Source organism: Mytilus edulis, chromosome 11 (assembly GCF_963676685.1).
Source record: "Mytilus edulis chromosome 11, xbMytEdul2.2, whole genome shotgun sequence".
In the NCBI taxonomy this organism is placed as follows: Eukaryota; Metazoa; Mollusca; class Bivalvia; order Mytilida; family Mytilidae; genus Mytilus; species Mytilus edulis.
The window spans coordinates 65,043,682-65,110,009 of record NC_092354.1 but is presented as its reverse complement, the minus strand read 5'-3'; the positions used below and the strand labels follow the sequence as shown (position 1 = coordinate 65,110,009).

The 66,328-nt window shown below is 32.4% G+C and overlaps 4 protein-coding genes across 11 annotated transcripts in view; 2 read left to right on the top strand and 2 right to left on the bottom strand.

Annotated features, from left to right (window-relative positions):
* Nucleotides 1–5,668: 5,668 nt before the first annotated feature.
* LOC139496082 (complement C1q-like protein 2) lies at nt 5,669–8,110 on the bottom strand. Of its 2 annotated transcripts, XM_071284528.1 has the most exons (3): nt 7,439–8,110; nt 6,578–6,652; nt 5,669–6,088 (listed from the first exon to the last, which is right to left on the bottom strand). In XM_071284528.1, exons 1-3 carry the CDS (start codon nt 7,512–7,514, stop codon nt 5,694–5,696), a joined length of 546 nt encoding a protein of 181 aa, XP_071140629.1. In that variant the 5' UTR covers nt 7,515–8,110; the 3' UTR covers nt 5,669–5,693. The 2 variants fall into 2 exon arrangements, with proteins under 2 accessions (XP_071140629.1, XP_071140630.1); XM_071284529.1 differs by lacking the exon at nt 6,578–6,652.
* A 1,174-nt stretch (nt 8,111–9,284) lies between these two features.
* Nucleotides 9,285–15,486, top strand: LOC139496081 (uncharacterized). 2 transcript variants are annotated; one of them, XM_071284526.1, is made up of 2 exons: nt 9,285–9,416; nt 13,844–15,486. In XM_071284526.1, the coding sequence occupies exon 2, from the start codon at nt 13,851–13,853 to the stop codon at nt 15,372–15,374; it is 1,524 nt and encodes a 507-aa protein (XP_071140627.1). In that variant the 5' UTR covers nt 9,285–9,416; nt 13,844–13,850; the 3' UTR covers nt 15,375–15,486. The 2 variants fall into 2 exon arrangements, with proteins under 2 accessions (XP_071140627.1, XP_071140628.1); XM_071284527.1 differs by having other exon boundaries at nt 9,291–9,416; nt 13,847–15,486.
* Nucleotides 15,487–18,657: 3,171 nt separating this feature from the next.
* LOC139496080 (zinc finger protein 808-like) lies at nt 18,658–48,144 on the bottom strand. Of its 6 annotated transcripts, none has more exons than XR_011657538.1 (5): nt 48,013–48,144; nt 25,657–28,006; nt 24,099–24,414; nt 19,411–21,948; nt 18,658–19,160 (listed from the first exon to the last, which is right to left on the bottom strand). XR_011657538.1 is itself a non-coding variant. In XM_071284521.1 (4 exons), the coding sequence occupies exons 2-4, from the start codon at nt 27,991–27,993 to the stop codon at nt 21,068–21,070; spliced, it is 3,534 nt and encodes a 1,177-aa protein (XP_071140622.1). In that variant the 5' UTR covers nt 27,994–28,006; nt 48,013–48,144; the 3' UTR covers nt 18,658–21,067. The 6 variants fall into 6 exon arrangements, 4 of the variants coding, with proteins under 4 accessions (XP_071140622.1, XP_071140623.1, XP_071140624.1 ...); XR_011657539.1 differs by having other exon boundaries at nt 47,979–48,118; XM_071284521.1 differs by having other exon boundaries at nt 18,658–21,948.
* A 15,171-nt stretch (nt 48,145–63,315) lies between these two features.
* LOC139496078 (low affinity immunoglobulin epsilon Fc receptor-like) overlaps nt 63,316–66,328 on the top strand; it is a 12,597-nt gene continuing 9,584 nt past the window's right edge. The window contains exons 1-2 of the mRNA XM_071284520.1: nt 63,316–63,503; nt 64,693–64,710. Of these exons, the coding sequence (XP_071140621.1) occupies nt 63,443–63,503; nt 64,693–64,710 (79 nt within the window). The 5' untranslated portion in view covers nt 63,316–63,442. The remainder of the gene's footprint in view (nt 63,504–64,692; nt 64,711–66,328) is intronic.

The window sequence follows — 66,328 nt, the reverse complement described above, 5'->3', positions numbered from 1 at the left end:
CAAACTCCATGACATTTTTATCTTGCCTTGAAAAGATAAACATCATTGTTTTCATATTAAGAAAAAAATATTCTTTTTTCTGAGAATGTACTTCACTATAAAAAGAAACTTTATATAGAATTTTAAGATGGTTGGTCCTGAACTTGTTTTAGTATTTATAGTATAACTTATCGCCGTATTTGAATATCAAAAATTAGACAACGCGTAACCGAACGACGCATGGATTAAACGAGTTAGCAGCACGAGTTTAATCCATAGCGGCGTTTGGTCACAAGTTGTCTAATTTTTGATATTCAAATACGGCGATTAGTTATTCTTTTTATTACATTGGCAAATGGCTTTTTTTTTATGAAATTAATGTAGAAAATGTGAGGAACTATATCTTTTTCCTACGCATTGACAATTTGTTTTGATCCGACGTTATCGACGTCTTGACAACGCCTATTATTATACCTTACATATATTTTAAACAATTCTATTGGGTGAAACGTTATCACGTGACATGGAATAATTCAGTTGTTTTTCATTCAATTGCAAGGAAGGACGAATAACCCTAAACATTTACACCAGCGGTGAATAACCCTATTATTCACCGGTGAATAACCTTTTGAGTTTGTTTATTTGTACTTGAGTTACCTCCCGTGAAAATGACGTCACAGACGTAAATAAACAAAATGGCAGCGTTCACGTTACACTAGAAGCACATCGAGGGACGAGGGAATAAGGCATTGGACATCAATAGAGCTGAGAGTGCCAGCAGCCGATGATATCTCTTATAAACGGTCCTTTTCAGGGCCATCAATATTTTACAAAAAGATTCTACTTTTGTTGTAAATTCGAGAAATTCGAACACAAATATATGATTTTCAAATATCAGTCACTGTCTGTGTGTTATGTTAAAAATATAGACTATTGTAAGTGTTCGAAATGCCCTTCCACTGTTAGTTCGGTATAATAAAACAATTGTGGCCCGTTGAAAAGGTGAATATCCAAAATTGTCAACCCTTAAAAGTTATTTCACTTCGGGCTGCGCCCTCATTGAAATAACCTTCTCGTGTTGACAATTTTGGATATTCACCTTTTCAACGGGCCATAATTGTATATTGTTGTATGACGTCAGAGAGTGAAATAACCACATTTATTTCACATGTGAACTTATCGGTTTTTATCTAACTGGGAAATCAATGTAATTCATTGCAACCAATGTAATAATATTGAATATTTGAATGATTAAATAGAAAAAATTTAGACCTCGAACTCACTAAATATTTTTCTATATTTGAATTCTTCAATCAGTTATTTTATTATTACTTGTTTATTTTTTCCCAAGATCTAATAGTGTACAATGATATTATATAGCTCAATCAAGTAGCTCAGTCAGTAAATTATGTAATGTCAATATATTTCATTTGGAGATATTTTTCATATATACTTTCACATATAGTTTTACAGACTTTTTGTGATGAATGTTTGTGTTGAAGGTTAATGAAGAAGAGAGCTAACACTACAGCATAAAATGCTCTTTTTGTAAATTCAGAAACTTATGTGATGTTTTTATTATTGTTAAAAATTGTGAAAGGATAGGTTTCTCAAAAATAAGAACTCCCTTATCAAATTTTTACAGCATTGTTTGTATGCTGCATTTTTTTAAATCATGTTAAGGTGGTACCCAACACCTTCACTAAAATAAATTTGGTTCGTTTAATTTTCATAAAATTCTGACAAGGTATTTACTTTGACCCTTTGACAAAAATATAAAAATTTCAAAAAATTTGAACCAACCATTTTATCAGAAAAATTACACTGGTTATATAGCAGTTTGACAAATTCTCATTTTGATCATTGAGAAGCTTAATATTCCTTGTAGAACACAATGTAATTAAAACGTTTAGCTGACTTTACAGAGTTATCTCCCTGTAGTGTTAGGTACCACTTTAATTCAACATGCATTTCATTCATTATTCAAAAATCACAAAAAAATAATTGCAAAATTTTCTGATTTTACAGCACTGTATATATATATACGAATAAATTACAGTTCATTTGAAATGTCAATTAGAATAGATCATATTTTATTCTCTCTTATTCAGTTGTTGATTATATGACCACATCAGGTTTATTTATAAAATTTTGTATCTGCATCTAACCCTTGTCAAATTTTATCATTTTATCAGTAATCCATAAAAGTTTCATTTTCAACATGTTCATATATTTGCTATTTTTGCACACATCTGCTTTTAGAAAGAACAAAAATAAGTATGTGCAATTCCTACTGAGTAGCAAGAGATTATTCTGCAGTTAAACTGTTTTTCAATCAGATACTTATATATAAATATAGATTCTAACATTGGTACCAGTGTATTATCGGATTTATCCAATCGAGATAGTTAAATTATCAATTTTGAAGTCCGAGCCTCGGCGAGGACTTTAAAATTTATAATTTAACTATCGAGGTTGGATAAAGTCAATAATCCACGAGTAAATATGAAAGAATTTGTTTCTCTAATGATTAAAAAATAAATTTTCTTTTTTTGTTTAACGAAAATCCCTTTGGAGTGCCTTTCACATTCCACAAAGTTGTCAATTTCATTAACACCTGTTAGCAGAGTTATCTAAAAAGGTTATGATCCTTAAAGTAATCCAATGATCTTTTGAGATCACTGACAATCACAGTTGATTAATCATTTTTAAACAATGGGTTTTGAAAGGGATAAATTTCCATAGAATTAGAGAAATGTTAATAGTGACCACTTGACAAAAATCTACAAATGCACCTGATGTGGTCTATTTTTTACTTATGCAGATTTTATCTTACTGTTGATGCTTTTTAACGAGTCTCATGCCTCATTTTGAGAATTATTGTTTTATTATTAATTTAATTTGTCTAATCTACATAAAACGTCATTTTGTAATTTCATTTCATGCTTTTATATATATTAAAAAAACTCAAGGTTGCCAAATATGAAAAATAGTATATATTGTAAATTGTTGACGCTTATGTTTAAAATATAGTATTGAAAATATTGAATTAGTTAGTGTTGTTTTAACGAAGCAAGCAGAAGTGAAGTATCTCTATATGAGGGTCTAGAGGGGGTTTACAGAAGAGAGAACAATAGGCAAAGAAAAACAGGCTTACTGTTCCGTGTGAAAGAAAGCCCAAGGCTCTGTGTTAAAAGCTGTTCTTTGACCTATAATGGGTATAGGAAGATGTGGTATGAGTGCCAATGAGATAACTCTCCATCCAAATAACAATATATAAAAGTAAACCATTAGAGGTCAAGGTAAGGCCTACAACACGGAGCCTTGGCTCACACCAAATAGCAAGCTATAAAGGGCCCCAAAAATTAGTAATTTAAAACCATTCAAATGTGAAAACCAACAGTCTAATCTATATAAAAACAAGAATATAATGGTTTACTATAACAAATTGTGACTTGGATGGAGAGTTGTCTCATTAGTACTCATACCACATCTTCTTATACCTAGTAAATAAAGGGCAACAAGGTTAAGAATCAAGAATAGGCAAAAGGAGAGAGATTAAGGAGCAAAATAGATAATAAGAATAAAGAAAATAAAGAACCTTTTGTTGAACATCTAGTTTAGTGCCAAAACTGGAAGGGAAAAAGTTGATGGAACTCCCTCCCATCAAGAGCACTAAATAGTACATTACTTCTAAGAAATAAATATCTTGTGACAACCAAAAGAGCTAAGGTTATATTCATGTTCAAACTTACTTACGGTAATTTGATACCAAATAAATAACACCAAGGATATCAGTCATAAAGTTGCTGAATTCTACATCATTTGGTCTTTGTTAAAGAGTTGTTGCATTGGCAATCATACCACATCTTCTTTTTTGGCATATTAACTTGATTAGCCAGACCAAGTTTCCTGTACATGAGGCTTAATAGAGGTACACAATGTACTAAAATCTGAACAGTTGGAGACCAAATCAAAAACTAAATTTATAAGCACCAAAAGCCATGAATTCCAAAAGGCTGTTTGCAAACTGTTTTAGGCCATCTGTTTGGGTATTAAAATACTTATGTTTCTAATAGTTCCAACACTTTATATACAAAACAACATGTTTAGCTTATATCAAAGAGACAGCAACGCAACAACATAATTGAGGAAGGAATTCAGCTGTAAACATAGAGTATCAGGGGCGGATCCAGCCATTTAAAAAAAAGGGGGGTCCTAACCCAGGACACAGGGGGTTCCAACTTCATGTCACCATTCAAATGCATTGATCATCCAAAAAAATGTGGGGTTCCAAACCAAACCCCCCCCCCCCCCCCCCTTGTGGATCCGCTCCTGAGTATTATCAAGTACCCGTAACTAGATAGCAGCATTAGGAGTAAAAGTAACTACTGTTCAGCTCTCAGTCTGAATAATGTGTCTGGTTAGAGGAACATGTCTTCCAGTTGATTATTGTCTTGTGAAACCATATGTTAATAGCATGATTAAAACCTGGCTCATCATGTTGGTATAGAAATTTTAAAAATCCATTTCAGTGGACCAGTCTTGTACAGATAATATCACATTAACATGTTCTTGTCCTATTGCCACTGGAATTTAATCAAATAACAATTAATGTTCTTTTGTCCTAATATGCATGAGATATTTGGAACTGGACATTACACAAACCCATCATTATTTTAATATTATATGTCTATGTCATATATATCGATCTACTCGTCCCCCTGAGTCTATACAAGTTGTGATTTAATTCAACATATAGTATAAAAGATGAACCTTCAAGTTGATTCAACACTAAATATATTAACCGGCAACAAGTATAGAGATGAACATACATCCACTATAAACTGAATTAGGACTGACTTATACAGCTTTGGCTGTGGAAAATTGGTTATATGGGGACTCCTCAATACATATAAAAAAGAAGATGTGGTATGATTGCCAATGAGACAACTGTCCACAAGAGACCAAAATGACACAGAAATTAACAACTATAGGTCACTGTACGGCCTTAAACAATGAGCAAAGTCCATACCGCATAGTCAGCTACAAAAGGCCAAGAAATAACAATGTAAAACAATTCAAACGTGAAAACAAACGGCCTTATTTATATAAAAAAAAATTGATAGTCTATTATTCAGCGGAATTACAAAGTTCTTGAGACCTCCCAAATGTAAGTTCTCCTAACCTAAGATGTGTGATATCGCCATCAATTGGACATGTATCTCAGTCTCTCTAAATCACTGAGCAAATTCGAACTAATATTGTTCTGAAACTTATGCAAAAGAACAAGTGATTCAGCAGCACTTTTCAGAGGGTGGTAAATGGTTATTTTCGTGCAACGTTTTCGGCCTTTTTGTTCCACGTGTTTTCGTTTTTTTTACGTTTTCTTTCTCGTTTTTCGTGTTTGATTCGATTGGGGTGCTTCGTGTTCTCCCAGTAAATATATTTTCCGTGTTTCGTTTCGGTGCTCTCAATTTCTCGTGCATGTCCCGCATTTTATTAAAATGTAAACCAGGACTAATTCAAAGTCAGTGTGTTCAATGAACTTGACATTAAGGATACTACTGATACTATAAGGACTGCCTCATACCTTGATTTCTTTTTAAATCTATTAGTTCGAATGTTTATCTGGTATGTTTCCCCCACTTTCAAGACAAAATTCAAACAATATAGTACAAGAACAAAATTGTAGTTGGGCACACTTATTTATTTCATTCAGATATAAGGTACGCTGAGAACATTGACCAGTGGGCACCAGTTACCGGTTCATCACTTCCACCGTCCTGTTTTATAAACAGTTTATCGTCTTTTTGCAGGTTCATTACAGCATTCAAAGTACCTTGAGAATATTCTTTACCAAACGCTCCAACATTTGACTGACCATTCTTCACCAAGTGACAATGCAGTTGTTTCACACCATAAGACATCATAGAACTTGACACCAAGTATAAACCATTCATTGGTACAGTGAACACGCCAGTGTTAGGGTTATAAATACCACCATTATTTAGCCAGATTTTGTCAAATTTCATTACTTCATTTGATCCCAGAGCTTTTGTATGAGTAAGTGAAGCTGTAAACGCAGGACGCGTTTTCCTTGATAGTCCTAGGAAAAATTAAAAAATAAAATGTTGAATTGAGCAAAAATGCAGTTTAAGCAGAAAACATTATTTGGTCATTAATGGTTGAATTGTAATCTATAATAAACTTTGTTATAGGTTTTGAGTTAATTAAAAGATTGATATTGGAGTATCTCAGATTCTGTGAAAACAGATCTAGATACGAACAGATAGTTCATAAGCCAAACACGTTACATAATTACATACATTAGACAGTAAGAAAGTAAAGCGTATTACACCTTAAATCACGTAGTTAAAAATGTAGTCCATTTTGTTTTGAATGAAATAAAGTTTATTTTTCGTTAAGGGTGGTTAGGAAAATGTTAAAGCATAACAAGATATATTTACCAAAAAAAAATTTGATTATCAGTAATCCGAAATCGGTACACTAAAATATAAATGTGGTATGCTTTTAAAAAATCACTTGAGACAAAAGACTGATAGAAAATACAGAAATGTTCCACAAAACAACGTACCGTTAGTTTGAGTTTGTTGTTTTCGAGATTTACATAACGGGTCCAGCAGGTTTTCAGAAAAACCAGTATCAGATTCTGCAACATAAGTTGAAAAAGAAAAACTATTGGATATGAAAAATATTCATAAAAAAAATAATGAACGACTAGTAAAAAATACAGGATTTAGACGTGTTATCTTAATCCCATCAAGAGACGAGGAAATAAGGCATTTGACATGAATAGAGTTGAGAGTGCCAGCAGCCGATAATATCTCTTATAAATGGTCCTTTTCAGGGCCATCAATATTTTACAAAAAGATTCTAGTTTTGTTGTAAATTCGAGAAATTCGAACACAAATGTATTTTCAAACGTCAGTCTGTGTGTTATGTTAACAATATAGACACTTTAGTAAGTGTTCGAAATGCCCTTCCACTGTTAGTTCGGTATAATAAAACAATTGTGGCCCCTTAGAATCGATGAATAATTATTCAATGAAATAACCTTCTTGTGTTGACAATTTTGGATATTCACCTTTTCAACGGGCCATAATTGTATATAATACTATACAGAAATAATGAGACATGGATAACAAATGAATGTTCGAATAAATATATTATCTGATTATATTTGAAAATGAGTTGATACAAATGATAAGGTTTCTCTTCGTCTTGGTATGACACTACTTACCAAGACACTCATGTATGAAGTCAGGGAGTACAATAACTCATGTTGTTTAACTCAGAATGGTTAAACGTTCCGACAAGCAAAGTAAAATGATGAAATGTTTTCAACATTGGTGTATCATAATCAATTTTAAACTTTTAGTATCTACTTACCATGTAATTGTAAGAAAAAATTCTGAACCAATTATGTTTACATTACCTTTCTGGCAAGCTGCAAATATTTGTGCAATTTGTATGACAACAATCATAAGAAGTATACTGACTGCAGATGTCATCCTTGACAAGACTGATCTGGAAACTAACTGTTTTCGACTGGACGCAGCAGGCTTATTTTTTATTACTGGATAACGTGTTGATCAAATTGACATGCGATAAACTGTAATTTGAAACTTTAACATACTTTCAGAAAGACATGTAAATGAGGTAAATATCAGATTTATTGAAACAAACAAAAAAGTCAAAATTCGAAAATAGTATATGGGGTGTTTTCTTTCAACTTTTCTTCAAATACAATTGTAAAATCAAAAGTCCTTTTCTTGACCTTTTATATTCAATATGAGGCAAAGCCTTAATTTAAAATATACCTGAATCCGTTCACACGAAACATGCGAAAGTTGATTTTTTTCTCTAAGCAGTAAATTTTCTAATGAACCAATTCTGATTGCACAACAATGCCTCCCCATACAAAACGAAAAACAAAAAAACAACCAGAAACAACAACAAAAGTTAAAGGAATATTAAGTAGCAGGGGGCGGATCCAGCCATTTTAAAAAGGGGGTTCCCAACCCAGGATAAAAGGGGGGTCCAACTATATGTCCCAATTCAAATGCATTGATCGGCCGAAAAAAGGGGGGTTCAAACCCCCGCAACCCCCCCCCCCCCCCCCCCCCCTCTGGATCCGCCACTGAGTAGACACTCGATGAAATGATGATTTTACGATGTAACTTTGTTTTGAGCAGTCAGATTTGAGTTATCAATAGTGATCAATATAGTGGCTGCACGATCTTCACAAATGGCTGAGTAATTACTTCTTGTATTTTTTTTCATTTTCGATATTATTTCTCGTGCTTCGTTTTTCCCGATTTTTATTTTTCGTGCAACGTTTTTGCGATTTTTATTTCACGCGTTTCCGTGTTCATTATCCACTTTACCACCCTCTATTCACACCTAATCTTTCAAGTAAAAAAATGAATTTTAAAAGACATTCACATTTTCGGATAATATACCATCAATTATAATTGTATGATTTTTTTTTTTTGTAAACAGAATCGTTGGTCCCTTTCAGTAAGAACTAACAAGAAAGATTAAAAAAAAAAAAACAATTATACAATACCATACATACATGTAGCTGTAATTTACATATGTAACATTTTCGGGTTATTTTGGTATCAAATGACATTTCAAAATAGATTCATGCACCTCAAAATGCACGAAAAGACGAACAATAGAAAATAAATATAGCTTGAATCTAATTGTATAATCCATGTTTAAAAAGAGGTTCGAAAGATACCAGGCCTTAAAGGCATAAAACTTTGCTCAGTGTTCGGAGCACAAAAATCATGCTCGAAACATGAAATCCAGCAATTTGATTGGTTGATTTTCGAGTCCAAGTACAAAAATCATGCTCGAAAGTTTTATGACCGTGAGGCCAGATGGACATTCAAACTCATAAATCCGAAATAAACAGGCAACGCCATGTAAAAAAGACAAAACCACAAACAGACAAACAGACAAACAGACGAAAAATAATACACAAAACTCAACGTAGAAAATAAAGACTAAGCAACACGAACCCCACCAAAAACTTGGGTAATCTCATGTGCTCCGGAAGGGTATATCATGTAAGCAGATCTTGCTCCACATGTGGCACGCTTCAGAAATTATGGTCAATATTAAATGATTGGATTTTATGTAAATCAGTTGGATTAACTGAAAATATCTATGACGTGGTATAAATATCATGCTTCAGTGATTATGTTTCAGGTTCCAGTAGTATTTTTCATCATTTATGTTAGAATAAGTGTGATACGGCTCTCTAGGTGATGATTCAGCAGATCACATGGCTAGCGACGTCCGACGTGGTCATAATGTCGCGTGGAAACCGTAACGTTTGTAGGCTAGGATGCACACAGTCAGGTTTGTTTATACAGGATGCAGCAATGTTAGTGAAATATTATGTAAGTAAAAGCTTATTCAGTCACTAGTTCACCTTTATTGAGTGGGAATGATTTTACTCCAATGTTTTTGACAAAACTAGTAAATAAAAAGTACTATTGAAATTCGTAGTGACGAGTCTACGGATAATATAATTATGGTTTGTTTTAGTTGTTAAAACTATTAAAAATGTTCAGATACATGTATATATAATATTGAACACAAACATAACCGTATATTTTTATTTCAGAATTATTAATTCAGCTTACGGTATTTCAAAATTGGAACTATGATCATAACTACAAACCTTAAACAGGGATCTCTTAGATTTTGATGTGTAATTATAATCCAAAAATTGTGCCAATTGAATTATTATAGGAATTTTTGTCCTTGAAATAAATGTCTTATCCATTATGACATTTGTCCATTTTTGTATTTTCTCAGAAACCGTAATAGGTACAGAAAATCTATAAAGAGCAAAGATGTTAAGCACAATATATTTTAAAAAAAAATACGGCAATATATTTTTATAAGAAATTGTCAATCGACTCCGTTGTATGATGTTGTATATGAGGTTTTGCCCCTGAATGACAATGTTTACCCTATATTTGATTTTTTTGCAGAAACTATAATATATAGGAATAGCAAAATTTGCCGCATGTTACTCAATTTGGCTGAAATCACAAACTTGCTTATGGGAGGTTTTTTTCCAATTTTGCTAGTTATCTCGAAAACTTTAATAGATGTGTAAACTGTACATTTCAAATTTTTAATTAAGAAAACAGAATTGGTTGTAAAAATATTTTCAAAACATCATATTTCTCACACTAGTGAGCGATTCAGGCTCTCTGGAGCCTCTTGTTTGTTTTTACACAGTATGGTTTCCTAAAACGAGGTATTTGTAGCATGAAACAATGTTGAACTTATTAGTAAAACTTTAAAAAATAGTTGAACTGAAAATTAAACTGAGAAAGTTCAACTGAGGAAAAATATTACAAAAATCTAAGAAGAAAAAAATAATTATTTAATACACCCAAATACATTTTTATTTCACAAAACATGACTGTATAGTAAATCATTGCAGCACGGAGATATAAAATTCGCAAAAGGCAAAAACTATGTATAATCAGTACCACTTATGGTTAGTACCTTTATTTGGAAAATTCACGTTTTAATACCTCATAAAAAAAAATCCGTATGCAATATCCTACACGACTTTACACAAACATGACAATACCAACAGCAACAAAATAAAGAAGAGAAGAAAAAAAAACATTTGACCAGTTACTTCCTTTATCTGTAGACATGAGAAAAAGAAACCCTGTTTATCTAGCATGTTAGTATTGTAATGAGAAAAGTTGAATATTCTGGTACTGAAACATGGTCTGCTTCCTTTCGGACTCTCGACAGACACACTACATCTGTGAGAGTTGATGTTGGGACCTTTACATGTTGTGGGGAAAACTAGCTTATGTCTCGAATGAAATGAGACATTGCGGCTCTGCTACCGTTGTTGAAAGCAGGCCAGCTGTTCTGATGTTGTAGAGACAGACCGGGATCAACTGACACCTATAAGATTCAAAATTCAAACTCTTTTAATAAAATAAATAAAAACAAAAATAATACAAAACAGTTACAATCACAATAAAGTAAAACAAATATTGGCAATTATTTCTTTAAAAGAAAACAATGGATATTTTATAAAAACTTTATTTATGAAAACTATTAATTATCTCTATTTCAATTTAACTTGTTTTAAAATATTTTACTTTAAATCTTAATAACTTTTAATTAACAATTCAAAACTCATGACTTACCTATAAGATTCAAAATTCAAACTCTGACGTCTCAAAGCAGAATTTTGACTTATATAGCAATCATGATAAAATTAGAAATTTCCAAATATGGTTAGGGTCAATTGTATTTGTACAATTCGATTATATAATTTTTATGAAAGAGGTCACTCTGTTTATATCGGCCACGTAAACAATCGTGTATTGGAAATTTGAAGTAGATAAACATATTAATTAAATGGACAGAGAAATTGATTATTAGCGCTATAAAAGTTAATGATTAATTCTAACAACATATGTGTCCTAAATTAGTGTCAAAATACTGTCACAATAGATCTTTCTCCTTTAGAAAATCTTGTCCCAAGATTTAAATTAATTAGAAAAAAAAATTAATAATTTTATAAGATTTAGAGCAACTTAAAATATCATAATTTACTAAATTGATTATTGGATTTACAACTTTTAATTATTAATTTCAGTAAATAATTAATATCCATATGAAACTTCAAAATAACAAAGTAGACAATTAAGTTAAATATAAAGCAAGAATAAGGAATGAACTTTGTTTTAACATTTTTCTATTTTTTTATTTTTTTCATTTTTTTGAGAGTTTATTTTTTTTAATCACATTTCTTATTGTTGGTTTTATTTATGATGTGAACTTTCCACAATAGTTTTAAATGTTATTATTATTATTTATTTATTACTATTATTCTTCTATTTGCTCAATTTACAATTGGACATTTATTTAAAAATTATGAAATTTATGGTACAGTAATTATATACGCCTAAAGGTTTCAACAAAATGTTGTAATTCAAAATGAATTATGATTATGCAGAATAAACTTTTAACAGAATTTGATTAAGCATCTTTTTAGTCTCTAAGTTACTGTTAATCGTATGCATGGCGTTCCTACCTGCGAGGTAACCCATTTTATTTGTGGCGCTCCTTCTTTCAGGTAGCCCATTTTTATGCTTATATATATGTGGCGCTCCTACTTTGAGGTAGCCCAATCTCAATATTAAGTTAATATCTACACTATTTTTATGACTATATTGTACGATTTTCTTTACAGCAAATGGCAACAGGACTTCCTACCATGTTCCATGTAGATTAATTTTACAAGGGGATTCACTTTATGTGTCCTTTAAATAAAATTCAATCTAATCTTAGTAAAAAACTATATGCAAATAATATTCTGAAAAGTTATTCAATGAAATGAAAATTTAAATGAATACATAATTTACAACATTTTATTGAGCAAATTTGCTAACTTAATTATCAATGTTTTAGTTATTTCAATTAAAAATTTACAGATATGAAACACAATGTAGTTTATGAAAATAAAAATGAAGATTTAGTTTCATCGCTGGAAATCTTAAAATCAAAATTAAATTTCTTATTTATCATTTTGGAATTACTTACAGTTTCATGAAAATACATATTTTAAACAATACACAATAATATAACTTTACAATTGTTATTGTCACTGATGTTAATAAATGTTCTAACATAGTTCTGCATACTGTATCCTTTTTGTTGATTTTCTAAATGTCACAAATGAAATATTCTGTATATACTATGGAATCCTAAAGTTTGAAAGTTACGAAAATTATGTCCAACTGCAAATAGTTAATGTTCGAATTGTCCTTCTAGCATGTTATTTGGTCTGGATGTGATGATAAACTTTGACTTTTATAGATGTCTGTATAGATGTCAGCTTTAAGGGTCGTCCACCAATTATTATAACAAAAAGAAGGTTTCTGTACTGTTGTTTGTTCTGCTTGTTGCTCTTTTCTCTCGGCCTCTCGACAGACGAACTACATCTGTGAGAGCTGAGTCTGGAATCTTACATTTTGTGGGGGAACTAGTCGTGGACAATGCCTTGGATGGTATTTGGCATTGCCGCCGTTGTAAAGGCAAACCGGGCGTTGTTGCCGATGTAGAGGCAGGCCGGGATCGACTGACACCTATAAGATTCAAAATTCAAACTCTTTTAATAAAATAAATAAAAACAAAAATAATACAAAACAGTTACAATCACAATAAAGTAAAACAAATATTGGCAATTATTTCTTTAAAAGAAAACAATGGATATTTTATAAAAACTTTATTTATGAAAACTATTAATTATCTCTATTTCAATTTAACTTGTTTTAAAATATTTTACTTTAAATCTTAATAACTTTTAATTAACAATTCAAAACTCATGACTTACCTATAAGATTCAAAATTCAAACTCTGACGTCTCAAAGCAGAATTTTGACTTATATAGCAATCATGATAAAATTAGAAATTTCCAAATATGGTTAGGGTCAATTGTATTTGTACAATTCGATTATATAATTTTTATGAAAGAGGTCACTCTGTTTATATCGGCCACGTAAACAATCGTGTATTGGAAATTTGAAGTAGATAAACATATTAATTAAATGGACAGAGAAATTGATTATTAGCGCTATAAAAGTTAATGATTAATTCTAACAACATATGTGTCCTAAATTAGTGTCAAAATACTGTCACAATATTAGTTTAATTTGCATAATTTATGTTATATTTGTGATCATACTGCCAGGACGAATAGTTAGCACCAATATTTAGAAATCAATAAAACTGAGGTCTTCTTCAATTGTTTAATTTTTTTTTTTGATATTAGTAGTTAAATGGATGAGAACGAAAAATGCGGGATAAAACAGTCAAACATAATCTCAAATAGAGATGATCAATCCTCAACTCAGGAGATAAACGCTGCCTGCAATGACGAATCACATTCTGAATCAATTGAATTTGTTCAACTTACATCAAATGAATCTCAAAAAATTGTAACGCCTTCTTATATATATGTGTCTCAGATTAATGGACCTCCAAGAAATGCATATCCTTCGTACGTGGTAGATTCAGCAGACATGATACAAAATGTATCCGGAACACAATATACAACTGATAGCAGTTCCGAATCAGAGAAACATATTTCAAAACCACTTCCAACAAATCAATCTGGAGCGAAGAGCGAACAACCAAATTACTCAGCAAGCGAAAGAAGATCAACCCCAAAATCTAAAGGTCCAAATTTCGCTGAAAATTCTGATGGTTACATATCTTATATACCAGAATCAGAAAAACTTGTATCGAATCCACCGCCATTTAGTAACGCGGGTTCCATTGAACCAACCTCCGCAAATTTAGTACAAGAATCTATTTCACAATGTTCAAATGCTTCAAATAAACTATTTATAGACTTGTCTGAGGAAGCTCAATCATCCAAAACACTGAACCCAAAGAAAAAGTTGACAAAAATCCACTTACCGCGATTAAGATCGATGATGAAAAAAGATCCCGAAGTCAGACTTGTTAGTAAAGAAGCGGTTGTTGTTCTTGCTAAAGCTACCGAACTTTTTATAGAAGAACTTTGTAAAGATGCGATGAAAAACACACTACAAAGTACCACTAGACGAAAAACCTTGCAAAGAAAAGACCTCGGCCTGATGTTAGGTACAATACCCGTACTTGCTGTGCCTGTGATGACGGAAGAAAAGACGGGTGAAGGATCTTCTCTAGTCAGTCCATTTAGTCAAGATAAACAGACTGATTCTGAAGCTGTAGTGCGTGTGTCTTCATGCAGCAAGGAACAACAGACCTACACAAATGCGGCCGATTCCCTGGTAGCAAAGCAATCATATACCAAAGTAGTACCTATACCTCTTAGCAAAGAGTTACAGTCTGATACCAAACCCATGACGGCTATGACGTCATTTGATGATAAATCGATGAAGACTTCAAAGCCTTTCGGGGATTTTCAGACTAATTTTAAGTCAGATGATAATGAAGCCTTCGGTAAACAATTGCAATCAGCAAGGAATCGCCCTTTGAGTAACGACCTACAAACCAGTTCAGAATCGTTAAAGGCTACCCCTTTTAGTAAGGAAATGACAATTGGGACTACAGCAATGGTGTCTATGCCCTTTAGTAAGGACTTGCAGTCAGATTTCAGTCCAACTTTGGCTATGTTTTGTAACAAAGAACTTCAGACTGATGTTGCAACTGATAAGACTAAGCCCTTTTTCGGAGAACTCCAGTATGACGAAGACTCATTGATGGCAGATCCTTTCAGCACAGAATTCAGATGTGATGGCGAACCAGTATTAACTTTGCCATCAAATAAAACACTTCAAAATGATTCTAATTAAAACAATAACGAAAGACACGTTTATGAAGTGATGACACATCGGGTCACATTTATGGCACATGTTTATATTGAGAGAGATAGATAAAATGCATTTGTATATATTTGATATTTTATGATCTGTTGTATTTTCTTTGTATTGTAACATTCGATAATTGAAAGTTACTAGTCTTAGATATCTGTGATATATGGAAATTGAAAAACAAAGAATAGCTTTTCTCAATCTGAGATGTAGCTTCTGTTCTTTGACGAGACAAGTGTACCTTTCGTTGCCAAGAAAGGCAAACGATGTCAAAGGGATCAAACTCATAAGTTGAAAATAAACTGGCAATCGCAGGAATACTATAACTGTCTTTTATCACAAGCAGAACACGAATTCAAGCTAAGTAACTGCAAGTCCTACATTAATTTTTATAAATGTGCCATCTCCTTCCGATAATGGTTAATGAAGTGGAAGATTTTATTCGCATGTCTCTGTGGTCCAGTCCAAAAGACCCTTTTGCCTTTTATTTTACACACGGACTATAAGTAATGGTATGCAATGTTTCTGAAATTTTAAGTGTCAAAGATTCGTGTTTACTTTCAGTCATCTACATTGTCATGCTGTATTTTTTCTATTATTTATACTATTAATAGAATCATGGCTTTAAATTAGAATTTGTTTTCTTCCAGTTGTTCTACATTTTTAAAAAATCATAAATTTATTTGGAATTAAAGCTATTTAGTAGTACTGATACATCTGCAACATTTGAATTAGGTTAGGGTGCCCTTAAATAAAAAAAAATATCAAACAAACCTAATAATTTGTTGTTTTTCTTATTATAAAAAATGTCTTAAGCACGTAATAAAATAACCGATTAACATTTGATTTGTATGTAAATATGTAACAAGAGTGCACACACTGAAATGTCTCGCCTTCTATACTAATCATTGATATTATGTTGCTAGTCCTAAGTATAAAGCTAAGCTTTATTACAACTGTCACATAAACTTAACATTAACCAAGATAACTAAACAAAAACCAATGAACCTTGAAAATGAGGTCAAGGTCAGATGAACCATGCCAGGCAGACATGTACAGCTAACAATACTTCTATACAACATATATAGTTGACCTATTACTTATAGTTTAAGAAAAATAGACCAAAACACAAAAACTTAACACTGTGCAATGAACCGTGAAAATGAGGTCACGGTCAAATAAAACCTGCGCGACTGACATAAAGATCATAAAATATTTCCATACACCAAATATAGTTGACATATGGTATATTGTATTAGATAAAAAGACCAAAACTCAAAAACTTAACTTTGACCACTGAACCATGAAAATGAGGTCAAGGTCACATGACATCTGCCCGCTAGACATGTACACCTTACAATCATTCCATACAACAAATATAGTAGACCTATTGCATATAGTATGAGAAAAACAGACCAAAACACAAAAATTTAACTATAACCACTGAACCATGAAAATGAGGTCAAGGTCAGATGACACCTGCCAGTTGGACATGTACACCTTACAGTCCTTCCATACACCGAATATACTAGCCCTATAGCTTATAGTATCTGAGATATGGACTTGACCACCAAAACTTAACCTTGTTCACTGATCCATGAAATGAGGTCGAGGTCAAGTGAAAACTGTCTGACAGACATGAGGACCTTGCAAGGTACGCACATATCAAATATAGTTATCCTATTACTTATAATAAGAGAGACTTTAACATTACAAAAAATCTTAACTTTTTTTTCAAGTGGTCACTGAACCATGAAAATGAGGTCAAGGACATTGGACATGTGACTGACGGAAACTTTGTAACATGAGGCATCTATATACAAAGTATGAAGCATCCAGGTCTTCCACCTTCTAAAATATAAAGCTTTTAAGAAGTGAGCTAACGTCGCGGCAGCCGGATCACTATCCCTATGTCGAGCTTTCTGCAACAAAAGTTGCAGGCTCGACAAAAATTGTCGCAGAATCCACTCAGTATGTACTTCAGACGTTAAATATCACTTGGTTTCAACTTCTTTCGGATTGTAATCCTGAAACACACCTAGCAATATAAAATACATACCGTCATTTGATGTTGTGAATGGTCAAGAAGTTGGATGGATTCATGTTTAATGTCCAGTGGCAAATATTATATACATAAATGTTGAAGTGGTATGATAATGAACTGTGCTAGAGCTGAATTTTTAAGAGACATGTCACCCTACGATACACGTTATTCCAGAACCAAAAGAACCAGTATTTTCTTTAATCATAAGGTGCTGAGCTTGAAACCTCAACTAGGTATGATCAATGTGCATGAAAATAAGTTCAGGATAAGCCAACAATGTAAGACAGATGTTTACACCTTGCAATGATTCTATACACCAAATATAGTTGATCAATAACTAACAGCAAGTGAGAAACTAACCTATAATAGTATTTAGAAACAAACTTTACGGTTGCGACAGATAAGTGATAACAAGAAAAACAGTGTTAGGGGAGATAACTCTTACATGGAATGTTGATCCTATGATACACAAAAGGTCAGGATCGGATCAATCATATCATACAGCATAGACAACCTCCAAGATTCTATAGACAATATCATATTGATTAATCACTTCGTAAATGAGGACATTGCCTTTGGAAGGAAACTTGACATTTTTAATGATTTATAATAACCAAGTTTGTTTGTTCAAGTGAGACTATTAATTCCCTGTGTTAATCTGTTATTAAAACCAAATTAATCAGAATTGATTTTAATCATTTCAACGAAATAAAGATATCCATTGGTACACACAAGATATTGTCATTTAGCTATGAATAATGTGATTTTTGCTGAGATTGGTGAATGGTTGTCTGGTCATACCCTATAGCGGGTTATTTTCGCGGATAAAACAAAATCCCAAAAATAAATTCCCCCAATTTAAAAGTGCAAATGCAAAGGTGTTGATAAAAGTTTTGAAATCGCCAAAATAATAACCGCTAAAATATTTCGTATATTCAATGAAAATCGCAAAATTTTACACCAACTACATAACATGTTTTCCTATGGCATTTTATAGTATATTTGATTGTTTGTTTTTTCTTTGAAATGAATAACATTTTGTCATGTGGAAGTCTTACATAGCCGACTATTAGCTACTGGTTTGTTCATTGCTGAAGGCCTTACAGCGACATATAGTTTCTTACATACATGCAATTTGGTCTCGGATAGATAGTTGTATCATTGGTAATCATTCCATTTTCCTCCTTGATCTCTATTTTTTTTGGAAAAAGAAAACATGTATATACCAATAGTTAAATTTATTCCAATAACAATAAAGTAGTTTGTTTATAACTTAACTAAATAAATACAATTATCAATTCAAGTAAGGCATACAAACAATGTAACATGCCAAGGGAAGTAACTCTAATGTAACATGCCAAGGGAAGTAACTCCAATGTAACATGCCAAGGGAAGTAACTCCAATGTAACATGCCAAGGGAAGTAACTCTAATGTAACATGCCAAGGGAAGTAACTCCAATGTAACATGCCAAGGGAAGTAACTCTATAATATCTTCTGCCATCCATTGTATCAAAGTTTTTATGTAATCTCATGATATTGACTTAATGGCTAATGTATGTTTTGATCTATGTGAAGACTTTCTTATTAAATTGACAAATCTCTCTGGACTAAAGGTTTTTAAGTATCCACATTCTGAAAAAAATATCCCATTTTCTGAGCCCCTTCAGATTACTAAAACTGGTTGTATGTACAAGCAATTGAATGCTCAGATAAAAATTTCAGCTGGGGCCATAATAAATAATAGGTTTGTTTGCCCAAACGCTACCTACCCAGAAAAAAGCTGACTACTCAAATTCTTTTATTGTCCTGATTTGAAGAAGTTTTTTTTTTAATCAAATAGGCATGAAGACTAATAAACATCTGATACTTCAATTCTTTTTTCTGAAAAAAAAAAAGAAAATGCCTACCTACCTACCCACTGTCTTAACCTTTGGGTAGGGTTTGGGCAAACCAAAATATTTTTAAGTGTGGCCTGGGGAAGATTGATAAGCAGAAGCGGATTAAGGGGGAGGGTGGACCCTAACCCTCCCTTCTCTTTGGGAAACACTTGGTTGATTTTTAGGGAATCACTGAAGCATAACTGGAACAGGACTCCTCAGCCCCCTTTAATGAATTTGGATTGCCTCGTACATTTACAATGAAGTCATAATGTATTCGATGAAACAAATCCTAATAGCATGTAATTTCTGATGAATTTAAAGTAAACATGAATTAATAAACTTAAACTCTTTAAACAGTGATCTCCCCAGTGCCTTACATCACTCCGGTACCCTGGTACTATATTTTCCACCATGGTGCTATCTTGTATGATTTTTGAATAGAATGTATAGGGACCATGCATATGGTGCTAAATTATTTAGAAAACTAGTACTTTGTTAATTTTCATGGTGCAATTTGAAATTTCTGGGGGGAACACTGTACTCTTTATCTAAAGTTATAAATAACAGTTTTTCTGATTTTATAAAAATGTTTAAGCTTTTAATATTTTTAAGGTGAAAGAAAAACTACACATTGAGTATAATTTTAATGTGGACATTAACAAGTTTGAAAGAAATTTGCATTTATTTCTATAATTTCTACATCACACAATAATGTACAAAAAAATAGAAATCAGAAACCCCTGAAAAAAATAATTTCTCAAGTTTTTCAGAATGAATTGTTGGATCTGAATCTAAGAAATGTAATACAACATAGCTTTGTTAAAATATTTTCCTTAACTACAAGTTTTATCATGGAATGGCAATAAGTATATAAAACATTGAAACATGGCAAAAATTACAATCGAGACTCTTACGTCCAAAAAATAGATACATATAATTTATCATATGACCAGTTATCGGCACTTGATTGATAGATAGTTGTTGTTAAACACCACTTTCAGAACTTTTAAAATAAGCCCCCAACCCCATCCCTTAAAAAAGATAAAGGAAAAAGAGAAACTAAGCTTCTTGGACATTTTTTTTGTTTTATATTTCTAGTCCAAATAAATGATTCCTGGTCAAACCTTCCATTTAACTTTCAATAACATTGACCATAACTGCATGTTACATTTTGCAGTAAGCACTATTAAATTTTACTCCCAAATGTAAAATTAAAATTTGTAATAAAGGAAATTCAGCTGTTTTTTACACTTCTGTACATTTTTATGTATTAACTTGAATTATTATAAATGATCATCATTTTACATGTTTTATCTAACAATTCATAACAATTGATACCATTTTTGTCTGGAATGAAAATAATATACAATAGTGTTATTAAATGTTTGCATGATACAGGCAAACAGGTCAAACCAAAATAGTATATATGTCGCGCAATATATGGTCATAAGAAACAATCAGGCAAAATTAGCAAAAAAAAAAAAATTCTATCCCCTGGCAGAGAAAAAGGTAGGCAGAATTTTTTTTGGACTTTGTAGCTGCTTTTAGTGCTTTATTGAATGCAGGATAGTTTACACAGAAAATAGATTTTTTTGTTGGCATAAACTTATATTGGAAGCAATTAACTCAAAATTGAATTTAAATCTAATTATAAATAACATGATGAGTACGCTGTGAAAACAAATAAATTCTATCTGCACTGTACATATGGTTTTAAGAAAACTTAATACAAATTGAGCACTAATATGACTATATATAAGAATGATCATCTTCAATGTACTGACTACTATCTGTAGATAATGCAACCATGGCAATAGCTGCATTATTATCATTGTCTGTTGTGTCTGGCAATGTATCTATTGTTATTGAATCTGCAGTGTTCGTCTCTGAGGAAACTGTTGTCATGGTGATTGTACCTGCCGTGTTTGAAGGATCTGTTGTAACCATGTGTTGTGTGATATAAACTGGTACCCCTTCAGAACTCCCGTCTTCACTAGATTTAACTATCTGACATTGATAAACATTCTCCTCACCAGAGTTCATATCCTGCGGAATCTGTATTATGACCTCTTGACCTTGGCTGTCATTCATAACAAATGGAATGTTTCCACTGGATAATTCAATGACCTCTTGACCTGAGCTACCTCCAATATGGAAATTTTGTGGAACTTCTTCAACTAATGATGGTACATTGACCTCAGCTTCTGACTGATTGTTTCCATCTAACCGGGCCTCGGATGAAACAGTTTCTAAAGTACTTATATCTATCTCAACGGGCACAACTTCTTCTTCATTCGGCACTACATCTCCTGTAGAAATATTAGCCTCATTTTCAATTAACTTTGACTCTTCTGCTGAATCATCATGGCCGCCATTTTGTTCTGTGTCATCTGAGTGATTTTCATTGACATGTAATTCTAACTCATCAAGTGACATGAAAGCTTCATAACACTTCCTGCATTCATAGACCATCAACATATCGTCATCCTCCATTGATTCATCCTGACTTTCTCCGTCAGTTTTCTTACGATGGATAAGCTGATGTCGTAGAAGATTGAAGCGTTTATTGAAATATTTCTTACATCCAGGTTCATCACATTCATGTACTGTAGGGGTTATGGGTTCACCACCTGTAAAATAAATATTACATTAAATATTACATTTATATTCAAGAAAATAAGGATATAAACAGATAAAACATGAGACAACTATATCATTCATATTATGTATATTGAGGATGTTTACTACATTCTAGGGTTGACAACTTCTCGAACAACTTTCCCTTTGTCCAATTTAATATCCGTAAGAGAAAACACTGGCCACTCACCTAAATTCTGTACTCACTCAAACATTTTCAAACTGCAACTTTGATAAAAATCATTCTATTGTGTTTCAGGTCTAATTTCTCCAAGACAAGATAAAGTGTCCTCAGCTTTAACATTTGTTTGATATTTAAAAATCAGATTTTAAGGAGATCTTTTTTTCTATGTTTTATATTATGATTATTGTGTCTCACATTTTTGTCAATGTTGTTAATTAATTTATGATGTTTGCTCTGTTTATTCTCGTCCTATATCATCACACAATTCTATAATTTGTATGTGTCTATGTTGTCATATGACCTGAACAAGCTCACCTTGAATTCCATGTTTAAAGTGTCTGTGTATTTCCAGGGTTTACCCTGGGTCAATTATTTTTTTCGCCACCTCTTTCGCCAAAACAATATATTTTTCGCCACTTTATTATTTTTTTCGCCAAGTAACATAACTATATTTTTCGTTTAAAATTTACCTTTTTTTCTTACCCCCCCCCCCTTTTTCCCTTATATAAGGTGATTTTGCTCCATTGTGTCTATGATTATTCTGTCAAACTTATTTTAGAGTCTACATTTAATGAATAAACACTAAACATTTACTTTAAAACAACAGATTTTGTTTTTAACATAAAAGGGAAAAATATTCATTGTATTTTAAACAACTTTCTAAATGAGGGGGCCACTATACTTTTGATAATAAAGAAGATATAAGTCCTGGAATACAACAAAATTAATGGACATGTTTTGATTATATAATACCAGTATAGTTCGTAGGGAAAGTTTCTTTAAAAGAAAAATATTGATGTGCCCTTTTGTACTAAGAAGTGGTTTTTACAACAAAACAAAAGCTTTTATCACATGATATTTTGATCCTTGTTCCCAACCTTTTGGATAGATTTCTTCAAAACGACAGTTTTCTTTTCTTGACCATCGTAAATGAAAAAGTTGAGACTAAAACTATGCTTGAAACACACGTGTCACTCAAACAACTTTAAAGTAGTCTCCCTAATCAATTACCTATATTAAAGTCAAAGGATAATTAAAGTTTTGAATCAGAGATTTTTCTTGCTTTTGAAAATTTTTCGTCACAACAACAGCTTTCTTTTCTAAACTATCTTTAAAAGGAGAGGAAACGTCAAAAGTTTGCTTCAAACACGTGCGTCGCAAAGTCGTAAATAAATTCTGTATGTGACATTTAGCGGAAGCCATTTAACCATATCATTTTGTCAAACAATTCAATCAACACCTTTATTAATTAGTCCTTTGTTGTCGATAGCTATAAAATGCAGTCAGCTGATTATTGATTTTCTGTCCAAATCTTAATGAGGTCAAGGTGAATTCCGAGTATTGTCTGATCGGGTAAAGTCCGAGAAACTCGAAAAAAGTAAATAAACAAGATGTAGGAAAATAACATGATCGTTCTATATATTTCTTTCGCCAAATTCTTTCGCAAATGACGAATTTTTATCGCCACAATTATTATTTTTTCGCAAATTGCGAAAATGGCGACCGCCAGCAGAAACCCTGGTATTTCACATGATTTCTTCATGGTTCTTATATATTCTCTATAACCTGACTGTGTGTATTATTATTTAACATGTTTAATCATGTTAATGAGTGTGCATCACTTAAAATTTTTTCACTGATAAAACCTAGCTTTGGCACATCTGAAATAACCTAGAACTTGGCAATTTTTGCATGTCTCGGACAAATCTTTTTTGACACAAATTACCGTACTGTGACAATCTATTTAATGCCTGTGTGTTTCATCTTAAATAACCATGAATTACTTAAGCTTCGACGTGTCTCAGACAAATGGTTTTTGCATTAAAACCTTACTCAGACGCATTACATTAAACAAATTTGCTTTATGCCTTAAGTGTTTCATATTTTTTTTTTCTATGAGGAATCTATAATCATGATAATACATGTATGTTAACTTTTCTATACCTCGATAAATCTTACCTTGAGTATCATGCTTAATGAGTCTGTGGGTCTCCAGATGGTTTCTCTGTTTAAAGACCTTATTACAGATGTCACATTTGTGTATGATTTTGTGAAGTTTTCGATGCCTTTCTAAGTTCTCTTTCCTCTTCACTACTTTAGCACAGATTTCACATTGGTAGATAGGCTTTTCTTTGTCGTCCCCTTTAACACTCTTGGTATGTCTCTTGGATGCATTCTTTAGTACACTGTAACAGCCGGTAAATCTCAAGTTTTCTTGAATCTGTTTCTCAATGTCTCTAATTTCTTCTGCAGTCATGACAACACCTTCACTCTCCTTTTATTAAATAAGAAAAATAAACAAATAATGAATATAGTTATGTTAACTTGACATAAAGTCAAATGAGACCAATATTAAATGTGTGTTTGACTTATAAATTTGTATAAAACAGGCATACCAAAATTGATTAAAAACTGAACAACTTTTATTTTTTTAATATTGTCAAGATGGTTAATTTCCTTTTTTTCTACTGTGATGGATGTGATCAAGATTATTAAATAATGAGGAAAAAAAGTACATCTGATGCAAAAAAAACTGTCCTCTTCAGCATTTTTAGATACTGTAGACTTTCATGACTATGTTAAAGTTCATGAAGTTTGAAGTGAGATCTCAGTTTCAATGTAACTTAAGGGGGTGGACCTTGGTTCAGGGAGATAACTCTTTAAATCAGTTAAGCGTTTGTAAAAGTCAAGTTCATCAATGTTTTTTAAGCATTTACCTGAAACAGATTAAAAATAATCTATGTAACCTAGAAGCTTAGAATATGTTTTTGAAAATGGTTGACACAAACGTACTGATGATTTTAAGAGTTATTTCCCTTAACCTAGGTCTACCTCCTTAATATTTTCATGTGTCTGTCATAAGTCAGAAGCCTGTAATTCAGTGGTTGTTATTTCTTTCTGTATGTCATATTTGTTTTTTGTTTATTGTTTTGTAAATAAGTTTTTTGTTTAAATTGTTTTACAGTTGTCATTTTCAGGCCTTTAATTGCTGACTAACTGGCCATGGTATTGGTTTTGCTCATTGTTGAAGCCCATATGGATGTACACAACAGCCCGTGTGGATTTTGCTTTTTCCACCTGCCCACTCTAGCTAAAATCTCTTTTTTGTACAAATATTGATTAAAAATGCTTATCTGATTTTTTCAAGTGATTGTACATGTTGTACTTGCAAGTCTTTAGATGATACAAAAGAAATTGAATGCCCACTCCTACAGGTGGGCAGTGTGGACAAGGTAAAAATTTGGCCCACCCGGTGCCCACTCCCATGGTGGGCCGGTGGACAAAGCAAAATCCACCTAAGCTGTAGTGTATGGTGACATATAAATTTTTACTTCTAAGTCATAAACAATCATACCACATCTTATTTTTGTACACATGTATGAATACAAGGGATACAATTCACTTGAGAAAAATGTCTAAAAATCCTTTGTCATAAATGCGTAAGTGCGAACCATGGTTATGACTGACAAGATTTGTCTGGAAATATCAATACATCTGAACTTATATTTGACATTACCTTATAATTAAGTTCATAATCAGAAATATCCATGTTATGTATGTTTTTAATATGACTCTGTAATGCTATAAGGTTGGTAAAATGTCTTCCACAGATGCTACATAAATATCGCCCATCATTAGTAGTTTGTACGATTCCCGTCTTCGTGACATCTGTTGGGCGTTCACCAGGTTTGTCAGGAAGATGTGTTTCCATGTGTTTAACTAGGTCGGCATTCCACGGTAACATTTTTCCGCAATGGCTACAACAATAAAGAGTATTTTTCTGAGTGGCTGCAACTTCGTCATCTTCTGCCATGTTCTGGTCTTTCTCAATTTCCCCGTCTGCATCGACCACACCAACTTCTAATACGGACTGTTTTTCAAAATCTTTCGAACTGTCTGTTGACGTATTATCTGGTGTCATTTCAACTGTATTAACTGGTACGATTTCATTTTCCATTTCATTAGAATTAGAGATATTATTCTCTTCTTCATAGTCTTCTTCCGTATCGTCAACTTCAATTTTGATCATGGTACCCACATATTCTTCAGTATCTTCCTTCACAGGTTCATTCCGTACTGCCATGGCTTTCAGACCATCTTTCTCATGAATTTTACAATGTTTTTCAAAAGTATCAATTCTAAAATAGGTCTGCTTACAAATGTTACAATTATATAGCCGTGAATTCTCATGTTGTTTTTCATGCTTCTGAAGCCTAAACGGGTCCCGATAAGTTTTCGTACAAAACCTACATCTCAGACGAACTATATTTGAATCGTCTTTGGGTTTCAAGAGTTTTTCGACACCATCATGCTTCAAAAGATGTTTCTGCAAACTTAAAAGATTTCTAGCTGTAAAAGCACAAATTTGACATCGAAGGTGATCGTTATTATGTGTTTTCACATGAGCCTTAGCATGATCCCTCCGGCTGAATCGTTTGTCACATTTTTCACATCCGTAAGGTCTTTCTCCAGTATGCTTACGTCTGTGATTCTTAAGTTGTTGTTTCTGATTAAATCCCATGTGACAGAACTCACATTTAAATGGTTTAATACCTGTGTGGAGCCTCATGTGTATCTTAAGATCGTTACTCTGTGTAAACTTTTTATTACACTGGTTACACTCCCAAGGTTTCTCTTTAGTGTGGACAACCATGTGTCTCTTCAATAAGCCTTTATAATTAAATACTTTATGACAAATGTTACAGTTATGTAGTTTTCCGTCAAGGTGCAAACGTAGATGACGTTCTAAAAAGGACAAATCTTTAAACTGTTTCTCACATAAATCACACCTATATAAAATTTCTGGGACATCATCTATAGGTTTGTCCAACCCTAACTGACCAATTGTGAGAATCTGAGGTGCTGGTTCTGGTTCGATACTAGCAATTTCAATGGTTGCCGTCTCTACAGAATCATCTTGAGTAGATACAAAGTTGACAACAGGAATTTCGTTTTCAATGTCCTGTTCTGCTTGTTCATGCTGGACAATTTTCATGATGTCTTCTTTGAGGTGTTCATCTCCTTCGTAATGATATTTTCTCATATGTCTTTTAAGATGTCCATTAGCGGTAAACCCTTTCTGACATATCTGACATCGTATATCTGATTCTGTATGTATACGGGAATGCTCTTCCATATGATGTTTTCTCCCGAATCTTTTACCACAATGTTCACATTCATAATTCTTTTCACCAGTATGTGTCAGCATGTGTTTTTTGACATTTTGTCGTTGTGTGAACCCCTTACCACAAACCTCACATTTGAATGGCCTTGACCCTGTGTGGGACCTCATGTGAGCTGTTAAATCATTGCTCTGTGTGAACCTCTTATGGCATAACGAACACTCATATGGTCTCACACCTGTGTGTATTCTTATATGACGTTTAAGAATGGATGAATTTGCCAATTCCTTTCCGCAAATCAGACATTTAAATTTCTTGTTTGCTAGTGCACGGCTATATTTTTTCATTTCAGTTGTTTGGACACTAACATCTTGATAAACAGGGGAATCCCCATATTTAAAAACTACGGGATTATTATCATCTGTTTCAAATTGTGGCTCAACTTTTGCTTTACTAGACGTTAATGCTTTATCATTTTGATTAAGAACGACAGTGGGTGTGGCTTTATCACCTTGATTGACAACTACAATTTGTTGACCTGAGGTCGTATTCAGATTGAGAGGAGTTACACCGTTCTGTGTGATGATTACTAAGACGTTTGTTAATTCTTCTCCGTCGCCACCTTCTTTCACCTGAGCTAGCTGGAACATATTATTTTGCTGTTCTTCCTCACTTTCACCATCTTTTACTTGAGCTAAATGGAACACCCGACTTCTCTGCTGTTCTGCCATGCTGGTTCACAGCCTGAAATACAATTAAATAATGCTGATTACAAATAGTAACTTGTCTACAGTCTAACACACGAGGAATCAACGAAAATTCTAAGACTTTGGTTTCATTTTAATAAATACATACATTTGCAATAAAATAAAATTTCACAACATATCAGAACATATATGGAAACATGGTAATCGTGATTATGCAAAAGAGGCATGGTGTCCTATCTGAACAAAGAATTCAGTCTTGTGTGTGAAATATAATTTTGTAATATAACATTTACATGTATGTTCATTCTGTCTAAGGACTTAGACTTCTTTTAAACTGACTTTTACTGTGCTAATTGTTGTGTGTTTGTTTTTTCTACATTGGCTAGAGGTATAGGTGGAGGGTTGAGATCTCAAAAACATGTTTAACCCGCCACATATTTGCACCTGTCCAAAGTCAAGAGCCTCTGGCCTTTGTTTGTCTTGTATGATTTCTAATTTTAGTTTCTTGTGTATATTTTAGAGTTTAGTATATAGGATATTCATTATCACTGAACTAGAATACATTTTTGTTTAGGGGCCAGCTGAAACACACCTCCAGGTGCAGGAGTTTCTCGCTGCACTGAAGACCCATTGATGGCTTTTGGCTGTTGTCTGCTCTTTCATGTCTTTGGTCAGGTTGTTGTCTCTTGACATATTCTCCATTCCCATTCTCAATTTTAAATAAGGAATGGCTGCCAATGACTGAGACAATGTTAACTTATAGAATCTACAGTATATCATGTATATATATAATATTTACTTGTCAAATTGAATTTTTAATTTCTTTTCAAGGTTCAAGTGGTCATCCCTTGGGCTTTTTCAATTACATGTATTATAACTTTATTATTAAAAAGAGTATACTTTTTTTTACAATCCCTGAAATCATTTTAGAAATCTGCAACACATACACATGTAGAAATTAAGTATGTAAATATTGGCTTTTAAAGAAGACCCAGGAACTATCTGTCAGAAAATAAAAGACAAATGAGATTTAAACTCTTCATGAATGCAATAAAGTCAACTATTAAAATATATTGACAATTTAACCCTCTTTCAGAGCAATACATGTACATGTACATTCAAGAGAAATCCAACAAGAGAAAAAAATATGACGGTTTTTCTTTATAGATAATTCAGACATTTCAAGTTTAAAAAAAAATGTATAGCTAAGGGAGATAATAACTCTGTAATATACCATAGTGTACCTCCAAGATCAGTTACTTGTACGAGTTAATAACATATTACCTACTTATAATTACAGTCAGGGGTACTACTTGTAATCTTTACTTACTAGAAGAAGTAATATTAATATACTTACATAAGTAAATTTGTAGGATACTTATACAAGTGAATTTTATTTACTTGTAAGGTAAAAAAAAATATGGTGTAGTTATGTCCCTTAGTTATTCAGATTTCTTTTAACTATGTACAGTACATTATTTTTTTGTATGTGAAAAAGTCATCCTCTCTACTTTTCTTGTATTCTTAAGGTGGTACCTAACACTACAGGGAGATAACTCTGTACAGTCAGCTAAACATTTTAATTACGTTGTGTTGTAAAAGGAATATTAAGCTTCTCAATGATCAAAATTGGTGTTTGTCAAACTGCTATTTAACCTGTATTTAACAGTGTAATTTTTCTGACAAAACAGTTGGTTCAAAGTTTTTGAAATTTTTATATTTTTGTTAAAGGGTCAAAGAAAATACTTTTACAAAATTTTATGAAAATTAAACGAGCCAAATCAATTTTAGTGAAAGTGTTGGGTACCACCTTAAGTTATATAATTAGGATTTCTTTTTTTCTGATAGAATTTTAAATTGTCTGCCCTTTGCAGATGTCTTTACTAATCTTTTAAGAGTAATTTCATAGACAATGAAAATCCCACTTGTCTGTTATCTGCAGAACACTGCTCATTTACAAGCCTTCAAGGAGAAATTTTTGCACAATACGTTTCTTTGTTGAATTAATGAGATCAAACATTGCAATTGAATTCAAATAAAAAATTCTGAGGTCACCTGGGACAAAATCATTAACAGCATGTCTTTACATTGAACATTTGTACATCTCAAAAAAATAATTCACTAATACAAGAGAATTTTTGAAAAAAATTAAGGGAAGGCAGTGTTCTCCCCAGGATTTTTGGATAGCGCTGTGGTAAGCGCGTGATTTTCGACAATTCTCAGTAACTTTGTCGCGGCGTGTGGTTGGTTTGTAATTGATTTGTTATGTGTTTTTCTTATATAATGCTATTGATGTTTTTTCTTGTAATGATGTCCTCATCATGCTCATGGAAGTTACCCCTTTGTTTGCTAATGTTATTGTCTGGATATAAACATGATAGAAGAAAAGTCTTTTTGTCTCCATTGTAAATACATATAATCCTCATATCATCTGTCTATAAAACCCAAGGAGAAGTCTTTTCCATGGTGGGTCTATACCAGACTGCCTAGATGTGAAGATTTCTTATCACTAACAGGTGATGTTGCAGAACATGTAGGACCAACAATAAAGTCATTGTCAGCTTCTGTGAGAAAGTTTTCAATGACAAGATTGGTATTTTTTACATTTACTTTTATTAACATTTCTAGCAAAGTACAACTTTTCAATAAAAATGAGTATAGTATTTCAAAGGAAGAAATGAAATTGCCCTTTTAATAATATTCAAATCTTATCAAAGACTTGCTTAAAAAAAAGGCTAAAATATTCCAATTATGAATATGAAAGAAATCCTTTAAAAATATTTTAAAGAGATTTTTTTTATTTCAAAGGTGAATTACCAATCAAATACATTATGTATGCCAATTGAAACAACTACCACCTTTAAAGGTTTTGTTTGATAATTTTATAAACATTTGAATACATGCCACCAGATAAGTTTGTCAAGATTTGACAATACTTCTTTTAGGTCTTTCCCTCCCAAATTATCTCCCTTACTGCTGACATAACTTCCTGTTTACACCTGTGTCTTTTTTAGCATTAAATACTATTCCTTATCCAAGCCATCCTCTGTTTACATTAAATTTAAAGCAATATTTAATTAAGATATATTGATGATTGGTTGACAAATATCGATATTTTATATATATATACACAAAATTTTCGTTTTGTTTTATTCCCTTATCCTTTTGAAAAAGAGCCATGTATGGTCAAGTAATCGTACTTATAATGAATCCCTTGATAACAGGGATGCTTCTTTCAAGCAATACAGGTTCGACAGTTCGGTTGTAAACGCAAAAAAAGTAATGATATAATCGTAGATGGTTCAAAAAATGGTCGAGACAACGTTGTCAGAGAAGGGGGTAAAACTTCCCTTATATAATTTAGAAATGAACTTTTCAGCACCCGAGACATGTATTATATGTCTCTGTTAGCACTGTCCATTCCTTTCATACGTTTCGGCATCTTTATAAAGCGAAAAAATGTAGCAGTGTTCTGTTAACCTTACGACGTTTAACTTGGCTTCACCGAGATTATTCAAACATAATAATTAACTTATACAAGTATATTTTCTTCATGTAAAAAAAAGATGACTTGAACAAGTAGTGCCCCTGACTGACTTATAAGTATAAGTACAAGTGCTATCCTGAATGTTACACATCATAAATTTTAGTTTTACTTAAATATTAAAATTAAAATGTGAATTTCTTATTTATAACAACTTTTATTCATGAGGACATTTACCTGATTAATGAACTGCACTATTTGACTTTGGGTTAGTTTTGGGCCAGGTGAGCTAAACCTACAAAATACCCTTCCAAGACATCATAATTTAGGCGGCAAACCTGTTTATAATAAATATTTTTTTTGACTTTTGTAAGTAAAAATAAATGAAAAAGACTTGTTTATTTCTGGGGCCAAAATTAAAAATATGTTTGTTTCTCCTCCTCCCACCCGGGTCAAAAATAAGCCCCGGGTCAAAAAATTATTTTCCACAAAAAAATCAAAATTATTTTTTTCCTGAAAATAATTTGTTTCCATTTTTGGAAAGTGCTTGAAAGCAGAAGGATTGATAATCTAAATAAATACACTCAAATTGAGCACAAACAACTGATAAGTGGCCTGGACTGGACAAGTCAAACCATTCATGTGACCATGCTATGACAATCACATCCAATTAAAAAAAAAAGAAAAAAAAAAAGAACCTGCCTTCCTGGTTTGTTTACAAAGGGTAGACCAGGGGAGGGGAAACAGACATTCTTTTAAATGTGGCCTGAGCTCTGAATGTTAAGAATCCAGGTCCATTCGCCATAAACATGTTTGTGCCCATTCCAGTCTGCACTGTTAGCCACTAGCATGACTAGTCCAATGCCCCAGACTAGTTAAATTTTATTCAAACCAATAAGTTTTTGCAAAACTTTGTTTGGACCAATAAGAAACTAGATGTGTCAAAGCGACACGAATGGCCCCATCCTAAAAAGTTGAAAAATCTGCAATTTCAATATAAACACATGTGGACACAAACATGATGGTAGTCTCATATATTAATCAAAGAGCTGAATAGCTCTGAGGGGAAAGACAGCCCTTGTTTCTATTCAATTATTTTTTTTTTGGGGGGGGGGGGTTATCTTTTGATAGTCTTCATATAAATAATGAAAAAAAGAACAGCTAGAACATGTAGAAAGGTTGACAATATTGAAATCCATTGTTGTTTAATGTAATTTCCTTTCCTTATTTTATGATTCAGTTTCAACCAATGGAAGAGATCTGCATCTTCTAAATCTAAACATTTGATTAAAGTTGATAGTTAATTTACTAAAATTCATCTGAATTCTGTCATTTAACAACAACTACAATATTTTTGGAAATCTTAATTGTGTACCACTGAACTGCAGGCTAGTGCCATTTTCCATTTTTTGTGACAGTACTCTAAGATTTTAAAGTTTTTTCTTTGGAAAGTTTGGACTGAAAAATCTATTCAGTTTTAGATTTCCATTGATAAAGTTCCCAGTTACAACTCTCATCACAGGGATACAGGTACATGTATATATAGTAATAAAAAACAACATGATTGATGTAAACTGTGTGAAGCTTGTTTCAGAATCCTACATTTTGAAATATTTCTAAATTTCATGAATAAATAGGTACACACAACAAAATGCAACATTTTAAATTTTATTCAATTTATTTTTACCATTGCAATGGTTATGTTGGTACACACAGATTTAGTTTAAATGGAAGACTACTATTCATATATCAAATGAAATGTCACATTTTAAGTGTTCAGAAACATTAACTTTTATTTTAGTGGATAATTACTAATCAATTGAGGTGCTCCTGAATTGGAGGAAGATTCTCAAAACAGAATTTTACAGAAAAAAAAAAAAAAAAACTCGTTTCTCTCCCCTATCTCATGCATCCCCACGATCTTTGTTTACTTTGATGTTGACCTACATGTACAAATTTAAGTATTGCATGTTGATGTTTGAATCATCTACAGCAAACATTACTATGTTTAAATTTAACAAATACCAATTTTTAATTAGTGCACGATCTCTGAGAATGATTTAAATAACCAGTGAAGGATATCCCTGCTTCAGCGTAGTGTGGCATTCCAACAATGACGTCACTATAAAATACAATGTAGGTTGGATATATTAAGAATATCTCGTCATACTGATTTTTCCGGATTGTGTAAATAGTGTAAACATGGTAAAGGAGAGCTCAAGATACGATAATTTCGCGAGAAACAGAAGGGAAATGTGTAAAAAAGTGTTTAAAGTCAAACTATTCATGTGTGTGTCTCCCTCTCATCAATTAAATTTGTTGGGGGGTTTTCCACACTATAAAAACAAAATGAATGATGTGAGGGAATGTCACTCTGGTCAACCCCATAGGGGATTGACGGCTTGAAGCCGTCTTTCCCCAAAAATGTGGAGGCGTGTAAAGTCCAAAGCATGTAATTTCAGCAAAAATTAGCGGAGCGGAACGAAACTTAAAATTGACGTGTCAAGTCCAAAGCCTGTAATTTCAGCAAAAATAAGCGGAGCGGAACGAAACTTAAACTTGACCTGTAACTCATCATGGGTAACTCACATACCAAAAATCAGCTCAATATCTGAAGGGCGTTTAGAAAAAAGTCTGTATAACTGTGATTTTTAACAATTTCTCAAAGCCCAACGCCCGTAATTTCGGAAAAAAATAGTGGAGCGGAAAAAAACTTAAACTTGATCTGTAACTCATCATGGTTAACTCAAATACCAAAAATCAGCCCAATATCTTCTTCCCAGGATTTTGGGATAGCACCAGGGTAACGCGTGTCGAAATGATTTGTACAATATGTCGTGTCGCGTTGCATCGCTTATTTTTTCTTCTCGTTAGTTTTTGTGCCATTACCTTTTTGTCTTTTGTTTTGTAAAATGAAGTAAATCAAACAGTTTGTATACTTAAATATCTTTTAAGAATAAATAACAGAAAGCACTTTTATTCTTTAAACTAGTCACTTTTTATACTTTGATCAAGCCAATTTTGTCCTGATACTTGTATAGTTACACTACACATTCCCCATTTTTGTTAGATTACACCATAACAATTAACTTTAAACAAGATTAAATTTTAATGTAGAACGTTTAGTAAATTAAATACTATTTTCCATAGCTTTAGACATGAAATTTTTAGACAATCTAGCTGTCATGTCTAGCTGAGTTCCAATCATTGTCAACTTATTTTGTAAAAGTTAATCATTAAACTTTTTTACTACTATTCAGCTATACAACAACCTTGTTTTAATATACAGCCCTAGCTCAGTCAGTAGATGTACATATATATGGAAGTGTTTAACGACTTTGACAGATGTATAAAAGGATATACATGTACATGTACTACCTATTTAATATAATATGTCTGTGCTTAAACAAAAGTATGATTGTCAAAAATAATTTGCAATGTATTTTTGTTTGCATATTAAAAAAAAGTTTTTATCCTTGAGGTAACATCCTTATATAATTTTACATTCGATTTGTACTCTATATATATAATTATTTCTTTTTTAAATGATGGATAATATTTTAGGAGTACATTTTCGTAATAAGCTAAATCAGGGGAAGTAACTCACGTTTTAAAAATATGCAAATCATTTATGACCAAAGGCTGGAGTAATAGAGTTTATTAACAAATGTCTGCTTGTCCCTCAAAAGTCTCATAAGTCTGTGATCATTAAGTTATGATCTCTTAATTAATTGAAACACAAGAATCATGTACATCGATTAAACCCAAACATCAAGGTTACCTCAAAAGGTAAATCGATCACGTGGTGTAAACAATCTTGGTTGTCAGAACTGGATTGAACTGGTTTGAACTGGTCAATTTTCATCGGAAATTTTATACCCCACGGAAAGGTTTACCGTTATATGATTTTCTTTACCGAAAATTTTAGCACCAGGGTGAAAAATTATACATCGCGGCAAGAACGATACCACCACGGTAGAAAATTATACATCGCGGGCCCGTGGTCCTTTAAGGGCCTGGGGAGAACACTGCCGTAATTTCGAAAAAAATTAGTGGAGCGGAAAAAAACTTTAACTTGATCTGTAACTCATCATGGTTAACTCACATACCAAAAAATCAGCCCAATATCTGAAGGCGTTTAGAAAAAGAGTCTGTATAATGGTTTGTTGCGGAATGACGGAATTTTGGAATTACGGACAAGGGTAAAACTATATGGCACCGACAACTTTGTTGCGGGGCCATAAAAATTAAATGTCAGAATATTAGTCCTCGGGCTAGTACAATGTAGTTGAAAAAGTTTTTGGTGCAGACTGCCATTAATGTTCACCCCTTTCACTTTCTCATCCTACCCGCTCGCGCCCAAAGTCTGTTTGCATCCTTTTTTTTTTATTGGTTTTGTCTTTAACAACTTTGTAATCAAGTGTACTGCTATAAATATGTTGTCTTCATACACCTTATCGCTAATCCCGGCTGACCCGGCCGCTTGAACTTTTGATGCATACAACAATCACTTTTCCATTGTGCCATTTGTGGCGTCAGATATTTTGTTTTGTGACGTCAAATTTTTACGGGAACCTATGTAATATCCAGTAATGGCGGACAAATAGCGATAAGGTGTATTGTCACAAAATAAGGTGAGACAATGTTGTAGTTTTTTTTCGTGTTGAATAAATTTTAATACTACATTTGTATTTTGGAATGTGTACATACATTGTAGTTATTATAAAAATCTTTGTTTCTATATAAAGCAAGATTCTGACATTTTTTGGTTTTTTTTAGTGTTGAATAAATCTTATAAAAATGTTTTGGTAAGTGTTTAGTCCAAATAATTATGACTCCTTGAAAGGCCTTACATGATCAATACATGCCTCAAAGAAAAAAGTTATACAGTATAGCTTTCAAGACGTCAGAATAATCTTCAATAATTGAAGGATCCATATAAGGCACAAAATGTGCACCATAATTCAGTTACCTTGTTTTGTAACCCCCATTGACATAATGGTTACATTGGTTACATTGGTTACACTCATACAAACTATCATAAATCATCATATTCAGAAATTCTCAAATCCTGGTACATTTGTAACCTCCATTGACCTAATGGTTACATTGGTTACACTGCATGGTTACACACATGCAAGAATCCCTTTTAGCCATCTTGTTACCATGGCAACCCCATTATTCATGGCTGTGAGGTTACATAAGTTATTTAGGTTACAATGATTTAGGGTTACAATGGTTACATGCATGGAGATGTATGGGAAAATCAGGTAACAATGGTTACATGCATGGAGAATCAGGTTACAATGGTTACATACATGGGGAATCGGGTTACAATGGTTACATACATGGAGAAATAGGTTACAATGGTTACATGTATGGGAAAATCAGGTTACAATGGTTACATGCATGGAGAATCAGGTTACAATGGTTACATACATGGGGAATCGGGTTACAATGGTTACATACATGGAGAATTTGGTTACAATGGTTACATGCATGGAGAAATAGGTTACAATGGTTACATGTATGGGAAAATCAGTTTACAATGGTTACATGCATGGAGAATCAGGTTACAATGGTTACATACATGGAGAATTTGGTTACAATGGTTACATACATGGAGAAATAGGTTACAATGGTTACATGTATGGGAAAATCAGGTTGCAATGGTTACATGTATGGGAAAATCAGGTTGCAATGGTTACATGCATGGAGAATCAGGTTACAATGGTTACATACATGGGAAAGTCGGGTTACAATGGTAACATGCATGGAGAATCAGGTTACAATGGTTACATTCATGCCTGGGGAATCAGGTTACAATTGTTACATTCATTGGGAAGTCAGATTACAATGTCGGTGGCTATAAAACTATGTCCACCATGATGGCCCTATGTGTACAGGTAAAGTGGCTCAGGTAAAATATGTGTTTGTCAAATTTAATTACTGTGATTATGACCAGAAAATTAAAAAAATAAAATGAAATAATACAACTAGATGAACCAGAGACATATAAAACACATATAGCCTTATAACATTTTTTTTTAAATGTCTTGTGAATTTGTTTTGATGTTAAATTTTTTTTTTGAACTTCTATCAATTTATGTTATTTTTTACAAGTACTTTTTGACAACTGAAGATTAAATGAATGTCAATGCAAACTTTCACAATACCTGTCTTTTTCTATTGAAAAGGTGTTTCTAAAATCAATTTTCTAAATTCAAAATTGTTTATACTAAGAAAGACGGATCTGCATTTAACATTGTTTAACAAATGTTTAAGATAATATCTTTAGGACTTATTTTAAATATAATTTAGGCAATTCATTATTTTTCTATTGAATAAATATATTCAACATATATTTATTACAGCAAAATTTAATAATATTTTGTATTGTCATATATCTGAGACTACTAGACAGGTATCTTTAAATAGTCTAATTCATTCAAGTCCCTGCAGTTATTACAATGTATTAACTTTATCTAAAAGGTCTGGTTTTAAGTGAAATATTCTTGGCAAATGTATACAAGATTATATGAATGTAGGACAGAGAGTCACAGCTCCAAATTTCACGGACAAAAAAAAATCACAGGACAAAAAGTCACAATTCAGTTTTGAGATTATTTTTCTTTGAATAAGAAAACACTTCAAAAAAAATTTTGTATTTGCCTTGAAGTTTAATATATGAAGCAACTTTGTAATTAAAATGTATTTAATAAATGTCATTAATAATTATCAAATAATTGTTTATATGAAAAAAAAATGCCAAAGTGACTTGGTACTTAAATTGGTTCATTTTGCCAATAAATATATCCTTTGCATGTTTAAAATTTAATACATTTTCATTATCAATGTGTATATATATGTATCATGCCAGTCCAGCAGTTTCGACAATATAACACACAGAGAAAAAAATGATTTTATTATATAAATAGACCATAAAAATGTCACAATCTATAGACATGGTAGAAGTGTATTTATTTTTTCTGAAGACAAATTTTGGTTATTAACTGACAGATAGTAGCCAAACTGACGATAACATACTTGATTTCCAATTGTTTTAAAAAGCAACAAAATTTTTCATTAACTAGTTTCTTTTCATAATGCAATTAAGATTCACTTTATTCTGAGAGCTAAGAAAATTTTTCAATATGATAAAAAAAAAAAAAATGAGCGATAACAAAAATTAATGAGCATTTATACAAATTTGATATTCAACCGCAATATCTATTAACTGTTTAAACTGTTTATTCAAAATACACTCGGACGCAGATTTCCTGCATAACAGGAGCGACAAAGAATGTAGGACAGAAAGTCACAGGACAAAAAGTAATAGACAAAAAGTCACGGACAATAAGTGACAGGACAAAAAGTCACAATTATTTTTTTCTGGCTATTTTCTTTGAATAAAAAACGCTTATTTCTACAAAAATATTTTGGTATGTTTTTTTTAACTATTGTATATAAACCAACTTTGTAAACAAAATTTATCCAAAAAATATCAAAGATGATTAAATAATTGTTAAAAAACAAAATGTGAAAGTGGCTTGACACTTTAATGGCTTCATTGTGCCAATAAATATATCCTTTGCATGATTTGACTTTTTGTCCTGTGACTTTCTGTCCTACATTTCGATCAATATATTTAGATATGTGCATTAGGTTGGTTCTAGAACACCCAGACAAAGTCCTAGTAATATTCCTTATTATTCCCAAAACTCAAACTAATAACTTATATACAATCTTTGTTGATAGCTAGAAGTATCTTATTCATCAAATTTGTCTGAAATTTACTGAAATAATTTAACACAATTAAATCTTTAACAAAAATTGAGGAATAATTTATTTATTTAATTCATTTGTTATAATAGTTTAATATTGTTTTAGCTTTTTTATTATTTAGTTTATGCCTCATTTGTTGTTTTTATTTTGACTTGGGACATCGTAACTGTTACAACTATCCTAAGACCCCAAAATTCAAACATACTTAGAAGACTTTCTTAAGACTAATTTTAAAAGATGTGTCCTAAGACCAATACATGTATACCATGTATACAGGTTGAAAACATATATATGAAACCACAGCACAGGGAATCTGATGTTTAAGCGCCAAAGAAGAAGCCTTTTAAGCACCAGATATTTAACCCATTTTTAAAATTAGTGAAAATTAAAAATGTCAATGACCATTTTAGAGAAATATTTTAACCCATTCTAATAAATAATGTATGATCAATATAAAAAAACTTGAATAGACTCAAGACAGCACTATAAAACATATCTTGTCCATTAAAATACAGCACTAATAGTCTAAAAGATTAATTAAAATGTTAAAAGTCTGTTCTAGTCTGTAATTTATATTCCAGATTAAATACAGCACTAAAAGTCTAAAAGGTTAAATCAAATGTTAAAAGTCTGTTCTACCCTGATATTTATATATCCTATGAGAAAGTACATAATGGGCTCTGCATGAATGATACTCCCTGTACAATACTATTCATAGAATTGCATACAGAACTGTTCTTTCTCTTTATCTTGTCTAGAATGTGATGCACATTCCTGTATACTTTGTAATTTTAAATATGTTGTTGTTTGAAATTTAATTATAGTATCAAGGAAAATGTAAATAGCTGGGTGACAACTATAAAATTGCTCATTATAATGGGCATGGAAAGACTCTGGACCATTAATTGGTTGCTTTGAATTACACTGCCCAAAGCTTAAGTGGGAATATAGAATCTTCAGTTCTTCCCAGTTTCTTCTAAGAGATAATCTGCGAATTCGATACATCTCTTATTGTATTTCCATGATGAACATATAAACATTAAACCAGTATAAATTATTGTTCATGGTTATAGTGAGGCTAGTATTATTCAACCAGGGTCAGCTTTCGCTAAAATGGACTATCCAAAATACAGGAGAACAGAGTAATCACACGCTAAAATGGGCTCTAATGTAGGCGCTAAAATATTCCCTAGTAGTCTTTTTTTTCTCTTGCTAAAATGTCCTGTGCCCAAGCCTGTATTATGTGGTAATAAGCATGGTGTAAAAGTTTCATAACATTTGGTTGAGGCAAAATACTGTTAGAGAACGGAAAAAACTTGGAATTAAATGCTAACAAATTTGGATTTAATGTTACTTTAGGGGGATGCCTTATTTGTAACCCCAAGCCATTCAGTGAAGTCAATAACTACCATCATGACCATTAAATTTTCAATTGTTTATTGGATATGGTCAGTGTGTTTTTATGTCTCTGATATGGTTGATTGAACATGATAATTTGCAATTTGCAAAGTCATCAGTCATGTGTAATGTGCTGATTATAAAGTAATTTAATTACAAAATCATAATATCTGTTAATACCAAACTTTTTATTTATGGTTCTACATGCTTATCTTTTCTTATATCATAGAATATAATATAATAGATAAAAGAATAGAATAGTATAGAATATTTTTATTTCCCAAATTACAGGGCCCATAAAGGGCAAAAAATCAGATACAATTGATTTACATAATTGGTAACAACAACAATAATAGTCAAATGTAAATATATATTTAGTATATAAGCATTGGGCAGAAGCAGAACCAAAACCACATATATATTGTGAATAATTAAAAGAATGAAATTACATTATATGCATTTATTCTCAAATCGTTTACTAGTACTTGACTTATATTCAATATGTATACCTGATCCCCTTAATTCAAAACGGTCACAAATATAATTTTTCCATAAGAGTTAAATTTTCTTGGGTAAGAGCCATAACAATTTATAAGATTTATTTAAATTTTTTAAATTATAACAATTGTGAGAAATGTATTTAAAAAAATCTTCCCTCTGAATATCAAAAAGAGGGCATTCTAACAAAAAATAAAGCTCATCTTCAACTTCACCAATTGAGCAATTTGAACAAAGACTCTCATATCTTTCTCAAATGTTTTCATATATGCACTCTGTGCTTCTAAAACACTGATTTATGGTAATTAGTTTTAAAACTTTGTTTCTAGTGCAACAAGACAAGTCCTTTGCTGTATTTGTAGGCACCAATTACTACCAAAACATTCTCAAGTCCCATCATGTTTAACCAGCTATGTTTAAAAGTGTCAGATCCAGACATTTTCATAAGTGGGGCCCGCTGACTGCCTAAGATGGGCCCACTCCAGTCATGCTTCAGTGATTCCCTATATCATCAACCATTTTTATCCCAGAAAACTGGGGCCATGGCCCCTGAAAACCCCTCTAAATCCGCCTCTGAAGTCCCAGTTTCTTCTAAAATTTCCAAAATAGAATCCTGTGACTTTCTTTCCTGCATTCTTAAAGGAGATTGCATTCATAATGCTATAAATTAAAATTATTTAATGCGGTCTTCTTAACTTTCAGCTTACAGCTAACAATTCTACCATACAACAAATATAGTTGACCTATTGCTTATATTTAAAGAAAAACAGACCAAAACACAAAAACTTAACACTGAGCAATGAACTGTGAAAATAAGGTCAAGGTCAAATAAAACCTGCGCTACTGACATATAAATCATAAAATATTTCATACACCAAATCTAGTTAATCTATTGCATATATAGCATTAGAAAAAAAATACCAAAACTCAATTAAAAACTTTAACTTTGACCACTGAGCCATGAAAATGAGGTCAAGGTCAGATGACACCTGTCAGCTAGACATGTACACCATACAATCATTCTATACACCAAATAGTAGACCTAATACATACAGCATAAGTAATACAGACCAAAACACAACAACTTAACTATAACCACTGAACCATGTAAATGAGGTCAAGAACATTGGACATGTGACTGACGGAAACTTCCTAACATGAGGTATCTATATACCAAGTATGACGCTTCCAGGTCTTCCACCTTCTAAAATATTAAGCTTTCAAGCACTTAGCTAACGCCGCCGCCGCCGGATCACTATCCCTATAAAAAATAACAATTGCAGAGAGGCAAAGACATTGATTATCTTATCAACCACTTCTTCAACAATCTGTCTATTCTTGTTGAATTTCACATGTGTATAACATATTTATAGTTTTGATATAAATTAAACAAATTTAAAATTTCATTATAATGTCTTTAAAACTTTCAATATAAAGGGAATGGTTTTATTTGAGGACTAACCTTTTTTTAGGGTTTATTTTAATACAAAGTTTTTTTTCAATAAATACGTACATGAATACAAGGACACACTCTAATTTTAATTCAATAATTTTGATATTAATTATATTTATTTTTCTAACCTATTTGATTTACATTTGAACATGTCATGCATGTTGAAGAAATTTACAACTTTCCATTTGAAACAAATAATTATATAGATATATATGCCATGCAAATATGAAATATGAAATGACAGAAACATATAATGCATATATTATATGTCTCTAGAATAGACATTATGTAAGATGTAAACATTTATAAATTAGGTATTAATCTGAGTTTGAATTATAAGTAATAAACAAGGTTAAGATTGTAAGTTATACCCAGAGTTTAAATAATATGTAATAAACAGAGTTTGGACTGTAGGTTATAAACAGAGTTTAAATTATAAGTAATAGACAAATTGATATAATGTTACATTGGGGAAGATGTTTATTAATTCATTAATTTTACGGCAAGTTTAAATATTGAATAGCATTATTTAAAAAAGTTAGACTAAAATAATGAGTAGAAGATGTTGTTTCAGTTTTTTTTTACTGTTTAAGATTAACAACCAGCATATTGTTAATTTTTTTTGGATGATCATTGTCAACACAAAAAAAAACAACATCATCATAATCAATTAACATTTATCATGTTTATGAATTCAGATAAAACACTGAAATTCAAAAGAATGTTCCCAGGCTAAATGTGATTCCGTAATTGGTCTTGACATGGACATTAACAAAGTCCTTCTACTAAGGGAGTTTAACAACTTGACTAAGTTGGTCCTGATACTACTGTGTTATACTTAGTCTCTGAGGTCTGTCGCAGAAATGATTTTTTATTTTACTCACAGAAGACACCAAGTCAGTTCAGATTGTACGTGCATAAGACATTTTCAAACAGATTTATCATAAAGTATAAAATATGTCAGGACAATAACAGACTTTTAAGTTATGACCTTAAAAAGCACATTTAGAGTATGTTGAGACAAACCCATACCCAGTCTTCCCATTGTGATGTGGAATCTTGTGGTACAATTTCAGAGAGATCCATACAATAACACACAAGTTATGGTCCAGACACTACAAAATTGCTCCCCCCCCCCCTTATTTCTAAACCTTTGGTACCATAAACCCCGAACTCAATCCCAACTTTTTCTTTGTGGTATTGAACCTTCTGGTAAAATTTCATAGAGATGCATTCATTAAACTTAAGTTTTTGTCCGGAAACCAAATGTGTCTTTGTACGACGCAGACGACGACAACATCACCCAATATACAGTGATATAGGACGCAAAATATTTTTTTGCGGTCGTATACAAACTTGTTTTAAAAAAAAGTTTGTATTTTAAGAAATATATGATTAAAATTTAATAGATTTACTTTTGACAAGGCTTATGAACAATATTCTAAACAGAGAAATGAACATATGTTACATAAAATTTAATCTACAATTGATAAAATACATCACAAGTGTCAAATGACAGTCATCAAATATGGCTAGGGCCTAATAAAATAAACATCTGCACCATGAGTGCATGATACGCCCGTCAAATTTGCAAAGAATAATGTTCAATTACTTCTCAATGGCATACTTGAAATTTCTGAAAATCAAAAGGGAGTTCACATAAATAGATATAAACAATTTACAATTTCATGACAATTCCTTAAATCATTTTTGTCAAGCCTTTGACTTTTGTCGAAAAAAGCGATTCTACATTCCATCGGGTGCAGCAAGGGCGTCCACAAATATTCAATCAGTGGTTAAAGTTTTTAAAATTTTAATAACTTTCTTTAACTATCCAGGATTTCTAAGGTACCAAACTTGGACAGAAGCTTATTTATGATTAATAGCTATAGTATGCAGAAGGAAATTTTGTAAAAATATTTTTTCTATATATTCTTCCAGTTAACAGCACATAAAATCTGCAGTTAAAGTTCTCTAAACATTAATTACATTCATAAAGTAGGCGAGACACTATGTTCCATGGAACCCTTAAATTCTTTTAAGTTATTGTCCTAAAACTGGAAAATTCCCCTTTTTTCAATGAATAGATATGTAAAATCTTAAATTAAAACAATTCTAAAAGGAGCTTACATCAATAGATGACCCTCATAGATGATAAACAATTCACCAAAGTTTAGTGAGAACTGCTGAAAGCATTTTTGAGTATTTGTCGAAATCTTAAAAATCATCCTTTTTTTAATTATTATGACGGTTAATTAACCCTGAAGAAACTCAATAAACGTAAAATCTAAAATTTATGAAAATCTAAAGGGAGTTCATGCAGATATGAACTGAGACATATAATTCTATATTATATGTCTCTGATATAAACAATTCAGCAGAAGTTTTTGCAAGTCAATGATAGCATTCTTGAGTTATTGTTCAAAAACTTGAAGATCCCTCTTTTTGTAATGATAATTTAACCCCATAACTCAGAAACATAAAATCTAAAATTTATTTCATATGAAAGGAAGTTCACATCAAAAGATAAACAAATCACCATGTAATTAACCATTGTAACCCTCATTCTCCATGTATGTAACCATTGTAACCCTCATTCTCCATGTTTGAACCATTGTAACCTGAATCCCCATGTATGTAACCATTGTAACCTGAATCCCAATATATGTAACCATTGTAACCCTCATTCTCCATGTATGTAACCATTGTCACCTGATTCCCCATGTATGTAACTATTGTAACCAAATTCTCCATGTATGTAACCATTGTAACCAAATTCTCCATGTATGTAACCATTGTAACCTGCATCCCCATGTATGTAACCATTGTAACCTGAATCCCCATGTATGTAATCATTGTAACCCTCATTCTCCATGTATGTAACCATTGTAACCTGAATCCCCATGTATGTAACCATTGTAACCCTCATTCTCCATGTATGTAACCATTGTAACCTGAATCCCCATGTATGTAACCATTGTAACCCTCATTCTCCATGTATGTAACCATTGTAACCTGAATCCCCATGTATGTAACCATTGTAACCCGACTTTCCCATGTATGTGACCATTGTAACCTGATTCTCCATGCATGTAACCATTGTAACAAGACTTTCCCATGTATGTAACCATTGTAACCTGATTCTCCATGCATGTAACCATTGTAACCTGATTCTCCATGCGTGTAACCATTGTAACCTGATTCTCCATGCGTGTAACCATTGTAACCTGATTTTCGAGCATGTAACCATTGTAACATGACTTTCCCATGTATGTAACCATTGTAACCTGATTCTCCATGCATGTAACCATTGTAACCTGACTTTCCCATGTATGTAACCATTGTAACCTGACTTTCCCATGTATGTAACCATTGTAACCCGACTTTCCCATGTATGTAACCATTGTAACCTAATTCTCCATGTATGTAACCATTGTAACCTGACTCCATGCATGTAACCATTGTAACCTGATTCTCCATGCGTGTAACCATTGTAACCTGATTCTCCATGCGTGTAACCATTGTAACCTGATTTTCCATGCATGTAACCATTGTAACCTGACTTTCCCATGTATGTAACCATTGTAACCTGATTCTCCATGCATGTAACCATTGTAACCTGACTTTCCCATGTATGTAACCATTGTAACCTGATTCTCCATGCATGTAACCATTGTAACCTGACTTTCCCATGTATGTAACCATTGTAACCTGACTTTCCCATGTATGTTACCATTGTAACCTGATTCTCCATGCGTGTAACCCTTGTAACCTGATTCTCCATGCGTGTAACCATTGTAACCTGATTCTCCATGCATGTAACCATTGTAACCTGATTCTCCATGCATGTAACCATTGTAACCTGACTTTCCCATGTATGTAACCATTGTAACCTGATTCTCCATGTATGTAACCATTGTAACCCGACTTTCCCATGTATGTAACCATTGTAATCTGATTCTCCATGCATGTAACCATTGTAACCTGACTTTCCCATGTATGTAACCATTGTAACCTGACTTTCCCATGTATGTAACCATTGTAACCATTGTAACCTGATTCTCCATGCATGTAACCATTGTAACCTGATTCTCCATGCATGTAACCATTGTAACCTGATTCTCCATGCATGTAACCATTGTAACCTGACTTTCCCATGTATGTAACCATTGTAACCTGACTTTCCCATGTATGTTATCATTGTTACCCGACTTTCCCATGTATGTAACCATTGTAACCTGATTCTCCATGCATGTAACCATTGTAACCTGACTTTCCCATGTATGTAACCATTGTAACCTGATTCTCCATGCGTGTAACCATTGTAACCAAATTCTCCATGCGTGTAACCATTGTAACCTGATTCTCCATGCATGTAACCATTGTAACCTGATTCTCCATGCATATAACCATTGTAACCTGACTTTCCCATGTATGTAACCATTGTAACCCGACTTTTCCATGTATGTAACCATTGTAACCTGATTCTCCATGCATGTAACCATTGTAACCTGACTTTCCCATGTATGTAACCATTGTAACCTGACTTTCCCATGTATGTAACCATTGTAACCCGACTTTCCCATGTATGTAACCATTGTAACCTGACTTTACCATGTATGTTACCATTGTAACCTGATTCTCCATGCGTGTAACCATTGTAACCTGATTCTCCATGTGTGTAACCATTGTAACCTGACTTTCCCATGTATGTAACCATTGTTACATGACTTCCCAATGCATGTAACCATTGTAACCGATTTCTCCATGCATGTTACATTGTTACCCTATTCTTCATGTATGTAACCATTGTAATCTGATTTCCCATGCATGTAACCATTGTAACCCGACTTTCCCAGGCTTGTTACAAATTTTTACTGGATTCCCCATGGACAGCCATGCATGAACAGTTTGCAACAGATAAAGTCACTATTGCATATCATTTACTTAAGGTCCATGTGTGTAACCAATGTAACCAATGTAACCATTGCTTCAATGGGGGTAACAAAACAAGATACCTATATTCGGGTGCACATTTTGTGCCATATCTAGAAGGATCACTAGAAACTTAAAGAAGAAGTGTATTGCTATTTAATTTTATTAAGGCTTCAATATAAAGCAGTGATATTCAGCTGTTAAATTTAGAACAATTTTATAATATTTATTTATTTTATACATTTGTGAGCATTGTGGCAAAATTTAAACGTAAATCTTGACCCTAACAAACTCAGGTAACGTTATGTCCATCTCCTATAAGGGGAAAATCCTCTTAAATCTTACATAAGCACGTGTTGAAGCCAAAAATTCTTCACTGGGGCGAAGGTCGAACTCCCCATTGGACAAATAAAACAAACTGTCATAACTGACGAGTGATTTTTACACAATATAAACCTTTGATTACTTTTCTTTAAGATGTTATTCTTACAAAGTAACCAGCACTAGCTACTGGTACGGCTATCGAAACGATGCCAAAATCTGTAAATGGTATCAGTCCGTCACTGGTATCCTTGTCCAATATGGCGGCGAGAAAAAGCGGAAAACTTTTACATCCGGGAACCAGAAATAGATTAACCAAAGTATGAGCTTCTTAAAAAACTTGTGTGACCGCAACAGCAAGGAATTAAGGCATGATTCAGTGATTCCTTAAAGAATAGTTTTTTAGAAAAGGTTTTATTGTTATTCACAGTGCCCAAAGTTGAGCTGAATAATTACATTAAATTTATATACAATGATTATATGCTACAATGATGTTGGACGATGTAGGCCTATGTCCCATATCATTTTTGTCGGTTATAAAAGCTCAAAGAGCTTATATGTTTATTTGTTATGTAACATGCCGAATAAAGCTTTGAATTGAATTGTCTTTTCAAATTTCTTAGATATATATAACTTATGTATTTTTTCAAACATTAATTTTATAACAAAAAAGTTGAAATAATATGTTTTTGTTCTGAAAACTGCGAAAAATCACAAATTTACAAAATTGACAACATGGTGAATTTGACACAAAAAAGCATCAAAATATGATAAAAATTTCTTTTATTAACACATGGGACGATTTTTCAATAAAAACGTGAATTCTTGTCCCAGCCACTTTAAAAAAAAATGTGTTTGATCTTTGTAAGTAATTTTTTGTTCAGTCAGTACTTTGAATTAGATCTAACATTTTTAAGCAAAGAAACAGTCTATTTTTAGAGGGATTGATAAGATATATTGATTCCTGAATGGTCCAAAATAACCCGGGAAAATGGCAATGTCCCTAGACCGCCTGTTCAACATCCATACTCTAAAATAATGTAAAAAAAAGGTAGAAATAAATTATATTTTTACTTAATTTCTTTAATAATTCAAAAGTATGTTTAGAGCCAACATATTTTAATAAACAGCTTTTGAAAAAGGCTTTTTAATTTTAGAAGGTGTGTCCCTGACAAAATGTCCACTTTACGACAGTTAAATTGTTGGTAGAAAAAAATTGAGCACATCAAATGGACTAGAGTGATACCGTATTTTTAGCTCACCTGGCCTAGAAGGCCATGTGAGCTTTTCTCATCACTTGGCGTCCGTCGTCGTCGACGTCGTCGTCGTCGTCGTCGTCGTCTGTCGTCGTTAACAATTTTTCAAACATCTTCTCCTCTGAAACTACTGCATGGATTTGAATGAAACTTAACATGATTGTTCCTTAGTATATCCTGCACAAAATGTGCGCTTCGATTTTTGATCCGTCAAAAAACATGGCCGCCGTTACTTAAAATAGAACATAGGGGTCAAATGCAGTTTTTGGCTTATATCTCAAAAACGAAAGCATTTAGAGCAAATCTGACATGGGGTAAAAATGTTCATTAGGTCAAGATCTATCAGCCCTGAAATTTTCAGATGAATCAAACAAACCATTGTTGGGTTGCTGCCACTTAATTGGTAATTGTAAGGAAATTTTGCAGTTTTTGGTCATTATCTTGAATATTATTATGGATAAAGATAAACTGTAAACAGCAAAAAAGATCAGCAAAGTAAGATCTACAAATAATTTAATATGACCAAAATTGTCAATTGACCCCTTAAGGGGTTATTGTCCTTTAATGACAATTTTTCACAATTTGTTCATCATATTTGCTAACTTTAAAAAATCTTCTTCTCTGAAACTACTGAATGGATTTGGTTAAAACTTAGCATGATTGTTCCTTAGATTATCCTGCACAAAGTGTGTGCTTTGATTTTTGATCCGTCAAAAAACATGGCCGCCGTTACTTAAAATAGAACATAGGGGTCAAATGCAGTTTTTGTCTAATATCTCAAAAACGAAAGCATTTAGAGCAAATCTGACATGGGGTAAAAATGTTCATTAGGTCAAGATCTATCAGCCCTGAAATTTTCAGATGAATCAAACAAACCATTGTTGGGTTGCTGCCACTTATTTGTTAATTTTAAGGAAATTTTGCAGTTTTTGGTCATTATCTTGAATATTATTATAGATAAAGATAAACTGTAAACAGCAAAAAAGATCAGCAAAGTAAGATCTACAAATAAGTCAATTTGACCAAAATTGTCAATTGACCTCTTTAGGAGTTATTGCCCTTTAAAGACTTTTTTCACAATTTGTTCATTATGTTGACTTACTTTAAAAAATCTTCTCTTTTGAAACTGCTGTATCAATTTCAGCCAAACTTAGGCTAAATGAGTTTCAGAGTTTCAGAGTATCTAGTATAAATTTTATATTTCATTTCCTTGCATGTCAAGAAACATAGCTCCTATGGCTAAAATAGAACATAGGAGAAAATGTTTTTTTTTTTGCTTTTGAAGAAAATAGGACGATTCAAAGAACATTTAAATAAATTGAAAAGCAAAAATAATCATTGATGAGAGATTAAACCAAAAAAATTCAGGTGAGCGATTCAGGCTCTTGAGAGCCTCTTGTTGTACTACGAAACGGGTAAAATCTCCTTCAGTATTTGGTTTTAAAATTATGAAAAAAATATATCAGTGTACAGCTTTATACGTGCTTTGATGAATACAATCAGTCTTGTTACTATTGCAATATTTGGATTGTGGGGAAAAATAAAACATGTGAGTATGTCCACTATGAAACGGTCACCTACGAAACAAGTATGAGAGAAAAACGTTTCGTAGTGGACACTACCACTACCACGCAGTCTTTTTTTTACTCTTTTTTCAAGTATATTCGTGCAATATGTGAAGTACTGTCTAATCTTTATCGATAAAAATGATTTCCAATTCAGAAAAAAATGAGATATTTCTAGTATACAAAGTAAAACAAACTGGAATGTCTATAGGAGACATTTAAAATTGCAATAAGATGTGTGTTTAGAAGCAGTTTCGATAGTGGACAAATGTCCCCTACGAAACAGTACAAAAATTATGAAAATAATATCATTTTAAAAAGTATTTAAGATTGCACTTTTTGTTTACAAACAGGTCTATAATAGAGGTATTCAAAATAACTCTTGAAATAAAATTTTAAAGAAGTTGATTTACATTTTTTAGGTCTGAAATTCACGCTTTCATTGAAAACGCCCACCTACCTATAGTTTTTTTTAAAGTTAAATTTATTCTGATTGGTCCACTTCATCTTTATTGAAAGTATGAAAAAAAGTTTAATTGTAAAAAACTGTGATTTTTCCACGATAATAGCCCCCAAAAAATGTAAAAATTGATGAAATATGGAAAAAGCATCAAAATTGGGTATTTTCAAAGGGCCGTAGCAATCAAGAAGTGCACCACCATATGATTTTTTTCTTCGCCAATTATTTTTTTACAGTCATATAAACCCAAAAAATCAGGTTAAGAAAAAAAGTTTAATTCTAGAAATATTTGGTGCCTCAGAGGTGTACATCCTTAAAACAATTGATCAACCAAATTTCCCCCACAAAAGTTGAGGGCGACCCTTGGTGAGGTGCGTCATTAAACCCACAGGAACTTACTTCCTCATAGTGGACACTGATATGTTTTATTGCTCTTTTTTGGAAATGACACCACAAAATGAGATTTGTACTTATGTTAGATAGCAATATACATAAACTTTACCATCCCCATTTCCTTGCTTTCTTACAAATAAAAGCGTACTGTTTGTCAAATATGTGTGCATAAGACCTTTTGCTGTTGTCTGCTCTATGGTCGGGTTGTTGTCTCTTTGACACATTCGCCATTTCCTTCTCAATTTTATTTTTATAAGTATATGTAATCAGTATTTTTCATACATTTGATATCCAGTAGTTGAATGGTTAAAGATATTTATTTTCTTTTTGCTGTATGGCAACGAACCTGTATGTATTTTCCAAAAATATATTGCAAAAAGAGGGCAAAGATGTCACATATTTCCCCAAAATTTGACCCAAAGTAGAATTTCAATCCCCTGGAGTGATACCTTTTCTAAAACAGTTTAGATATATCTATCAAGAGATCAAGAGTGCATTTCTTTCTAACCAAAGTTTTGTAAACGTTGTGTGTCGTTTGTTATAGTTTGTTAAACGTAACCATGGTAACAGAAGTAGAAACAAATGCATCGTGTGGTTAGAGGGGATTGAAATTTTGAGAAATTATAGAGAATGTTTTGAGTTATGACCAGCAAGAACAAGTTTAGATAATTGATTTAATGTCAAAGTTAGAAAGAAATGCATCGTTTGAACTAACAAACGACGAACGAACAAACTGTAGACGCATTTGCAGCGAGTGTATAGTTTGTCAAAGTTAATGCAAACTTGCAAAAGTATGTTAGAAACAAAGGATCAAAATTTGGGATCATGAACAGTTTGTACTATCGTTACTGTTTGAAAGAATTCGCAGCAAATAAAAAAAAATATTTGTCTTTCGTCTCATTTTTGTGTGAAATTACGCCAAAAAGTTCGGATGGAAAAAAAAAGACTGTAAGATGACCTATAGTTGTTATTCATAATTTCTGTGTGATTTGGTGTTCTGTGAAGAATTGTCTCATTGGAAATTGTACCATACGGACAGACAGAAAATAGCCCATTAAACAGGTAAAATATAATCTTGATATTCTTATAAACCAACTTTGAAAGATATCTTAGTCACCAGCACATGCAGCAGTCTAACAATGAATATTATTGCACAATTACTCTAATATTTGAAAAATCCACCGGTGTTAAATTGCAGAATTTTCTTCCATTCCTGAACATCTGAGATCATCCCAGGTTTTGTTGGGTTACGTGTTGCTAAGGTTTTAGTTTTCTATGCTATGTGGACTGCTGTTTGTCTTCTCGTCGCACTAGTAGCACGATTTCAGTCTGAAACGGTCATTTTGGTCTGATCACATCTTGATTGACTGGATTTACCGCTAGAAAAAATCGTCAAGATATTTAAGATCGTTTAGTCGCCGTTCAGATCGATAGCCTCATCAGGTAAATCAGTTCGTTAAGGCATGTCAAGACGGTAAAGACTGAATCGTCTAGCGGGTTGTTTAGACCCGTTAAGACCGTGTCAGACCAAAACAGACCATGGATACAAAAGAAAGTTCAAAATTTTCAGACTCTGTTTAGATCCGTTCAGTATACCGGTTTGATACCACGAGTTGCGCCCCTTCTACTCGATAATGCATTTTAGATTAATACATGTATATATGTATTTTATTATTAGAATTTGAAGTATATTTTGATTAATTAAAAAAAAAAGATTAAATCTTGTGTTAATTCTTTATTTCTTTTCTTGTTTTGTTGAGGAACTAATAAATTATTCGTCTATATATATATGTTGTTTATTTTTTAATAAATGTTAGTTTATATAAATATATATTGATAATTAAATGCAAGGACGTACGTTAATTGTATACACACCAGAATGTATGCCATAAATTTAACCTTGAAATGTTGTGAACACCGATAAAAATGTTTTTTGTATTTGAAGATTAGTAACGGAAAATCCTAAACGTAACCTAAAAAAGTTAAGGAGAGGTGGTATGATTTCCAATGAGACAATCCACAGAAATGCAGCGGAGGCAAATTAACACAGTCATGCATATTTTTGTTTTATGCATGACAGTTTCTTTAATTCGTTTTCTGTTGATATATGTCCTAGTTTACCGTTGAAGCTGTTGCTTTTTTGGTATGTTTATTTTTTTTTCGTGCGAGTTACTCTATTAAAGTTGGAAAAAAATATTCCCGACATTCGAAAATTCGAAAAAAGACTTCCCGGATCCCGAAACCTGATCATATACTGCATTCAGTCTCTGTCGGGACGGTGTTAAAGTATCACCGTATAAAAATTTTCATTCAAACAATATATCCTTATAATATTTATTTTCTTATCCATATAATATGTATATAGTACTTTGTATATACTTTGTATATATATATGGCGTTGATTTAAAATAAAATCTGTTTTAGTTTAAACGGTCGAGTTCAATGGCACGTGCTAGTAATCAACCGGGCCAACAGGTAACAAAATCGGTTACCGTTTTTCGCTATGGCTGTGTCAGTTTGTTTTCGACCTCTGAGTTTGATTGTTCCTTTGGTGTCTTCTGTCTCTCTTTTAAAATGTTACCTCTCCTTGCAAAAGTAAAGACACGTACTGTACATGGAGGAATTTTTGTACAGTTAAAAATAATGTTGCCAATAAATATTTTTGCGGACGCATAGTTATGAGAGTTCATCAGATCTGCACACACTTTTAGAGAATCGTGTAGCAGTCATGTGTTCTCGTGTACGGCCGAGTAGAGATCTAAGAGTGGTCGAATGTGGTCGAATGTGGTCGCAAAAGGATCGGGTATTGGTCGAGTTGATCTGGGATAATATAAATATACAAGTCGCAATGATCCGGACGCGATCGGACATTGGTCGAGTTTATCTGGAAATGATCGGAAATTAGTCGAGCAAGGGTCGAAATGATCGAGTACTGATTGGTATTTTTTTTGTATTCCGACTAAACTCGATCTCTACACGATCAACGAATTTTCGATAGATCTCTTCTCGAGTGACTTGCTTCTTAATCCTTACTCGAATGTTTTTGACATGTCAAAAACTCTCGGGTAGAAAGTCAGATCGAAGTCGAACAAGGTAGACTATCCCGAACATTCTTGTCGATTGAGTCAGACCAGTCTTCTGATCAAGTAATATGTCTTGATCGGGCTTGATCGAATTGATCTGATCGGCAGTGTGATAGCTTTAAGCTAGGTTCACACAGCCGATCAGATCAACTCGATGATCACGATTGACCAAATTTCCACGATCAAGCGTGACCAAATTCCTGATCGGGCCTGTTTACGACTTCTACCCGACTGTTATCCGGCTGTACACGAACTTTACTCGACCATCCCGACTCCAACCCGACCACTAATTGAATACATATTCGATAATTCTGACCAATTCACGAGCGCTACACAATCTTTTCTCTACTAGCTAGACCAAATTAACTATACTCAACATCAGCTTGATCTCGACCAGACCAGATCGACCTCATCGTAATGATAGTCGGGAATTGGTCTGGTATTTACAATTTCAGTATCAAAAAAGGTTTTTTTATATGACCCGCTGTAGCGTGTTACTCTTGTCCGTACATAAGTTCGTACCTGTACGTCCCAAAAATTAGTTCCCGTTCTCTAATTGTATCAAGTTTGCCTCAACCAAATTATATAAAATGTATACACAATGCTTATTACCATAAACACAGATCAAGTGCGAATTTTGGTGGTGTCACTTTTACCGTTCTTAGGTAATGACTCTTTATAACATTATATATATACAAACTTGGGCATATTATCTGTGTCCCAAGGACACATTCTCCGTTTATTTGGTTAGATTCAGTAGTTCACAGAAGGTTTCAGTAAAATCATACATTTAAAATATGTACATGGAATAAAAGCAGAGGGCAAGGTAGTTAGAGCTCAGAGATACAAGTTAATAGGTGTGGCAGAGTTTGAAGAGAGAGAAGAAATCGTAGAACACGAACATGAAGGCATAGACAGCAACGGGCACCGAGAAATCAAGGCGAGGTAGTGGCCGACACGGCGTGTGGGCAGTTTAAACTAAAATCACAAAAATACTGACTCCGAGGACAATTCAAAACGGAAGGTCCCTAATCAAATGGCAAAATCAATCGTATGAGAGACTTACAGGATTTCGACAAAGATGACCCCAATGGTCATAACAACTTCATAAGAGGGAAGTAGGATGCTGATATGTTATGGGACTTTTTCTACCTTTTTCTTGAAAATGACGCCACAAACTGAAATTTGTTACTGGATTAGTACTGATGTTAAATAGCAATATACATATTTTTTTACCATCCCCTTTTCCTTGCGTTCTTACACATTATTACTACTGTTTGTGTCATATATGTACATATGTGTGTAATCAGTATTTTCCATAGATTTGATATCCACTAGTTACAAATATTTCTTGTTTGTGTATCTATGGAAATAACCAGCTTGTTTTTGTTAAAAAAAATATTGCAAAAAGGGGGTGAAGATGGGTAAATAAGGCCAACAATAGAAATTCGATTCTCTATAGTGATACTTTTTCTGAAACTGTTTACATATATCTATCAATAATTTAAATAAAAATAATTTGTGTTCGTTTTATTTTTGTGTAAAATTGCGTCAAAAAGTTCGTGTGAATAAAGTATTTGTAAACATTCGACCGTACGGTGACATAAAGTTGTTAATTTCTGTGTCATTTGGTGTCATACGGAGAGTTGTCTCATTGGCAATTATATCACATCTTCTTCTTTTAATACTACAAAAATTTCTAGACATACGGAAAATAAGAACAGTCAACCAAAACATGGCCCCTAAAACAGGTCAAATATAATCTCTATGTTCTTAAAAACAAACATTGGGCTAAACTAGTCATCAGCTGTCTAATAATGAACTTAAATGCACAATTACTTTCATATTTTGAAAAATCCTCATGGGCCAACATGCAGTATCTACTTCCCTCCTTCCGGAATACATGAGTTAATCCCAGGTTTTGTTGGGTTTCGTGTTGCTACGGTTTTAGTTTTCTATATTTTGTTATGTGGAGTGCTGTTTTTTTTTATCCCTATCTTTTTTCCGTAGGCTGTATCGGGTTGATTGTTCCATTTTTATCTCTTTTTAAATTTAAGACATTGTAAAGACACGTACTGTACATGGAGGAATTTGTGTACACTTAAAATTAATAGTGACATAATATTTTTGCGGAAGCAAAGTAATAGGAGTTAATAAGATCTGCACACACTATTAGAAACTCGTGTATCACTCATGTGTACTGGTGTATTGCCGAGTAGTGATCGAAGAGTGGTCGATTGTGGTCGCATAGAGATCGGGTATTGGTCAAATTGGTCTGGGATAAGAAAAATATAGAAGTCGCAGTGATCATGAAGTGATCGGGCATTGGTCGAGTTAATCTGGAACAAATATCAAACAGGTTGGCTTTGATCGGGAAATTACCGGATATTAGTCGAGCAAAGGTCGAGATGATCGAGTACTGATTGGTAAAATATTTGTATTCCGACCAAATTTACCCTATCTACGATCCTTTCCCGCTTCTCGCCCGCTTCTCGATCTCTTCTCGAGTGCTTGGCTTCTTGATCCTTACTCGAACATTTTTGACATGTAACTCTAGGATAGAAAGTCAGATCGATGACGACCAAGGTAGTCCACCACCATTATTCTTGTCGATTGAGTCAGACCAGTCACCCGATATCTTAAACTGAAGGAAACACATCAAGTATAAGAGGAAAACAAAGAAAAACCAGGAACACTGAAATGCACCTAAAACTAACGCCAAAATTCATAGAAATGGACTATTTGATAACATCTTCCATATTCCTGACTTGGTAAAAAAAATGGTTGGGTTAACCTGGTTAAAGTAAACAACTGATATATAAGCCTGATATCTTTGGTCACATTTATCTCAGGATAAGGTACTGACGTTACGCACGATATTGCGTCTCAAATGGTAACGTCAAATTTTTACGTTTTACGGCGGGTAATGATTATTAGGGATATTTTTTTTTTTATTTCGCTTGCAATTATTGTTTGCACATCAATATGGATACTTCTTAATGTTTGGTTGTACTGAATATGCATGAAATACTTCCAGCTGAAAGTCATGTAAGCAACAAACAAACAAATATATCGTATTCGGGTATTGCATATGAAATGAGAAGATATATACGGTATGATGAGTGTCAATGTGACAACTCTTTACCAGAGACCAATTGATATAATATGTAAAATGCAATGTTTCCTCATTTAGATCCGAAAAGGAATAAGATATATATTTTGCTTTAATTAAAAAAGTTTGTCGGGAATTTAAGTTAAACGGGTCTTGCTTATAAAATTCACTTGACTTTTTCTAATAACGGAACAACTAGATTAAGAAATGAAACGATTGTCAGAAAAAAAGGTTTACATGTATTATATTCATCTCATATGTTTACAAGCTTTGTATGATGTGAAGAGGTATATAGCCAGGCTTTAGGCCCAATTTTATTTTCACTTTGATGTTCTATACATATGAATCTTATTGCAGAGGAATGAAAAAAAAAGTTTTACGCTTCCCCAATTTAAAAATTTGAAAAAGATGATTTTTTTATCCTCTCGTAATACACAACTTTTTCACCACTTAATAACCTCATCTAAACGAACAACCCCAATCATCTATTTTTTTTAATACTTTGTGGTCATGTTGATATCAAGAAATTCTATCTTAGGAAATATACAAATGATGCACCATAAATAGCGTCCCGAATCGACAACGTTGAAAACGTATGAAAATCGTCCAGTGGACAAACTTGCGCAAGACATTTCATTTCTTTGAAAACGAAGTCGTTTTGACTACGCAAATTATCAAAAAGTATGTAGCTGTTTTGTAGGATTAAAGTACAATTACGGAATATCACTATTTAGCATGCAACAAATCTAAATTTTCAATAAATAACGTCGCATACGACGGTTTATTTGTAAAAAGCGGCGAAACCCGTCTTTGGACATCTTGCAAGACATTTGCCAGAAGCCGTTGCATTTTTATATGTGGTGTGGGTGCTGCAAAAAAAATGATTTTGATATGGTCTATCTATGAACTTTGTCAGCATAATTTACACAAAGTTAATTTCATATTATCTTATACTTTAAAACCTTAATATTTTCCTAAATCTGACCATTATGAACACTATTTGGGTTTTTTTGCCAAAAAATAGCGTTGGTCGTTACAGGAACGCATATTCAGTAATATTGTATAAAGCATATCATCCATTCGAATTTTTGCAGATATGACACTGTTTTAAAAACACAAACACCCCTGCTAAATATATTATGCGCATAGTCTGTTACGTCTGACACGCATATTTTTGACGTTTTGTCAATATGTTGTCTTTATTTTAGACTATTGTTAAATAAGATAAAACAATTTGAATTTTGTTTTCGGAATAGAATTTACCTGTCTAGTCTATGGATATAAATTTTATATAACTTAACTGTTATGATTTTATGGAAAAGCTGTTTATTAGTGTGGACTGGTTGATTACACGGTATTGACGCATAAACGTGCGTAACGTCACTATGGTATCTATGATGTGTTTAATTATAGACATCATTAACAACTGTACGTAAACAATCACTAATAATAGACTGCTGATCTTTATATCTATCAAATAAAATGTAAAAGCGAAGTCTGGGTATATATCAGAGTTGACATGACATACCATTTATACGCCAACTTTCAGTAAATTTATTGTTAATGTTATATTTAATTGTCGAAAAAACTTAGGCGTTTTCTACCCCTTGTCATATATAACCTTTTTACCACTAGACATATATGGTCTTGTCAACCTGGGCGTAGATAGTCTTTACTAGCATCGACACAAATGTTTTGGATTTTTGATATACATGTAATTACTTTTCAAATTCGTATCTGATTTGGCATTCAAGCTGTTTGGAATAAAGCACCACTGGTGTATGCCTAAGATAGGGTTAGACGAAAGATCGTCACACATATAAGACTTATGTCTTAGATAGGGTTAGACGAAAGCTCGTCACACATGTCTTAACTGATTATTTCTAGACAACTGTTACTAATTAAAATTAAATACAAGATAGGAAAATCAGAAATATCTATAACTTAAAGGTTGTTATGTTTAATGAAAAATGAAAATAAAAATCGTGTTAACATGTGTATTGTATTGCATGGTCGATTAACACAAGTTTTATTTATCTTAACTGTATCATATACATATAATTGCAGAATAAAACGTTAATTATCGATTCGGGTTTAAATTGTAAATATATTCACTTTTCAAAAACGATTTAATGTGATGGACAAAAGAATAGTATTTATTTACTTTTCAACATAGAAGTGGAATCTGTTAAACAGTGTATTTAGACCGCCATGTTAGGTCCGCTTTACTCATTTGGACTGCGTCTGGTGCGGTTATTTACACAGTGGAGTACACAAGTACAAAGATTAGTAAATACCTATATATATAGTATGTAATCCATTGAAGCAAATCAATTTCAATATATTGTAATAATCATATTTCTTCATTTCATTTTGACTTTTCACGAAACATTTATTCACGAGGTTGAAATCTGAAGTGAATGAAAAGGAATTGACCTACAAAAAACTCCTGTGTTTGATAGCTTATGCATTATGACGTCACGTTAGTACTGGTTTCCATGCAAGAATTTATCCTCACAGAACATTGAGTTTTGACAAAAGACAGACTTGAAACCAGAAATATCTGAACACCCGTATATTATCTTTGTGTTAAGAAAGCAAGTAGTAAATAATACAAGGGGGTCATACGACAAAGTAATACCATAGATGACCCATGGGTATTACATTTATGTTAAAACCATTGATATTACATTTATCGTAAAACAAACACTATAAATAAACCCAAAATAAACAGTTATAATTACATATTATTGATTGTCCTCCATTAAATATTTACAACGTACCAAATGCCAAATATTTTTGAATTTGCTCTCATTTATACGAAAGCCTTTTAGGGTCACAAATAAAAAAAAATGATCACGTAATTAAGAGAAAATGATCGCGTAATCACGAGAGATTTATCGCGTTATAACGGGATAATTATTGCGTAATTACGAGAAATCTATCACATGATTAGTAATTACGGGATAATCATCGCATTATTACATGAAAACTATCGCGAAATTATGAGATAAAAAGTTTATATTTTGTAATTATGAGATAATTATCACGTTATTACGAGATAATCATTTTTTAATCGCGTAATTACGAGATAATCATCGCGTATTAACAAACGCTATCGCGTAATTACAAGAAAACTATTGCGTAATTACTCGATGATGATTGTTTTATCTCGTAATTATGCGATAATTATCTCGTTGAACCGCGAATGTTTTCTCGTAATTACGCGATAGCTTTCTCTTGATTTGAGCTATGAAATTGCTCAAAAGAGACTGGACTTGATTTTTGTTTGTTTAATCATTGAGTCAGAATTTGTACAATAAAAAGAATAAGTAATGTTTGGGATCATTTCGACTGTGTTGGCAAATGCCAAATATTTGTTTTTGTTGGACCAATTTTTTAACATGGTAATTTTTAGAGTGAATGACTTTAAAAGTGTATTTTATTTTCAGTGATAAATACAACAGTTGTTTTTTATCTGTTCTGTTGGTTGATAACGTCTATAAGGGACTTCCCCTTTCTTAAATTACCTCGGTATTTTAGTTTTACGTTTTTCAGCAATCATTTCAGGACCAAAAGACTGACTAATGAGCTGATGAGAACCAACAGTCCATTAGCAGTGTCAGTACATGACACAAACACTTAATTTTTGTGCGTCCGGAGCGACTTTATTTTATATTTGCTAAATCAATAACGGATATCCATTCTTTGAAAGCTTGTTTACTTAATTCTCAACCATAAACGCACCCACAATGTAAATTAAATCAGAAATTGTAAAAGTTTCAGATGACGATCTTCATTATCGATTCAATAGGCTAAGCACGAAGTAAACTTTACTTTATTATTATATGATGCAGAAGACAGATGTTCACACGGAAGTTGTTTTTCTCAAATTTTTCATGTTTTAAAAGCAAAAATAAAACATGTATAACTCATTACGTGGGATTAAAATGTAACTGCAGATGTTGTGTTTATCGGAGAACAATTTGACTTTAAGGTACCAGGTTTCCGGTGCATGTCAAAACATGGAGGGAAACAAAATTGTGTGCATTTTTTCTGAATTTTTTTCTGAACTCAATTTTTTTCTGTTTGATTATAGGTTTATGCTGAATTGAAACAGATATCATGTATATATAGACTTTTAAAAAAATCTTGCATCTTTTAGGGATATCAATCCAGGAAAGTGGAAGGATATCATGTTTACTGGAAGTGGTGCGGCCTCGTATCAATAGCAAACAGAAAGTAGAAAAAAAATGTTTTGACTTCAGGATTGCGTAACTTTTTATTCTTCGTGGCAAGACCCCTTTTTTTTCGATTAAATCACAATTTCACATTAGTACATATATGATATGAACATGAATTTTTTTTCCTATGTAGCATTTTTAATTTTTTAATTTTCAAAGATCAGCTGTTTTGCATGTAAGCCTATGGAGCTGTCAATTACAAGACTGCAACCTGCAAAGGGTAATTTGTTCATATGTTCACTGCAAGGAAGTAGCTCATGTGGACTTTTGTGTGCCCAGAATGATAAAACATCAAGATTTAAGAACTTTTTAAAAGAAAAAAATCATGGGGTATCAAGTTACACTGAAAAATCTGAAATTATGCAATAATTATGCATTTTTATACTAGACACCATTCAAACATATTAATATATATAAAGCACAACAGTTTGAGTCAAATTGAGATGTTGATGGTATTACATACATGATTTTCAATTAAAAAGAACATAGAATTTTTTTTCTCAATGAAATCTTCTTCTTCTGATGAAAATTTTAGTAGCACAGTTTTATTGAAAATTTGAGCAAAGTTGAAGAGACAGCTACATACAAAAGTAATGTTTTTCTTTAGGGTTATTACTTTTATGGCTCAATTGTTGACATTTAGGTAGCATATATGTATAAAATGAACTTTTGGTGAAAAGATTTTCACAAAATGTTCATTTTTCATGAGTCTATACTTCTTTTCCTGTCTGCGGCACTGCATGGTTAATTGAAATTTCCATATTTGGGTTAAAAATTTGTTTAAAAAGTAGAATTTTTCTAAAACTATCCATCACGACAAGGATTTTTGTGATTAGGTGTGACAAGTGATCAATATTCTTACCAAAAACACCAACTTGAGTATTCATTTTGTTTTTTCTTGAATTTTATTTCAAATTTTATATGCATTTTATATGCATTGGTGGGTCAAGTGCAGTCTAAAAACCAGAATAGTAGGCATGTATACAGACCAGTATAGTCAAAAAAGAGAAAAGTATGGTCTTTCTTGTGTCCAGATAGTTGTATTGTAGCAAATTCTTCAATATGAAAAAGCTTACGCGTCGCCAGTAAACTTAATTTGCGACCATAAAATCCCCAATTGATGCCGTCAGAGCTTAAAATACAATACAGTTATCTTCTTATTTAAAATGTTGAAAACATGTTGAAAACATGAACGGAAAATAAAGGATACCGTAAAGTTGATTGCACTGTAAAAATCTGTTCTTTAGTTGTACACGTATGTTTAACGATCTTAATCAAAGTTGATGCAGTACTGTTCCACCTCAGTGAAGATGGAAAAAAGTCTACCGTCATCATGTATCAAGTAGCAAATCAGAATAATAGGAAAATGCAAATAAAAATTTCTATGAAAACGTGTCTGGTTATGTGCACGCATATATAAGAGCCTACATGTAAAGATTTCTTACAAAATATTTGGATAGACCTGTTGTCATATAGATTGAAAAGGATGTTCCGATACTATATACTAACACTAGTGCTAGTAGCGTTAATTGTTCAATCAATTCAAAGTAAGTAGATATATCTTTAATTTATGAAGTCATATTATCACATGTGTTAGAGGCATTTTTTTGTTCAACTCATTCAAAGAAGATATATCTTTTATTTGTTCAGTCATAATTACACTTGTGTTAGAGGCGTTTTATTGTTCAACAAATTCAAAGTAAGTTATGTATCTTTTGAAATTCACTATAACGCTTACGTTATATAAAAAGGAAGATGTGGTATGATTGCCAATGAGACAACTATCCACAAAAGACCAAAATGACACAGACATTAACAACTATAGGTCACCGTACGGCCTTCAACAATGAGCAAAGCCCATACTGCATAGTCAGCTATAAAAGGCCCCGATAAGACAATGTAAAACAATTCAAACGTGAAATCTAACGGCCTTATTTATGTAAAAAAAATTAGTTACTTTTAATTGTCCTCCAATTCAAAGCAGATATATCTTTATTTGAGAATCAAACTATTGATATCATGAGACACAATGTTTTTAAAATTTGCTGTCATTTTGGTCTCTTGTGGAGAGTTGTCTCGTTGACAATCATACCACATCTTCTTTTTTATATTAAGTGTAATGTTAATACGGATATTTTCAATGAAATTTTAACCCTAAATATTTTCAATTACAACATTTTACATCTAGAAAAAACATATTAATGGAACTATATTTACATTTGATTTAGTCTTTTGTCAAATCTTCTAATATGTTTTTTTTTAAATGATGTTTTTTGAACTGTGCAACTCATCTACATATAGTTTTACAACAATTTTTGAAGAGTATTGAGGACCACAAATTCTTAAAAAGTTTTGTCAAATACAGCTAAGGTAATGTAATCCTGAGGTTGAAAAGCCTTATTACTTCAAAATTGAAAATTGTAAAACACTGTTCCAAGTTGGACAGGTGAGCACAATTATCTGCATTAAAGCATTATGGCGATTTTCATAATACATTTATATTTTTGGATTATTTATTCTTTTAATGACTTTAAATTAAATAAAGTACTCAATGCAAGAAACTATCTATTTTCCTGTGCATGCATCTCACACCGTCTATGTGCAACGTCTTTGGCAACAACAGTTTGACCAATCTGAATATTTTACCGATTATCAATATTTACCAATGAAGGGAACTATGTCATACGGTGTACGTCAAACTTAATGATATCTGTAAAAATATGTTATTCGTTTCAGGTAAAAAATGCAAACCAGGTACGTTAATTTTACCTTACAAGTGTTTATGTTTATCTGATATTACTCTGTTATTGTGAACAATTTGACAAATAGGGAATTAGGAAATTTATCGCAATTTTCAAACATATTACCAATTCATTTGATGACTTTTTTCCTTTCCAACATGCACTTTGAATTAAGTCTGTAGATTAGACATTGGAGTTATTTATCCCATTAATGCAGTTAACAATTGTGTTCAACAATTGATATTAGATTCCAAATGTGACAAGGTTCTAATTTTTTTTTATTTACATTATTTCTTGATATGTTATTTCTATTTTATCGTTTCGCATCAATGTGCTTCTTATCGTTTGACAATATACAAATTACCTTAGGCAACGATGTGATATACTATGCAAACTATCGATAGGCCACAATATGCTCCTTATCATTAGGCAACAATGGGTCACTTATCGATAGGCACGAATGTGCCACATATCGTTAGGCTACAATTTTCTACTTATTGTTAGGCAAAAATATGGCAGTTATCGTTATAACAAGTTAATTAACTATTCTGATAAAGACGTTTCTGTGTACGTTACTGTGGATGCTCAAATTATAATTATAAACTATTCATGTACATGATATAAGGAAGGAACGTTCAGACAATTAACAATATGATTTTGAATGACTTGTACACAACTGATTTTTCTATTCCTGTTTACTTGCAAATACAGGTATTATACGAGGTTCTCATATGTAGATAAGCAAAAGCCGCACATAAGGAAACTGTAATTTCTATGCGTTTTATGAGTGTCTGACACTGTATTAAGTTCAACATTTTATCGACATTAGGTATTTAGAGAGAAACATCAAAATGCTTTTTTTTAATTCAAGATTAAAAAAAAAAGTAATAATATGGTATGATGCCAGTATGATATATACATGTATGTGTAATGAGCCAAGTGTCATGAGTTTGGTTTGATATTTTCCAGGGTTATCAGTAGAAACCTTTTTTCAATAAGTGCTTTTTCATATTTAAATTTTTATTGGAGGAACGTTAGTACCTTTCGCCCCTCTTTTTTTTCGTACCTCATCTTTCTCTCTTTTTCCAGTACACCTTATTCTAATTTAGTCAGTGACATTACTATGGGTAATTTTATTGCCCGTACCCCAAAAAGGAAATAACACCAAACACACACTATTAAACACTACATACTTTTAGTGCTTCGAAACGCTTTTCTGGATTAACTTTCACCAGGAACTCCAAAACCTAAATTATGAAAACCAGAAAAAAAGGACATAAATATATCAGTCAAACTCTTCTAAAACATACTTTGGCTGATGGACTTGGAACCTTCTCTTCTTAATACTTTCCTAATTTTTAAACGGCACCTTTAAAAACAATTAAGTCATAAATCAGCTCAGTATTAAACTATTGAATACTGAGCTGACGAAATCATCCGGAACCAACAGCCCACCAGCAGCGGTATGGACCTAGTAAAAGACATAACATTTGAACAATTTATGTTCCGTTTTATTTAATTTTGAAATTTCGATAACGAGTATGCATTTTATCTCAACTTTGGTACTCCAATATTCTACGATAAACTCATTCATAGGGCACTAAAGACATACAGAGGTACATGCCCCTTAA

Coding starts and splice junctions, on each gene's coding strand:
- LOC139496082 (XM_071284528.1), bottom strand. CDS start 7,514: ATGACATCTGCAGTCAGTATACTTCTTATGATTGTTGTCATACAAATT. Junction 6,653..7,438: donor ATTTGCAGCTTGCCAGAAAG/GTAATGTAAACA, acceptor CTTATGTTGCAG/AATCTGATACTGGTTTTTCT. Junction 6,089..6,577: donor ACAACAAACTCAAACTAACG/GTACGTTGTTTT, acceptor AATTTTTCCTAG/GACTATCAAGGAAAACGCGT.
- LOC139496080 (XM_071284521.1), bottom strand. CDS start 27,993: ATGGCAGAACAGCAGAGAAGTCGGGTGTTCCATTTAGCTCAAGTAAAA. Junction 24,415..25,656: donor ATTATGAACTTAATTATAAG/GTAATGTCAAAT, acceptor ATTTAATAAAAG/GAGAGTGAAGGTGTTGTCAT. Junction 21,949..24,098: donor CATTAAGCATGATACTCAAG/GTAAGATTTATC, acceptor TTTATTTTACAG/GTGGTGAACCCATAACCCCT.
- LOC139496081 (XM_071284526.1), top strand. CDS start 13,851: ATGGATGAGAACGAAAAATGCGGGATAAAACAGTCAAACATAATCTCA.